The following is a 72,089-nucleotide window of genomic DNA, read 5'->3' on the forward strand; positions in this document are numbered from 1 at the left end:
TGGAATTGTGCTGTGACCAGAAGACAACTATTGTTGTCCTCAGTGGTAGCAGCAAACTTGTCTTAGATAATGTAATTCCTTTGTTAACATCTTTTTTATTTACACTTTTTGCCTTCTGTTACTGTCGTGTTGATGCAAGTATGTACATTTACAGAACTTCTCTGATTACAACATGTGGTTGGCGGCCGAGAATGGGATTTTTTTGCGCCCTACAATGGGAGAATGGGAAACAACAATACCAGGGAACTTAAATTTAGACTGGATTGACTGCGTAAAGGTATACAAAGAGGGGTTACATCTCTTTCCAACATCGTTCTGTATCCTGTTCTTATATTTCCTTTCTAAAAAATCTACAGCCTGTCTTTGAGTATTTTATCAAAAGGACGCCAAAGTCACAATTTGTGCTCAGAGATACTTCAGTTGTATGGAACTACAAGTATGCAGGTATATTATATGGCTAATCCTTTATCCTTCAAGTTAAAATTTTGGCTTCTTTCCAAATCATCTGTAACATTTTTCAGAATCTTACTATGATTGCAGATGTTGAGCTTGGTAGAAGTCATGCTATAGACCTGGTGCAGCATCTCTTTACTGGCTTTTCAAATGCGCCTGTTGATGTTAATCAAGGAAGTCATTCAGTTGAGGTCAGAGCTGTTGGCATTACAAAGGTGATCTGATTTTTATGATTGTTGATTCGTGTGTTTGCATATCTGGATTCAGTTAGCCGATTAATATAAATACATATATATATCACTATATATACATATCGCCATTAGACCATATTGTTTCTCAAAACAGGGTGCAGGTATTCACAGAATACTTGGAGAAATTGCAGGCAGTTCAGATCCAACACAGATTGATTATGTCTTGTGCATAGGACACTTTCTGGAGAAGGTATGTTTCTTATCATGGTTAGCTTTAAGCACCTTAAATTTATATTTTTGTTTTATGGACCTTCAACATTCGTTGCCCAACTTTGATATGCTCCTTGAGAATGTTTGCATCTAATTATGCAACTCCAGTATAGTATCATATGAGTCATGACTATTGACTTTTCTGCCCAGACCAACAGTTAATTGTATTCATTTTAAGGTCTCCTATTAAAATTGTTCCTGACTGATTGCACGTTAATCCAACTTCTCCCCCAAGGCATACTGGGTATTCTATAGTTTCATTAAGGCATATAGTGTAAAATTAAGGTCTGAAAAGACTGTGGAAATGCGGTTTTTGAATTACCATTTTTTCTTTATATGAAATATATTTTTTTTTGACATTTGATGCAAGACAGAGTGTCTTTATTAACATGGCCCAACACTGTGAACTGCATTCAATTTACAAGGCGTTATTTTCTAGTTGGTTATGGTTTCAGTTATGACAAAGGATTGTTGTGGATAAGTTTTACCCTCTCAGTCGAGAACATGGTTTAGTTTAATTGATCTTTTTATTCTGGCATTAACACGTATTTTTCCTCTTATATTCAGGATGAGGATCTGTATTCTTACTTTGACCCAGAGCTTCCGGTTGAAACTCCAAGAACCAAGACAAGTGAGGCACTAAAGTTTCCTGGCGACAGAATGTCTGATCTCAAACTGCAAAACGGCGGATGTGTCTCAAAAGCATCTCATCTTACAAGTGAACAGCCTCTGCCAAACTCAGGGAAGAAGACATCATTGAATGTGCCTGATCTGAAGATGGAGAATTACTTTTCTTGTACAGTAGATCGAACTCATTCCAGAGCTCGCTACTCTCTTGGATCATCAGCTGATGTTGTTTCTCTTTTGAAAGCATTGGCTGCTGCATCTTCCTCGAGCTGAGAGTTACGTCGTGTCTCTAGTTTCTGACTCTGGATTTCTATCTTTTCCGTTCTTGATGTACTCTAGGTCGAAAATTTTGTTCACATTTCTATTGAGTTCTGGTTCTAGAAACACTCTACCAGTAAAACCTATCTAGCCGGCCTAATTAGCCTGAGGAACGCACTGAACTCTCTGAGCAGTTTAAAGTCAAGAACTCATGTAGAGTATCGTAGCTGTACAGGATGATAGTCATTGACTGCATTCGTGAATTCCAAAACTGCTATTGCTAAAGCTCCCTTGATCGTAAAATCTGGTGTTGAATAATAGATACTTCCCGGTTTAATCTGCAATGTTTACTTTTACTATCGAATAAACAAAAAATAATCAACACTAGTATTTAGTATAAGTTGCAAAAAGCATGTATGGGCCATGTTTGGATGAAAGCCTTCGGCTGAATAGCTCTACTGGGTCAAGAAATATGCAGAAACTTATTCAGCACTTACAAGGCAACTCAAATTCATAGTGGGACAACTCAGAATATTAAACTTGTTCAAATCGATTAAATGAAAGGGTTTATAGGGATGTGAACTTGTGTTTAATAAACGTTCCAGACAAAACCGAAAGGAGAATATTAAAAATTGTTAAAGATAATATAGAATCTAACCCTCAAATTTTCGCACGAAATAAAAATTAGTGTTTCAAAAATGATGGTTAATGATCCATTTTTTGATCAAAATTGAGCATTTAAGTAAGGAATATTCGAGCGAGAAACACTGCTAAAAATAAAAAATAATATATAATCAGGTTATATTTTCGTCCTAACAACTCGAAATTTTAGCGGACCTACAACTTAGCATATTTTTTATAAATTTTACATTTAAATATAGATTGACAAAGAATAACTTGAGGGAAAGAAGACTATAATAATACTCCCTCCTTCATTTTCACCCCATTTCATTTCTTCTTTCCAAAATTATTGTCCACATTAAGCTTTATTGATAATTTATGTATTATTTATGTTAACTTATTTCGAAAGTATTTTTTATCTTTTTATTTAATATAATGGAATGAAATATAAAAATTGATTAGTGACAAAATAAGTGAGACCGAGGGAAATATACTTACTAGTTATTCCCGTATAAAGCATCTTCAATGGTAAATAATGATAAAATAATGATTATATAAATTTTTAGCTAAGTGGGAATGATATCGACTCCATTATTATTATATAAATATGATAGGTAAAATTGTACCTAAATGCTTTGATAGTTTTGACAAATATAGTTAATAAATATGATTATTTATATTTTTTTATTAGGAATTAACATAATTGAAGTGCTCAAATTTTTACACATTCTTTAAAAACGCCACATATGGAGTAAACAAATCCTGCAAGAAAAGTGAGGAACAGCCTCTTGACGAGATCTGTATAACGACAAGAAATGAAAAATAGGCTAATAGATGTTATCTGTGAGCATCTAAGAGCATTGACATCGTAAGTCCCATCCCCATCCCTAAAAATTTATTAAATATACTAATTCCTTAAAATTTTTCTCAAATTTATAATGTTTCTAAAAAATTATCTTCATCCCTGTCAAATTCAGAGGTAAAATGTATGTGATGTGTAAATTGCAGAGAAGTAATGACGAAGATGATCTACATTGTATATCAGAAATGAATGTGTTGGTTACATTACAGATAACTCTACTCAGATTATATACATCACACAAGAAACTTCTACACACTATAATTCTAACTAACTTGTAACAAACTGTGCTGACAGCTGTGATGTCACAATGATGTAGTCTCACTCTCTGTGTTTGCTATATTTTTGTTGTGTTGGGAGGTCTGCTTATGATATATAACAACATCCCCCCTCAAGTTGGAAGTGTGGAAGAGGTTGCACACACCCAACTTGTTGCAGAAGGAACTGAGAATAGAAGCACCCAAGGCTTTAGTGAACATGTCTGCAGGATGAAGTTGAGTAGAAACATGTTGCAAAGTAACGAGTCATATTTGTAGTTTATCACGAACAATGTGACAATCATGTTCAATGTGTTTAGTACGCTCATGAAAAACAGAATTATGAGCAATGTGAATTGCAGAGCGACTGTCGCAGTGCAGAGTAATCGGTGTTAAATTCTTTATGCCAAATGTAGTAAAGAGAGAACGCAACCATACTAGCTCACAACACGTATCCGCCATGCTGCGGTACTCAGCCTCAGCAGATGATTTGGAGACAGTTGGTTGCTTCTTGCACTTCCAGGACACTAAAGAAGAGCCAAACAAAACACAATAACCCGTTAAGGAGTGACGAGTCTCCTTGCACCCACCCCAGTCAGAGTCACAAAAAGCCTTCAGAGTGAGTGGAACAGCAGAGGAGGACATAATGAGACCTTGACCAGGAGCTTTTTTAATGTACCGAACAACTCGATGGGCTGCCATTAAGTGATCATGGCGGGGAGTTGCTAAGAATTGGGAAAGTACCTGGACAGCATAAGCAAGGTCAGGACGAGTGACAGTAAGGTAGATTAAACGACCCACCAAACGACGGTAAGAAGAAGTTGTAGAGGCAGGTAGCAACGGGCTATTATTGTCCTGTAAATTATGATTTTGTTCCATGGGAATAATTGATGGCTGAGCATTGATGAGACCAGTGTCCTGAAGAATGTCAAGAGCATACTTACGTTGGTTCAAGTAAATGCCCTGCATGGATCTAGCAACTTCGATGCCTAGAAAATATCGAAGAGGACCCAAGTCTTTGAGCTGAAATTTAGTGACAAGATAAGTTTTGATGGTGGTAATAAGATCAACATTATTGTCTGTTACCAATATGTCATCGACGTAGACAAGTACAACTACAAATTGACTGTGCAGATTGAGTGTAAACAAGCTGTTATCAGAGTGTGATTGAGTAAAGCCATAATCTTTCAAGGAAGATGAAAATTTGACAACGTGGGGCCTGTCGTAAACCATATAGAGATTTGCAAAGTTTGCATACAAAAGCAGAGGGATCAGTTATCTGAGATACAAATGAAACAGACGATAATTGCAGGTATCCTGGGGGTAATCGCATATAAATTTCTTCATAAATATCACCGTGAAGAAATGCATTGTTGACATCCAACTGAGAAATAGACCAGTTTTGAGTAGCAGCAATGGCAATTAACACACGAACTGTGGTCATTTTGGCCACAGGAGCAAAAGTCTCGAAAAAGTCAAGACCGTATGTTTGGGTGAACCCCTTGGCAACAAGGCGAGCCTTGTATCTATCAATGCAGCCATTGGGAAGATATTTAACTTTAAACAACCACTTGCAATCAACAATATGTTTATCTTTTGGTTTTGGTATAATTTGCCAAGTATGATTATTTTCTAAAGCATTCAGTTCAAGCTTCATGGCCTGAAGCCAATTAGCATCTGTAGAGGCTTGTTTATAAGTGTAGGGTACGGGAACAGCTGATGTAGCTATTAGAAAAGATTTATAGGAAGGAGAAAAATGATCATAAGAGATGTACTGATGTAAAGGATAAGTACCTGAAGCCAAAGGCAAAGGAGAGGTGCAACTGGTGATCACATTCTTTGGAAGGCCTGTAAAGTCTTTGAATCTACTTGGTGCCTTACGAGTTCGAGAGGGTTTCAGAACTGATGGAACAGGGTCTGATGAAGAATCAGTGGGCACAGATGGAGAAGAATTATTTGATAGACTTTCAGACACAGACAAGAGAGGTGAAGAAGATGCCTCAACATCTTTGTTAGCATCATGAGATATAATACTGTGCGGTGAATTATATAGAGTAATATCTGGTGGAATATCAGGAGGAATAGGAAACTGTGATGAGGGTGCACTGAGAGTGTCAGTTTTAGGAGTATTCAAGGGAAATACATTTTCCACAAACGTAACATGTCTAGTCACATACTGTTTTCTGGTATCAAGGTCCACTACTAGAAAAACGTCAATAGACATCGGTTAAAAACCGATGTCTATGTATGTAAAAATCCGATGTCTTCGTGGGTGATGTTAAAGACCCCCCATTTAACATTGGTTTTAAACTGATGTTAAATAGAGCATATATCATCAGTTCCAAGTTTAAAACCGATTTCTATATCTTGATATTAAATTTCCCATGCATATCTAATCTTCATATATCATCATAATATGATATTTTTATCAATTTAAATATATGTGAGCTAAGCAAAATCTTTCAATTTAAACAATAAACTGATGTTACTAGTACCAGTAACAACAGTTTTCATCAAACAACCGATGTTAATAGTACCTTTGACATCGGTTCTTCATTGGTAACTGATGTCTATTTTTGAAAAACTGATGTCTATGATGCTTAATAACATCAGTTTTTTGTTTCAAGTTTTTTTTGCTGTAGTCTTTAACATCGGTTTTTACTGATGTCAATGGTCAACTAGAACTGATGTATCAAGCTTTGATAGACATCATTTTTTTATTTTGTAGCAGATGTTTATAGTATTACATTAACACCAGTTTTATGTCAAAAAAATGATGATAAATGGCTTTGTTTTAAAATCAGTTGGTTTGTATAAAATGATGTCTGATCACCTGTTTTATCCATGCAAAAATCAGAAACACGGATGCCAAAAAATTTCCAGAAAACCAAGCAATTGCCATTTAACAACCAAATTCAGCTCCAATATTTACCAAACTATCATTCAATCTCCAACCATCCAAATTAACATCCCAATCTCCAAACATCCAAATTATCATCCCACCATACTAGCTACATAGTTTCAAATCTAAACCACCAAACATGAAGTACTAGACATTCAACCATAATCTTTTCTAATTATTAGTTACAATCTGAATACATGTAACCAAAATAAAGGTGTTTTTCAGATTGTAATATAGGTACCAGTCGTCAAGCTAGAGTCGCCAACAACTATATGATGGATTGGATATAATCAAGCGTCTTATAGCGAACGATGTCAAGGTCCTCCTCTGTATAAGACTTGCGACTCTTGGAGGCCCACTGGAACACAAATAAACCTATGTCATTCCTCAACCAACTGAAAAGTAATATTCATAGAATTAAGAAAAGTAAAAAATATACCTTGTCTAGCAGCTTCATCTCCTGATCCTCAATTAAATCTTTCATATATCGCATGACCACATATCCACATTCTGTGCCACCTGGTTGTTTAGGGCATCCCTATACATTCCAATAAATTGTTGACAATTAGTGACATCGAAGATTAATCATAATTCCATATTTTACAAAAATGAAAAATTAAAAAAATCGACTAAATACTCACAACAAGGTTTTTAATTTTGGGATTCTTGTTTACCCGTCCTTCTTGAGCATTATAAGATCTCACTGCCCTGTAAATGTTATAATTATAAAATACAGTATCAAATCCGTCAATTACCGATTACATTCAATATATAATTGTAAATTGAAGTAAAAAATTACCGCATTAAAGCCTTTTCAAGGTATGAGGATGATGAGGCAATGGATTAAGGATGAAAATTTCTGATTCCCAAAACACAATTAAAATCCAATGTAAACTGTTTTCATTATAAACAAATTAAAGTGAGCAAAATGTAATTTAAAAAATACATATCCGACAATTTTACATACATTATAATTAATTTACCAACAACTATATGACTAATCAAGGCCATACAATATTTTAAAATAGGACGCACAAAAAGAGACATACTTGTAGTTATAAGGCATAAAGTTCATCCGAAGAACTCCATCTTTCAGCCTTTGCACAACATATTCATTAAATTCATCATTCAACTTGTATGTGGACGGATGAAGAAAAACAAACATCGATGACAATTCTCTACCCGGCCTATCCCGAAACACTGAATACAAATACCTAAAAAATAAAAAAAAAATACAAATTACATTTTCTGTAAATAGATCATTACTATATAAAATGAGACCAGATTCTAAAAAAGTATAAAAAGAAGCTTACGCCATGTATGTTGATATAGCAGACTGTCCAATCATTTTAAACTCTAGCAATTCAAGTATGTTCTCATGAAGCAAATATATAGTTCTTTCAATTCCAAAGATTTGAAAATCACATGGAACCGGTATCGAATTTCCACTTTCCTTCATCACTGTCGATGCAAATTTGTACAAAAGCCTAAAGCGAGGAGGCACATTGTCCTTTGGCTTCACAGAATTAAATGCATTATGCATTCTTTGCACCTCACTCACATTCCACGCATTTTTCCTTTTCTGTAAATAAATATTTAAGCATATAACCGGTATTATTCACTTTAGTGCAAATTTGTACAACCTCCTAAAAATAATGACACTTGGTTTGTAATTAAATTATATACCTCCGAACCAGTAGTGGAGGTGTATATGATCATGTTTTTGGGCCATGCCAAATGAGAACCGATGGCTTGCTGGACGGTTTCTATCTCACCAACCACAGAAACAGGCACCAAAGCATCGTCCTGGATGCTTCCGTCCACCCCAACACGAATAAATCCTGGTTCTAGAGGCACTCCATGAACCGCTCTACTCATTCCATCTCCGTCATAAAAAACAACACCAAAAGCTACCTTGTTATCAATGCCCTCCACTGCCATTTCACATTTGCGAGGACCCTATAGTTTATAATTATAAATCAAAATAGACACTATCGGCTCAAACAATTTAATAACATGCAATATTATCATAGAAATCAATCAAGTATACACTGTAATTGTATACCTTTTGTCCCGGTGGACCAGGAGGAGGAATAATAACAACAAAATCTGCACCATCTTTATCCTCAACGGTCATCAATTCATCTTCCATCAAATCTTTTGCAACTTTCCTTCTGTTCTTTTATTCTTGTTCTTTTACCCCAGGACAACTTGCTTTTTCAGATATTGGTGAATGTAGATTGCCCCCAGCAACCAAAGCTTTCAACTCAGCAATTTGCAACTCAAGATTATGAAACTGCTCTTTGGTAACGTGATTTCTTGTCTGTTTCGGTAAATCGAAGTACAATGTTGGAGGTATGAAGTTTCCAACACCACGAACCCTTCCCGCATGCTCGGGAGTTTCCAATACAGTGGTGAGTACATCATTAGTTCCATCCGGCTTGAATTCACCATTTCTTTGCTTTTCGAGTAAGGAATCCTGTTAAAACCATGAGAGTAATTAGGTATGATTGGAAAATTAAAGAAGCAAAAAATTATAATAAGTCTTACAATTTGTTGAATTTTTTCTGCCAGTTCTGGGTCAAGAGTCCCATCTTCTGTCATACGGGCTTTTTTCCACATAATTGCCCTATCTGGCCTTTCTTCAGGCTCCAACCTCCCCGAGCGTTTCTACAAAAAAATTAAGATACATTCATAAAATTGAAAATATGAATACTACAAGAAAAATGATAAGACTCTTACTTCTTCTTCTTCCAATCCGATGTATCCTTTTCTTGACACTCGGTGTGGATATTTCCGTTGTCCCACTCTTTCACTCTGTTTTTTATTCTCTTCCTGTATACAAAATAAATCTTGTTGATTACTGTATTTTTACAATTAACTCTGCTCCCAAAAAATCAAAAAAAAATATGGTCCTAAATTTAAATATATATATATATGTAAGTAATGCATACCTCCCACTCTTTTGTGACTCTAGCTGCAACAAATCGTCTCCATGCTTTCTTCCCGACAAAAGCATATTGCTTTGGTGGCTTCTGTAGCTTCTTCTTCTGCCCAACAAAAGGCATCACATGTTTCGCTGTCAATTTAGCCTTAAAATTTCTCCATTTTGCGCCTGCCGACTGTAGAATCCTCTTCCGACTTTCAGGAATCAGTTCGAACGTATCCTGAAGCACAAATTTAACAAGTTCAGACAGTGCAAATTTTTTTAAATAAAAACCATGAGATTAATGTCAATTGCGATTGTAAATGACATACCTCAAGATCATTCCATATTTTTTGTTTCAGTTCAGGGTCAACCTTTGGCCAAGTCGGAATGTCAATTGGCACCATTGTCCTTGCCAGCATACCTATGTAGGACTGCAGTTTGTGTCGTTCGTCTCCAACTGGAACTGCAACTCGATTGAACCGCAAATTCAATTTCTCTCCCCGCGCTTTCTTCATCACCACTTTGTGCATAGCACAAACGCCTCGTGCTGCTCCAGATGTCCTGCTTTTGGTAGATTGTGTAGTACTTTCAGTGGGTTGTGGAGCTGTCTGTTGGGGAACAATGGTGTCCGCTAGAGCAACCGGGTCAGGATTTGGTACCGCTGGAACAATGGTGTCCGCTGGAACAATGTGATTTTCATCCAATGATTCTTTAGACTGTTTTTTAGATTTTTTTCCTTTCTTTACCATATTTCCTGCATTAACCAAAAGGAGTAGGAATAATAGATAAGATTATCATCATACTAGGATTATCATAATCATTCTAGCACAACACACATCTAATGCAAGATATATAATTAACTACACAATCGCCTTTTCAATGTATAACAACATACAGCATAACACATAAAGCATTTACATATTTTTATCAGTTGCTTCTACAAATTCTAATACTTACACTCATAATAAAACTCCAAGTAATAAAACTCCAAGTAATTATATCATATTTTTAGCATTTCATACATATCATACAACAAATTTTTAATCCTTGGATCGCTTCTTTAGCCAGATTCCTTCGCCATCCTTTCTTTTATTGCCAGCATTAGACTCTTCGTCGTCATCAACACCAGAATCAACTATGGGGATGTTAGAGCAGAATGGAGGGTTTTCTAGAATTGTGTCTCCAAGATCATCATCATTGTATATCTCGTGATAGTCTCTAGTTGTTGAGGTCGATACGACTGACCAGTTGGAATCAACGGGATCTTCGACATAGAAAACTTGTTTCACTTGATCAATGGACACATATTTGTCATTCTTGTGGCCTTGTCGACTAAGGTCCACAAGTGTGAAGCCAAGTTCATCAGCCTTGACGCCTCTGTCACAGTCTACCCATTTGCACAAGAACAACGGGGCTTTAAATGAGTGGTAATCCAATTCCCATATTTCTTCAATCCTCCCGTAAAATGTCATATCACTCTCTACGGGATTTAAATCCTTAGCACTAGAAACTTGGACAGTCTTAGCAACTAACGAGACTCCACTATTTTGAACAACCCTAGCATCGTCTCGCTCCTTTGTGAAGTATCGGATTCCGTCAACTAGATAGCCATCATAAGTCAAAACAGTAAATGATGGTTTTCCTGCTAGCCACCTTATCGTTTCAGAAACACCTTCGACTTTCTCGTTCAATTCAGTCATAACTTTGTTCTCAAACCAATCAGCAAATAGCCTATTATGCTCCCCAATCATCCACTGAATAGTCTTTTTTTTTCCTTCATAAATTTTTTCAAGCAACTCCTTATGCATCCTTTGAAAATACATAAATTTTTTGGTTACAAACTAAAATAATGCTTATACAAAATTAATCAATAAAAGAAAAAGAAAAGTGACTTACTTAACATATGGAAACACTTCACTGTTGTTTAAGAGGACGTGTAAATGCGCCTCATCTCGTTCTTTCTCTTCAACAGATTTAACTGTTGCAGCCGATAATGGACCAGAAAGTTTGCCTTGGTCATTCGGAAGTCCGGCAGTTGTCAAACTATTTCTAGAAAACTCAGCGCAAAATTCTACAGATTCTTCTTTCAAGTATGCTTCGGCTATACAACCTTCTGGAAAATAACGGTTTCGCACGTAACTTTTCAACACTTTATTAAAACGCTCAAATGGATACATCCATCTATAAAAAACTGGTCCACATAAACACAATTCCCTGACCAGGTGTACTATTAGATGTATCATTATATCAAAAAAAAGAAGGCGGAAATATTTTTCGAGCTCACATAAGGTTAATAGCACATCAGCTTGTAATTTATCAAGTTTTGATACGTCAACAATTTTGTTGCACAAAGTGTTGAAAGAGAAGCAGAGTCTTATTATGCTAACTCTAACATTCTTCGGAAGTACAGAACGAATTGCGACCGGGAGTAATTGTTGAAGGAGTACATGGCAGTCGTGAGACTTCATCCCAAATATCTTTAAATCCGCCATGGATACACAATTTTTGATGTTTGAGGAATGCCCATATGGCAACTTCAATGATGAGAGTGATTTCAACACTTTTCTTTTTTCAGCTTTTGTTAGAGTAAAACTAGAAGGAGGCAGATAAGTTCTTTTTTCTCCTACTTCTGGAGCTAAATCAGTTCTAACCCTCATTTCCATCATATCTAGCCGAGATGCCTCACTATCTTTGGACTTGTGTTTTAAATTCAGTAACGTCCCAACTAGACTATCGCACACATTTTTCTCAATATGCATAATATCGAGGTAGTGACGAACGTGATGGAATTTCCAGTATTCCAACTCAAAAAATACTGACTTCTTCTTCCAAGCACAGTCCACCTTCTTCGACTTCTTTACTTCCTTTCCATAAGAAAATTTAATTTTTTCTTGTTGTGCAAACACCTCTTGTCCGGAAAGGGGTTGCCTTGGCTGTCCAAACTCTTGTTGACCATTAAAGGCTGCCTTCTTCTTCCTGTATGGATGATGCCTAGGCAAATACCGACGATGACCTTGGTAACATATTTTCCTACTATAAGGTAAATAGTTAGCAACGGTATCATCACCACACACTGGACAACCCAAATAACCCTTGTTGACACAGTCAGACAAATTACCATATGCCGGGAAATCGTTAATCGTCCATAACAAAGTCGCCCTTAAAGTGAAAAAAGTTTTTGTGAAGGCATTGTATACATTCGGTTCACCTTCTTCCCAAAACTTTTTCAAATCATCAACTAACGGTTGTAAGAACACATCAAGGTTGTTACCTGGTTCATGTGGACCGGAGACCAATATAGTTAACATCATAAATTTCCTCTTCATACATAACCACGGAGGAAGATTATATGTTACCAATACTACCGGCCAACAAGAATACCGATTAGTCAGCCCATTGTTATGTGGGTTAATACCATCAGTCGACAAAGCTAGTCGAAGATTTCTTGGCTCACTTCCGAAGGCAGGCCACCTGTAATCGATATTCCGTCAAGAAGGAGAGTCGGCAGGGTGGCGCATCTGGCCATCATGAATTCTTTGGTTGAAATGCCATGTCAACAACTCAGTTGTCGAAGAAGATTTAAACATCCGTTTAAATCTCGGGATGATCGGAAAGTACCACATAACTTTTGTCAGGATTTTATACCTTTCTCTACCATCCTTACCCACCTTCCAGCGAGATAGCTTGCACTCTGGACACTCCGAAGCAGTCTCATTTACACCCCTGTATAGAACACAATCATTGGGACACGCGTGGAATTTTGTATACTCGAGGCCTAAATTCGAAAGAGTCTTCTTTGCTTCATATGTGTTAACAGGTAATGCATTATCCTGAGGTAGGAATGAGCCAACTGTAGAGAGAAGATCGCTAAATGCGCTATCACTCACACCGAATCTCGCTTTCCAGTTATGTAATTTTAACACCGAATCTAATTTTGTGAAGTCGCCCCCTGATTTACCCCCCGGATTATGATATGCTGCTTCACAAACCACAGCAGCTTGTGAAGCACCAGCAGCCGCCGCTTCCGATGCAGCAGCCGCTTCTGATGCAGCTTCAAAGGCTGATTTAAATGCATCTGCATTCTGCTCCTCTTCATGAGGAGGCACTGTGCTACCAACAGACGACCTACCAGTCTTGGATCTATGCCAAATCCAATCAATATACCCAAGACTAAAACCATTCTCGTAGAGATGACCCCTTATTACTTTGACCGGAAATTTTTTGAAATTTACACATTTACAGCAGGGGCAAGGTATTTTTTTAGGATTTTTACAATTTTCTTCGGCGTAAATCAAAAACTTTTCAACCCCGACTTCATATTCCAACGAATCCCTCTCTTTTGAAATCCAATCTTTCTCCATATTCGTAGGATAACCTATTTCCTACCTAATTTCCATATCAAATATTTCAAAAAAACAACGTACAATTAGTAATATATATGTATTATTATGTATAATTACCGGCAAAGCAGAACACGACACTGATTGATTAAAATGATGAAACGAAACACAGAACAAAGCTGAGCACGCCACTAGACAATAAACATAGCAAATTAATATAATTTGTAATGAGCAGAATTAACCACCACCCGACGCCGATGCTCATAAAGAATTAGCTTCCATTGGCCAAGAAAACTCTATTCACATGCTAACTATCATTTCTCAAACAAGAATTAGAACTTTTAGTGGGTTTATTAAGTACTTGCTCAAAGATTACATTCCCAAACCAACCACTTCTGCTTTTCTAACTCCTCCCAGGTAACCCTTCTTCTCTACCAGGTAATTATTTTCTTTATAAGCACCATATGTATGTGTTAGTGAAGTGTTCTTTTATAATTTTTTTTTATTCCAAGTATGACATCAAAAATCAAAGTTGATTTTTATTACTGAAAAGGTAATGTCATTATCCTTTTCAGTAATCTGCTTGTATCGATTTGGTAGTACAAGACAGGGCATGCATTTTAATGTTTACATTATACTATCAATAGATGAAAGATGTTTACATTATACTATAAATTCTACACAGAACCATCTTCCTGTCATTTTATATGTAAAATATATGCTGTAACAACATATACAGAACAAAAAGCGAATTTCGTCTATCATCCCCTTACTATAAAATAATGTTTACATTATTTAACTGAAAATAACATGCATTTCCTAGAGAAAACAGAGAAAAGAGCAACAAAAATCCTATCATTTAAACAAAATAAAATAAACAAAGACACATGCATAAGCAAATTAGGGTCTGCTATATGACAAACAACTAATTTCCATACTATAGAATATGTAACAAGCAACTCAAACAAGCAGATGCAGATAGTTTAAGCTTAAACTAATTAAAAATTAAAAAATTAGGGTTTCAAATTGAAACCCCCAATTCTGAAATTAGGGTTTAAAACTTACCTAATTCAAGCTTTAACCTCCAACTTAGCTTCAATCTCCGACTTGAACTACAACCTTAAACTCTAAGTTGAACTTCAACTCCGACTTTGACTTAATGCAATGAAACCCCCAAATCTACGAGAGCAATGAGGGAAATGAGAGCAACCTTGATGAGAGCAGCAAGGTGAAATCTACACAGGAAAGTGAAATGAGAGCTGAGAGAGGGATAAAATGAGAGATGAGAGAGTGATGAACTGAGAGATGAGAGAGTGATGAGGGATAAAGTGTTTTTGTTTGTTTTTGTTTTCAGTTTTCAGTTTTTGATTTTAATTTTAATTTTTTTTAATAAAAAAGAGGGGGAAGATGTGGGTGAAAAAAGGGGGGAAATTTTACTAAGTCAAAAAACAAGGGGGGGAAACACTTGGAGGGAATGAATAATTTGGTTAAAGGGGGAACGGGGAAGGTGCGTTGATTAATTTTTTTTAAAACAGACATATAACATCGGTTGTGCTAAACAACTGATGTTTATAACAACAAAAGACATCGGTTGCCAAAAACCGATGTAGAAAATACCTTTTACATCGGTCAGAAAAGCAACCGATGTCTAAGAGGTGATGTCTATTCTATTTTTTCTAGTAGTGGTCAACAACCTTGTAACCTTTTTGATTAAACGAATAACCAATGAACACACATTTCTGAGAGCGAGGAGCAAACTTATCAGTGTAGGTAAGTTCATTGGAAATAAAGCATAAACATCCAAATGGTTTCAGATGGTTATAGTCAGGTGTTTTGTGAAAGAGTAATTCATAAGGAGACTTATAGTCAAGCATTTTTTAGGGAAGAAGGTTGATAATGTGTGCAGCAGTGAGCACACAATCACCCCAGTACATGATGGGTAGATGGGACTGAAATTTTAATGCACGAGATACTTTGAGTAAGTGTTGGTGTTTAAGTTCAACAATTCCGTTTTGTTGAGGTGTTCGAGGACAACTTGTTTGGTGAATGATACCCAAAGAAGTTAAAAAAGATTGGACGCGTTTGTTAACAAATTCAGTTCCATTGTCAGACCGAAGGACTTTGACGGTAGTATCAAATTGAATTTTAACATATAACAGAAATTGTTGAATTAAACTGAACACCTGAGTTTTATCATAAAAAAGGAAAAGCCAAGTGCATCGTGAAAAGTCTTCTACAATAGTTAAGAAATAATGACATTGTCCATGTGTGGGATATTTGTAAGGACCCCACACATCACAATGCACAAGATCAAATAAGGCCAGACTATGAGAAGTACTAGTAGAAAAAGAAAGTTTATTCTGCTTTGCAAGATGACAGATGTCACAATCATTCAATACATTGGATGGAATATTAGGTAAATCAGGAATGTGACTAAGAACAGTGAAAGATGGGTGTCCTAGTCTAGAATGCCAAAGCTTGTGTAATTCTACGGAGTGTTGTACTTGTACTGAATGAGTAGATAAACCAGATGTATAGTCAAACAGTTGAGGTTGAAGCTTGTACAGGCCATCCTTGAGATCACCAATCTGCTTCCTCATCCTCATAGCAAGGTCCTGAAAAATACACTCATTGGAAGTGAAGATAAGATTACAATGATTATCAGTTGTGAATTGAGCTATTGACAACAAATTGCACTGAAAGGTAGGAACATAAAGCACATGTTTAAGAACAATATCACTGGTGAGGTGTATTTCTCCGGAGTGAGTAACACTTGCTTTCTGGTCATTAGGAAGATGCAGTTCAGATTGCATAGGAGTAACATTTACCAAGAGTGTACAATCAAAAGCAATATGATGAGTTGCCCCAGAATCAATAATCCAGGAAGTGTCTCTAGTAAGTACACTAGTGTGATTAATAAGAGTGGAGGCATGTGATTGAAAACAAGTACCTGCCATATGAGTTACTGTATTAGTCTGAATCCACGGAGCATTGGAGGAAGATGCAGCCTCAGTTGTGGTTTTTAACTTTGCTTGTAGCATAGCAATGATTTTCTGATATTGTTTATCATACAAATCAGGGGAATCAGTTGCCTCATCGGAGATAGATGATGATCCCGAGGAATTAGCTGCAATAAGCATTGCCTTAGGTTTGGGAGTAGCTGTTCTCAATTTCGGCTTAGGTTGCCCATGTAAACGATGCCAATCAGGATATCCGTGAAGAATGAAATATTTATCTTTTATGTGCCATGTTCTTTTACAGTGATCACAGTCAGAGTAGAGTCAACAGTCCTTTTACTGAATTTTTGAAAACCTGCTTGATTAATTCTAACAGACAGTGCTGAATTATCACTCACGGGATTAGAAATATGAGTGAAGTTTCGTTGATTTTCTTCTTGAAGTAGCATTGAATAGGCATGAGCAACATCAGGTAATGGATTCATGAGAAGGATTTGACCTCTAGTGGAGGTGAATTGTTCATTTAAACCCATAAAAAATTGACTAAGCTTGATATGTTGTTCGTAAGCATCTAATTTCTGAGAACTATGACAGGCACAATTGCAATTCGCACAGATACATCTAGGAATAGGTGACAAACTGTCCAATTCATCAAGTAAACCACGAAATTGAGTAAAGTATGTGGTTATAGACTTTGTACCTTGAGAGAGAGACGCTAAATCTTTGCGTAACTGAAATAGACGTGGCACGTTAGTTTGTGCATACCTAGCAGCCAAATCAAGCCAAATCTGATGAGCAGTGTTCATATAAACAATGCTTTTGCGAATCTCAGATGACACAAAATTAAGTATCCATGATATAACCAGGTCATTGCTTCGTTTCCAAAGAGTTAATTGATGTAACTCAGTAGGTTGAGATAAGGAGCCATCAATGAAGCCAAGCTTCAATTTAGCAGAGAGAGCAATCTGAACAGATCGACACCAATGATGATAGTTGTTATTTGATAACAATTCAGTAACAAGTGATAGACCTGGATGATCTGCAGAACTGAGATAGTAAGGGTGATTGATATCGATCGTCGTAGAGAGGTCAGATGTATTTGATGCAGTCGCCATTGATGTAGATGCTTACAGCGGAAGCATACGATTTGCACATATCAATTTAAGAGAGATCGAGAAATCGAAACATAGAGAGAGAGAGATTTAGGAATCGTATGGCTCTGATACCATGTCAAATTCAGAGGTGAAATGTATGTGATGTGTAAATTGCAGAGAAGTAATGACGAAGATGATCTACATTGTATATCAGGAATGAATGTGTTGGTTACATTACAGAGAACTCTACTCAGATTATATACATCACACAAGAAACTTCTACACACTATAATTTTAACTAACTTGTAACAAACTGTGATTACAGTTGCGATGTCAGTTGCGATGTCACAATGATATAGTCTAACTCTCTGTGTTTGCTATATTTTTGTTGTGTTGGGAGGCCTGTTTATGATATATAATAACAATCCCATTCCTCATCTCTATCCCTATTTTATTTTTTAATTAATTTCTTGAAATGGGGTTGTCAGATTTGGTAAGAGAAGGGAGGATGGGTGACATGGCAGCAAACTAAGTAGAAATGGGGATCTCCAGTATAACCGCAAATACAGGGATTCAAAACCAGTCCCTATCCCTATACACCATTTTGGGAATCTGGATGGAAGAAGCTTTTCACATGAAAAGTTAAAATTTTCTGCAAATTATAGAGTAGGCTTAGGATGAGAATGCTCTAAGAAGAAAACTTTACTCCCGGGCCACATCCAATTTTTTATACGGGACAAAATTTGGCATACACTTTATTTTTTTTATTTTTTTTTAAATAAAAATATAATATTTAAATTCTTTTACAAAAATTAAAATTTTGAAAATAAATTATGAAATTATATTTTATAAAATATTAAAAATGTCAAATATGAAAAAAAAACTGTAAAAATAGGGTGAGACGGAAGGAGTATAACTTATCAGCAATCGCCGTCCAAAATATAATCAAGATAAGGGCATCCTCAACTTTACAAGAAAATTTGAAGGGACGTTTTATAAGGAGTCTAATATATTTATATACGTAGTGTAAATTATTAGAGCTCATTTTTATTTAAAAATAATTTACCCAAAACGATTTACTAAATAATAGTTAGTTGGTTTCTTAAAATATTTTTCTTATAAACAATTATTCTATTCTTTCGGTTTTCAAATTGACTAAAGATATTCATTTGAATTGACATTCTTTATCTTATCTTTAATTATTAACGTATTTTAAATTGTATAACATTCAAATTGATATTAGTAACATGTGAGATTTGGTCAAGAAGTTGTTTTAGAAATATTTGAAAGTTTTTACTTGATCTATAAATATGTTCAGATATACTCAGGCCTCTTTGTCAGCCCACTAAAAAACCACTTATGACTTATAAGCCCGTAACAGTTTAGCGATAACTATTTGTCGACCCAATTTATAAGTTGAATTTATAACTTATAAGCTGATAAGTTGAATTTTAATAATGACGTACTTTTTTCAACTTATTTTAATTTTTTGTTGATTTATTAACCTCAATTTTAAAATTTATATTTTTAAATGTTAATCTAACTTAAAATTCAAGAATTTAGATAATTTTATTTAATAATTATGTATTCTAATTCATTTAAAAGAAAAAAAATCTAACTTATAAATAAAATTATCCAAACACTTATTTAACTTATAAGTATTATTTAACTTATCACTTATAATTCACTTATTCATTTTAAATCGTAAGTTACTTATTTTCAGATTTCACAAACGAGCAGTAGACACCCTGAGGATAGAGCGGGCAATCGGGTCGTGTCGTGTACTTTCGTGTCGTGTAATTTCGTGTTTCGTGTACGTAAACATGAAATCCATATCCTCCCGAAATGATTTCGTGTACCCATATGTGAAACCCATATCCGATTCGAATCGTGTCGTGTACTTTCCGTGTACTTTTCATGTATATTAAATAAAAAATTAATATAATATATATATACATATGATATATAAAAAATCTATTTTAATGTATAATTTAATTAATATGTAGAGTGTATATATAAATATATATTTTTTACATAGTATTCTATAAAAATTTGTAAATATTTATATTATATACATAAATATATGCATGTATTATATATATTAATTTATAAATATATTTATCTCGTGTAATTTCGTGTACTTTCGTGTATTTAAATTGAAACTCATATCCGACACTAAATCTATCGTATAATTTCGTGTTCGTGTACATTCGTGTTTCGTATATCAAAAATTAAAATCCTTATCGATATTTATCGTGTCGTGTTCAAGTGTGGTGACCCGCTCTACCTTAGGATACATCAATTACTTTCCCGAGGAAAGAACAACTGCATTAAGGAGCGTCGGGTTAAGGTTAATTACCCAAGGAAAAGGAAATTAATTATATTCATTTAATGTTTGTTTAGTAAAAATTATCATTCTCTTTTTCAGGGTAGATATTTGTTTTCCCTTTCCAACTTTTTTTTTTCATTTTAATTATATTTTAAATCTGGCAATCCAAAAAGTAGATTCATACGTAAATTATTTTTCAAAAACAAAAAATAAATTTTGATTTAGTTTTTATAAATTTAAAACAATTTTGATATTTAATTTATATGTTAATTTTTTTAAAAAAATTAAAGATGTTATAAATTAATTATATTAATTTATTTTAATATAAATAAATTATATTGTTATAAATACAAAATATATTGACTCTTTTTACATTACATGATATTTGAAAAATCAAATATCAATATAATCAAGTAATTTTTTATTATATTTCCGAATTTGAACTAAACAAGTAAAATAATTCACGATCATTTTTTTCTATATTTCATTCCGTTACCCTGACATGACCCAACCACCTCCTGATTGAATATCTTTTAATCTTGAATTCTAGTTAATATACACATATATTTATGTATTGAGTTCCGGTGCCAATGCCATTAAGCTACACTAAAATAATGTAAAGATGCTCTTTAAAACTGCAAGTGTTAAGTCCTCTTGGTCACCGGTTCGAATTACACTCGAGGAGAATTTGGGTTTACGCAATACGCACCCGAAGAATAGCGGCTACGGGTTTCTACGATAATAAAAAAAAGCTCTTTAAATATCCCAAGTATAAGCCTGAGCCCAAAGGCCAGGATAAACTTAAAAGAACAAGTCATCTGAAATATTGCTACTATTTGTTATATATTATGCCATAAAAACACTTGAAAATATCTGCATTTACGGAATCTTGTTAAAATCTTGTTAAATAGTTGATGAAGTATTTGACTTAGAAATACATGTGACAACATTCTTATAAGCAACACAATTTCTTCAAGTTTGCTTCACTGATCTTTGTCTGCTTTCTTCAAAACAACACATGACATGATAATGCACTTGCACATAAGTTTACAGCAACATTGGTCATTTTATTTGTGTACATAAATATTTATTTAACTGCTAGTTTGTATCTCTAACATTTATCTTCTGTTCTTTAAATTTTGGTGGGTAATATGGGCTGCATTTTGAGATTATAATAAAAATTATAATTATTATATGATTCTAACCATTTATTATTTTATTAAAAGATAATGTAGAGTTATATGTGAAATAAAATTATTGATGTGAAATTAAAATAGGGTGAAATCAAATTTGATATTAGGTATTATTTAAAAATAATTTTAATTATTAATAAATGTTATTACTAATAAAGGTTATTATAGAAGTATATAATTTTGTTAACTTTGTGTTGTTGTATTGCTGATTAGGCGTGTCAATGGATCAGATATGGATCGAATCAAGTATTCCATCAAATTTTACCGGATTGGATCGGATTATAGCCGTATTTTTTAGGATATGATCCATATCTTGATCGGTTAGGATCACGGATTTTCGGATCGGAGTTCTGATCCGTTTAATTTTTTTAAAAAAACCTTTCACTAATATAAAATGTAAAGGTTTTAAATATTATAATTTATCATTACAAATATTACTAAGAGTAAACAATCAATAGGCCATTGAATTCTTTTACCAATTCTTGGCAACATATTATAATCAATATAAATTGGTCTGCAGAGAATAATAATAAAAGATATGGCTAAAGATTTTGATGACTGACTTAAAATTTTAATTTTGCAGAACCTAGCCTAATAATGGTTTGCTAGTTGCTACAACTGTGTTTCCAAATGCCCGGTGCTAAATTCACAATTTTCCTGACTAATAATTTTATTTTTAATATATAATATAAGTCGTGTCGGATTATTTACGGATCGGATCAGATCGTATTAAATCCATATCCTATATATATCGGATCAGATTTTTTCCGAATCGAATTATTTTTATAATGATCCATATCCGCTTCATTAGATTTCGGATTGGATGGACCGGATATCCGATCCATCGACACCTGGCCAGGATAAACTTGAAAGAACAAAGTCATCTGAAATATTGCTACTATTTGTTATATATACACCATAAAAACACTTGGGAATATCAACATTTACGGAATCTTGTTAAACAGTTGATGAAGTATTTGACTTGGAATTACACGTGACAACATTCTTATAAGCAACACATTTTTCTTCAAGTTTGCTTCACTGATCTTTGTTTGCTTTCTTCAAAGCAACACATGATAATGCACTTGCACATAAGTTTACACCAACATTGATCATCTCATTTGTGTACATACAAATTTATTTAACTGCTAGTTTGTACCTCTAACATTTATCTTCTGTTCTTTAGTTTTTGTTGGGTAATATGTGGGTGCATTTTGAGAAGTACACAGAATGCTTGTTTGTGATTGTAATGTTAATAATGTATTCAGTTTCGACGGTGGAAGGAGGATGTATGACGGCTATAGGTGATCCGGGGATGACGAGAGACGGGCTACGAGTCGCGATAGAGGCATGGAATCAGTGCAATGAGGTTGGTGAAGAAGCTCCTGGTATGGGTAGTCCTCGCCAGGCTGATTGCTTTGATCTTGAGCCTCCTGATTCTATTGCTCCTACTTCATCCCTTAATTCTTCTCCATGTGAGTTCTTCTGAATTTTATCTCTGGCATTGTACATTCGGTTGAATAGCATAAGATCTTGTTGAGACCTTCCTTTGACTTCGTGTATTTGAGGGGGAATGTTGAATAACATAAGATCATGTTGGAGTGTTTCTCTGACACCTTAAAATAAAGGTTCAAATGTGCCATATTATTTGCTATTTCATAGTGTTTGAAGATTTGTGGTGTATAGATAATGACTTGAATTGGGTTCAAATACACCGGTAAGAGTATCTTCGATGCTTTTTGGCTAAATAATTAGCTAAATAGTGTGAAATATTGATTATCTAAAATTTATCGAATCTGTAAGGAATTTTACTTTAATGAAGGTGACTGTAATGATTAGCTATATTTGAAAATAGTATGTTATCATTATTTTAAATTGTAATAAATAAAATATTTAATTTTGATATGGTAACATATGATGTATGATGTGCATTTGAGGTCTGTAGATGTTCATGCCAACGTCCGGAGGTTGACTATATTTTTAGCTAACAGGAATGTACTATTGGAGTAGTGCATACTATTTTACATAATCTTTATAATTGATATTTATGATATGCCGCCTATATACTTTTAGCTAAGGGGTTTTTAGGATTGGAGATGCTGTAACACTGTACTGGTATAGTTGTATTTGGAACTACTATGATCAAGTACAATACTAATGTGTATAATTCCTTACTCTTGCGAGGAAAGTTAGGTTGATCCACAGAGTAAACCAAACAGAAAACACGTATGGAATTGAAAATGCCCAGAACCAAGGACTGAAGGATATCGATGTCGATAAATATGCAGCCTGGAAAGAGGTTTATCTGGGAACCAAATGTGAAGTTTCAGATACACCTAGACCATGGCAGTTTTGGATGATCATGCTGAAAAGTGGCAACATGGACACATTAGCTGCTGCATGCCCTGAAAACGGAAAGAAAGCGCAACCCTTTCCCCAAGACTCTCGTTTCCCTTGCTTTGGCAAAGGCTGCATGAACATGCCAAGGATGTATCATGATTATACAAGTGTTCAAGGGGTCACTTCTATGAAAGGAAGATTTTATGGAACATGGGATCTGAATGCTAATGTTACAACTGCAGAAACAGCAAATGAAACTTCTTATTATTCTGTTACTTGGGAGAAGGAGATTGGTAGAAATGAAAGTTGGGTTTTTCATCATTTCTTGAAGACATCAACTAAATATCCATGGTTGATGCTGTACTTGAGATCAGATGCTACTGATGGATTTTCCGGAGGGTATCATTACCAAACAAGAGGGATGACAAAAATTGTGAGTTGTGACTGATGTTATTCTTTTGGCTTAATGATCTTTTGAACGTTTGCACCAATATGCTTATGTGTCCATGTCGTTTCAAAGTGTTTCTTTTTGCCCTGAATTACTGAAAACGCACATTTTTAACCTTGGACCGGGAAAAAAACAAAGGACCGGGGAAAAACCGGTACAAACCGGGCGGTCCAAGGTTTAAAAGGTATGTTTTCAGAACTTCAGGGCAAAAAGGAACACTTTGAAACCACGGGGGCAGATAGGTATATTTATGCAAAACTTGAGATTCAAAACGTCATTAAACCTATTCTTTTCGAGTAATAACTTTCAAAACTTTTGTACCGTTCTTATATAATCTTTTTTAAAATTTGAAAAGGTTCCAAAATCACCGCATTTCAAAGTAAGATTCACACTGGATATAAAGCAAGGAGGAGGACCTAGGAGTCAGTTCTACTTGATGGACATAGGAAGCTGTTGGAAGAATAATGGACAGCCTTGCGATGGCAATGTCACCACAGACGTGACACGCTACAGTGAGATGATCATCAATCCAAGCACAGAGGCCTGGTGCAAACCAGATGATCTTGGAAAATGTCCTCCATACCACACTCTGTCAAACGGGACAAAAATTCATCGTTCTGATACACGAAACTTCCCTTATGCAGCTTATCATATTTACTGCTCCCCTGGGAATGCAAAGCATATTGAGAAGCCATTTAACTATTGTGATCCTTACAGCAATCCGCAACCTCAGGAGATACTGCAGATTCTACCACATCCCGCGTGGGGAGAGTATGGATATCCGACACAGAAGGGCCAAGGTTGGGTTAATGATTCAAGAACCTGGGAACTTGATGTTGGCAGACTTTCACAATCACTTTATTTTTACCAGGTATCGTATAATTCAGCTACTTTCGACTGCATTTGCTCGATGACTTTATCGTGTTGTTGTTTCTTCGATTTTGATGCAGGATCCAGGAACTGCACCCTTTGAGAGGCATTGGCCATCCATCGACTTGGGAACTGAGATATATATGAGTGATAATCAAGTTGCAGAGTGGACTGTTAGCGATTTCGACATCGTAGTTCCTGATACACAATCTGTAGTTTCTGATACACAATCTGCTGATGCATAGGGGAATGTACTTATCACTGAAATCTTCTATCACTCTTGTTTATAAAATTTTTAGCTAATTAATTATGGCATTACGTATATTTAGAAGATACATTTTGCAAAATATGTCACAGAGCAGAACACTGAAGTGAAAGGAACAAATGGAGAACATATAACATAAACAATACCTATTGTGAATCAGACATCGTGTCCCTTTACATCGTGTCCCTTTACGGAAAGCCACGAGTTCGACTCCTAGCACTTGCGTGTGCTTAATTATTAAAAAAAAGGACATCCAACAACTTAGGTATTGTCCTACCAAAAAAAAGTGGGCATTTTCACCTTTTCAGCGCGGTAAAAAACTTGGATATCATAATCACCGAAAAATTTGTTAAAGCATTTTACAAGCAAATCATCTTCTGAAATCTTTAATTTAAGTTTAAATGTAGCTATGATTAGAAGAAAGGGCCATCTAATTCTATGGTTGGAAAAAATAATAACTTTTCAAATAAAAATTCAAGACAACAATTAAAGCAACTTTACATGGACATAATTAAACACCTCTACAAAACTAAACTAGCACAGGATAACGAGGCTCCCAACATGCCAACTTACAGCCCGTATTACATGTGCCGGGCTCGACTCAAGAAGGAAAAATCCCACCCAAGAACATATTGAATCACTAACTTCTAGTTGTAAAATTTACAGCACCAGCTCCAACCGCTCCGAGCTGAGATTGCACCTGTAGTAATTTTGAATCTATTTGCATCGGGTCATTAAATTGGCTTGCTTGACCTTGTTGCTGGTAAGGGTTAGAATTCATGTCCGGTGTGATGCCAGGGGATACTTTCCCTTCCATGGGCTGCGGGATTGTGTGTTTGACCACTGAAGAATCTATTTGGTCTTCTTTGATAGGTTTATCTACATCCCTTGTGTTATTCCTGAAGACATAATTTGGGGAAAGTGACTGGGGAAGTGAATTATGAACATAATCTCTGGAACTATATGTGCCGACGACATTTCTGCTACTGCTCTCATAAGGCAGAACTGGTCCCGAACCTCTTCCTGCTTTTGCCAAACAAGAATTGTGATAACATAGCAGAATTATTTAGCACATTTAGAACTACTACCTTTTATAAATATAGAAAACTATTAATCTTTTAACAAGTTTGACAAATTAATAACATACACAACTAGGAGTTGACACGACAAGTTATTTATGTATATTGTGACATGACCTATTCACAGGGGCGTAGCTACGTTATAGACAGGGGGGCACTTGCACCCCCTCAACTCTTAAGTGTCTTCTAATTTTTATTATATAAATTTAAATTTTTATATTTGACCCCAAAAAACAATATTTTTGACCCCGCTTAAATTTTATTCTTGACCCCACTTAATAATATAACTTGTAAAGGGGTGCAAAAATTTATCTTTTAAGTTCAACAAAAGAGGTTAAATATACTCGATAAGAGATAAACCGTTAATTATAATCTTGTTAAATTTAGATCGAAGAAATTGTATTTGATGGTACTGTTAATGAAGCAATTATGTAAGGTATTTGTTAATTAAGCAATAATGTAAGGTGTTGTTAAAATTGACTCAGTTTCCTGGCTACACCCCTGCCTATTCATACCAATGTTGGCGAACTAATGTATAAGTGCTTTCATACCTGTTGGAATACGAGGTGGTGGCCGTGAAGCTTTGGGCAGATTTCCAGGAATAGGATTAGTAACTCTAGTACTGTTACATGATGCATCTGCTATTCGTTGATTGTCAAAAGTAGCCAAAGTTTGCTGTGGTTTAGGAGGTATTGTGCGCGAGTTAATTGTAGACCTGTGTGTAGAGAATAAGTTGTAAGAAGATACACCACTTTATATTTTACATATTACCAGCCCCGTCCCTGATTTAATGCGGAAACAGGATACCAATAAATTATACAGTGGGAAGAAGCAGAGTTACTAATACTTACTATGAGGTGTGACAGAAATCTTAAACTTGCCTCACTCCACCCTATGTAAATGATTCTCATAAATAATCATCATAACTATAAAATCATCAAATTACTGATACAATGGAATTTCGTCATTTAAAGGTAATTGTCCAGGATCCACAACAATTAAATTAGAGTAATATTTGGCTACAAATGCCTGGGGATTTAATTAGGGTAATAGTCGGCTACAAATGGCTGGATGACAGGCATGCACTAAAGGCGGTGAGGTGCACAATGACGAATTTGATGAAGGGGATTACATTGCAAAAACAATTAATATGATGTTTAAAAAAGTCCTGATAATAATCACGCCATTGGTGCTTTCTTTCTGCACCACGAAAAAAAATCTTTGTGATCTTTATCCCAGCGTCAGACTAAATATGGAGTTCCTATTGCTAAAATAAACAGAAAGAATTACCACATACGCATACACTAGCACCTTCAAACTTAAAGATCTCAAGTTGACAGTAATTTGCTACACTATCAACATGTTACATATCAATTCACTAACGGTTGCATGTTTACGTTGTTGTGTCATATATGTAAAATGTAGCCAAAGGATCCACACTTCACGTTTAAAATGTTAACTTATCTGGTTCAGTGAGAAAAGAGAACTTTGTTGATTATTGTGACGTCGTCACGTCAGAAAAAACAAAAAGATTTTTTGTATATCAAGTGGATACTTCTCACAATGTCTTGTCATGAGCCTCGAAGCTAAGAAAAAAGTGTGCAGAGATGGAATAGAAACCTTTACCGTGGAACAGATGCATGTTTTCTATCTGTAACAGGCCCACTTTTGCCACCGTTGTCCGCTAGATAAGCAAATTGCTTTTTAAATTGACCAACAGCACTGATACAAGTAATTAAATATTGGAACAGATCAGACATAATCTCTGTAATTAAAGCATTTACACCTCAAACTATATATAAATACACACACACACACACACACACATATATATATGCATGAGTTCAGACCTGGGATACAAAAGATTAGTGCTTTCTTTCTGCGCCATGTAATCTTTAAGTAATTGAGGATGGTACTCTAAAATCTCCCGATATATGATTGCTCTGATGTCCTCCTTTTTCATTTTGCGACTTTCAAATGAAAACTCATCATTAGAAATAGGCTGAGAAGAAGGTTCCCGCTCAACTTTTGCCAGCCCATTAAAATATGGATCCGCCAGTGCCTAAGGAACCAAATCCAAAATAGTGAATAAATGAGATTAGAGATTAAAGATATACAATAATTACTATAAGTAACACATGAAATGAAAAGGAATATGTACATTCTTTTATATATATATTCTCCTAAAGCAAGAAATTGTCTATTATTAAAAGCAGTCACCACTTGACGTTATTCTATGTTAAAATAAAGACTCTTCAACAAAAAATAAAGGTCACCTGTTCAGCAGTTGGCCGATCCTTTGGATCAAAAGCCAACAGTTTTTGCAACAAACGAATTGCAAGGGGGTCCGAGTTTGCAAATTTCTCAGCAAATGCCACAGGCTGCTTTTTACGCATATCTATCAAGTATTTTCTTGCTTTCTCATTTCGAACCTGCATTAATTGGACATGTATATTGAGATGATAGGTATCAAGGTTTAAGCCGTAACTAGCAACACCATAAAGAATATCACTTACCCCAGAAATGGTATCTGTCGAAGGTGACCCAAGAAGGTCTGTTATCAGATCTAGTTGATGAACAACGCTTTTCCCAGGAAACAATGGCTTTCCCGTCAATACCTCAGCAAAAATGCAGCCAATACTCCATATATCAATAGCAGGGGTATACTGCAAACATGATATAATCTATCAGGCAATTTTAAGGCTAGCAACTAAATTCTCCAGATAAACTGGTTACTGGTATGAGGTCAAGCCAGTGTTGTGAAAAGTGTGACTAAGTGTGCTTTGTGATTATGCATTGGTTTGTGAGTAAAAAATCTGCAATTAAGTGCAATTTTTAAACTGGCATCACTCGCCCGCTAAAATGACTAAAATACCCGAGTTAAAAAATAGATAACATGTCCAGTCCAAATGCAACCAATAGATAAAGAGAGAATTTTTGGGGCCAGATAAAAAACTAAACGATTTAAAAGCTTTTGAGATTAACATTATTAATTAGGAATTTAGTACTTATCTAGTAACATTTCCATTATGTTATCATGTTTACGACTATATCAAGTACTATTTTCTTGTTAGACAATTGAAGAAGATCCAATTATTTTAGTAATGATATAATTATACAGAATTATTTCAACTTCTATATTCGTAGAAAAAAATCTGTATTTAATGGCGCAGTTCACAGGTTGCACTTCAATACTAGCTGTTGCACTTTGTACTAAATGAATTATACAACACTGGGTCCCTGCATTTCAGTGGACGGCTAGTTTACTGTAACAATCTTGGCGGTCGTATGGTTAAAAGTATAAAGGTCTAACATCTCAAAGTAGATATAGTTAAAATGACGAATCTTGAAAAGCTTAAGTGATCAACACGTCAAGGTGCTTGATGACCGAAATATTACTTGACAGACTTATATACAACTTCATTTATCGAGTGGGCTTTTAGTCATCACAGGAAAATTAAACAAGAAACAGACAATTAAGATACAGAGCAAGTCAGAAGGTTCCTTAACGCTGAAAGCATGTCACATATCAAGTAACACAGAGTACAAAGAGGATAATTCGCAACAGAAAGAAGAATATTTTGTCAACAAAATCAGGAAGAATTAAGAAAAAAGTGTACCATAAATAGAGATAATATCATGTTTATTATAATTAACAAGCTTATGTTTTAATTTTCAGTATCCACATTCCATTCTAGAATGCCTCCATATATTAAGTACTTGAACTGATCGTCATCCCAGGAAAATCCAGGTTTTGCTGACTATTTAAACTGAAAAGAACTAATAACCATAATTCAGGTCCTACTAAATATTTTTTACTAAATCTTGAAAGCAATAATCTGTTTCTGACTGAATATATACTTAGCATAGATAAAGTGATAAACAAGCTACAACAAGGTTTCTGAATAGCATTAGAAATACTGGAACAGACATTATGCCAATTCACATTATTCATGTATACTAACAGTTGAGGTGTATATTTTCCTCACTAAGTTTTTCAGAGACTAAACCTTGTATTATTTATTCACTTTTACGAAGTGAAAGGAAAAGAGTGGAAAGACTAAGAATAAATATAAGGATATAGCAGTTGACTACTACTAGTAGATCGTTTATCCAGAGGGTCGTTCTTGTATTACGAGTATTTGAAATTTGAGATTTTAAATGTAGGAGCTCCTATCCACCCAACTTATATACTCACACTAATTGCAGCGACTAATTATTGCCATATAAAATTTTGATTCCTAAACTAATCTTAGGTTTAGAGTAAAAAAGGTATTTCGACACTTTATCATAGAGAACTGTGTATCTAAGTGAAAGTACACGCCTAGGAATTTCATCCGATCACGACTACATAGTAACTATAAAGAGGCTCAATGTAATCCACATACGCTTAAATGCTACAAGCACAACATATTTATAAATCATGGATCAAGTAATCTTTATCATGGCAACTCGCAGTATGAATAGACGGTGTTGCCCGAACTGACCTAAAAAATTCAGACGCGGATCCAAAAAATTGTGTCTCGATATTGACTATATTAGGATTCTGTTGGACAAGGACGTGGAAACTCGTAATTCGAGCATAATATATATAATATAATAAGTATTCATCTTTAAAATATTTGTCTACGGCTAATAAGCGATCGAGCTCGATTATATATAAGCATCCATAATGCAAATTTAAAAAAGAATAAGATATATGATTAGTCCTGCAGACATCTTGCTTCTAACATAGATTATTAGAGGCACTGGATCATATTTTGAATTGGACTGGTAGAGTGTAAAATGCGTAACTTCTATTCATCTTTAAAATATTCTCTACGGCTAATAAGCTATCGAGCTCCATTATATATGAGCATCCATAATGCAAATTTAAAAAGAATAAAATACATGATTAGTCCTGCAGATATCTTGCTTCTAACATAGATTATTAGAGGCACTAGATTATATTTTGAATTGGACTGGTAGAGTGTGAAATGCTTAGCTCCTATTTAAATAATCGGACATAGATTCCACACCATTTATCATCCAATACGGATACAACAGTAAAATTGAAGAGTCCGGGTATGAAAGCTTATAAATTTCAAATTCTTAAATTGAATTAAGAGAAGACATTTTCGGGAACAATCTAGAGAAATTCAGAAGCTAATAACCTTAGAGTTTATTTCTTATCTTTTATTTTTGGAAATAATTTATATTAATCTTTATCTTCTAGATTAAATTGAACAAAGTTTAAGTTTATCATAAATAGTACGTCAGCTTGTAACTGATCAATAGAAGCAACATCATAATGCAGCAATGCTTTATATTTAGATTCATTCCGGTCTCTATACTTGAGAAAATGTGTATATGTATATATCATCAGCATTGTTTGGTAACATATACTGCCATAACAACCTTTTCTGGAGACATATATCCCAGAACAAACATGTATAAATTATAATAATGTGAACATTTATGTTCAATATGGAATATATGGTAGATAAGAGAGATATACATTTTAATATCAACGATTTCCTGCGATTTTGAAAGATGACAAATACTAAATGTCAGTTCATCTTCAGTTGGCTACTTATTCAAAGCTCAAACTGCTTAATAGAATACTCATATCCCTAAGCACATAGATCACAGTTGTTAAAGGAAATTCTATCTTAACCAAGAAAAGATAATGTTACAAATCCATAAAACCGTGCTCCAGTCTCCAAGCATGTTGTTAGGTAAATAACGAAGGCTACGAACCTTGGAGAGAAATGATCCACAAAGCTCTGGAGCCCTATACCATCTTGTAGCAATGTAATCCTGCATCATGATGCAATTAAACAATGAACACCAAGCTTCAAAAAGATCACAATTACGATAAATAAAATTTGCATACCGTCCAGAATACAGTTGTTGGAGTATCATTGAAAGCAACTCTTGCTAGTCCAAAATCACATATTTTGAGCTTACAATTTGCATTTGCCAAAATATTTTTTGGCTTTAGGTCTCGATGGTACACATTAGCTGGAACAGAATAGCTTGCAGCCTCAGAATAACATATATGATAATACTGAAAACATTTTAACCATGACTAAATTTCAAGACAAACAGGAATTTAAACAATTAAACCATGCTCTAGACTAAAAGAAAAACCATTTGATATTATCTGTTATCTAGATCGGTACCTGTATGCATGAATTTCAATGCACGTAGCATTTGATACAGGAAAAAGCGATGGTGCTCACGAGTCAAATCATCGTTGGCTTTAATGACTTGATGAAGGTCAGATTCCATGAGCTCAAAAACAACATATATGTCCTTAAAGTCTCGGCTTGAGGGTGGGACCATGATCCGTCTAATTTCAACAATATCAGGATGACGTAATAGCCTTAGCAATTTAATTTCTCGTAAAATCCGGATGGCATCAGATACATGTTCAAATATGTTATTTATCTTCTTTATGGCCACTTTTTCCCCAGTATGTGTATCAATAGCTGCGCAGACAACCCCATAGCTTCCCTTCCCTATAATCTCCAAAATTTTGTACCGATTGGCCTCCCCGTATTCAGTGAAAAAGTCCAATTCTTTTGTATTCTGCAAAAGGCACATATAGAAACTAAGCAATCTCGAAAAATATCCAATTGCATATTCAAATCTACATGCATTTTTAGAAACCTAAACTTGCACAACCAGGACATGCATGCATAACATAAACCACATATAGCAGGTAAAACTTCCTCTTAACATCTAAAACACAATAAAGTATCCATACAAAACAAAACTGATTGTGAAAATATAAACCACGCAAGCATAAAACTCATCAAAAAGACAACTAGTAAATACCTACTGCTAAATCTTAGCATTGATCAGCTAGACACCAACGCAACTAAAACATTGTCTCTTCTGATTAAACTAGTGCTGTAAATATATTAATTTGTGATCAGACAATTATTAATTTGAATGGCGAAGGAATGGAACTTATGAAAAATGTTCAAGGGAAGGAAAGAATGTAAGACGGAGGAGTGAACAAAAAGGAGGGAGTGCAAATTTTATATGATGAAGCATGCAAGGGAAATGAGTCTGTAGGAGAATGAAGCATTCCTTCTCCCATTGCTAAATAGCTCTAAATCGTAGGAAGAATAATGAAGCATTCCTTCACCAATTGGTGGTCTGAACTCTAATGTAGATTTGTAGGAATGGAGAAAGGATGAACGAAAATAATAAACATTTAACCACAAATTAGTAAAATTATAATATATGTAATATATTATATCGTAGTGTATACATTGGCAACTTAAATTTTGATAGAAGACCTATATATTTTGTAATAGGTTATTACTTTTTGATAATATTTAATAATTAAATATTTTTAATAATTTAATAAAAATAGTAAATGGGGCGGGGATTTAATATTGCAAAGAAAGAATCCCTGCCGGAAATAGGGTGGGCATGGGGCGCGAGGTGGGTATGGAATTTAAAATACCTGCCCCCGAACTCCTTAGAACCCTAATTCTCAGTCTAATCAACAAAGAAAAGAAGAAACAAATCCTCAAAACATGCCCCCAAAAGATTGAACAAACCAACATAAAGATACCTTTTTCTCTGGAAAGTTTAAATTGTACATATATCACATCTCAAGAAAAATCATTAAAACCTAACCAAAATTCCAGTCCAATCAAGATTCCCCTATCCGAAACATAAAAGCCTAAACATATCTGCTTCCACAAATATAGACAAGAGCAGCTAAGATTCAATCAATCCAAACAAGATTCCAAATTTCTAAGCAAAACAGCTTAAAAACATCGCCTTTCACAAAAATTAAACACGCAAAACAACTAAACTTCAACCAATCCAATCAAGATTCAATTTTTCCACAACAAAATGAACATATACACACAAACAAAGCTTTAAAGCTGATAAATTATACCTTCTTGCGCTGATTCTGCAGCATAATTCAGCACTGATAACTCAAATTTTGTATCGAAAAATCTATATAAATTAACTTGGAATAAAAAGAACAAAAATTAAACTAGTTGAGCAAAGAATCTAGCAAATCAACCACATTTTCCCCATCGACAACGACTTCGAATAACAAACCCACTGTTCCTAGTAAACTTGTCTTGAAAACAAGAAATTGATACAGATTTAGTATATAATAAGCAGCCAGCAACAACAATCACACCCACTTTACTCATTCAATTCTAAACAACCCCTCCTTAAACCTCAGCCTCTCATCGCATCGATGAATCCGCCAAGTTCAATCAAGACTCTGTGTGGGGGGATAGATAAGAGAGAGAAAGAAGAGAGAGAGAAAGAAGGGAGAGAGAGAGAGGGGAGAGAGAGGGAGCGTCTTTGGGACACTTTAGTTTATGTCGAGAGAGAGAGAGAGAGAGTCTTTGGGACACTTTAGTTTATGTCGAGAGAGAGAGATGAATAGGAAGCAAGACTCTGTGTGAGGGGATAGATGAGAGAGAGGGAGAGATTGAAATCGTCTTTGGGACACTTTAGTTTATGAAGAGAGAGAGAGAGAGAGAGATGAATAGTGAGGGGGCGTTTAACACGCGGTATATATACAATAGATGCAGAGAGAGACATGGATAGATACAAAGGGGGGAGGTGTAAGTAAGAGGACTCGTAGTCATGTTGGGTTTGTACTTTGGTTATTATCCACACTTTTTATGACTTTACTTGAGTTTGGTCTGTACGGCCCAGTTTTATTTGTGTACCACAGTCACTTAAGCTAAGGCGATTATAAGGCAAATTATGGTAAGTAGTTATCAACCATGTTCCCCGACAATCTAATCATATCGACAGGAATTGGTTGGAGCTGATTAACAAACGGAATTGCCAATAATAATTTTGTGAATTAGGGCCTTTGCAAACATGTGATCGCCGCAAATCTCCTCGTGAACTTCTCTCAAACAATATTAAGGCCTGCAACAAATGCTTCATACTCGGCCTGATTGTTTATTACAGGAAAGCTAAAAGAGATTGCAGTTTGGATTGTGAAACCATCCAAACTTTTCAAGATGAGTCAAAGCTCAATTGTCGAAGATTCGTCCACATTTCGAGTCCACACTCATGATTAGCATTTAACGTGGTTCCAGTATTTATATCCATAGGTCCGGGTTCCGATTCCGGAAAGTTGCATTCAACAACAAAATCAGCAAGTGCCTGAGTTTTGATAGCAGTCATGTGAACAAAAGTCCGATTGAATTGGTCGAGTTCAACAACCCAATTCACAGGCCTTCCCGAAATATATGGTTTATGAATTATTTTTCTTAGAGGTTAATCAGTGACAATCCGGGTTTTTCTTCCTTGGAAGTAATGTTTGAGCTTTGTAGTAACCAGGGGCGGATCCAGGATTCTAAATCTACTAGGGCTGAAGTAAAAAAAAACTGTTCATTCAGTAAAACGATAATGAGCAAACTAGTATTTTATGTAAAAGCAAAATCACAAAATTTAACCATGCTCTTAACTTGAAATCTAACATATGCAAAAATATAAGTAATAACGATACTACTTTACAATGCGAAATTGAAAAAAAAAAGATTTTTTCACATCATTTGAATTGTATTCGACGATTTTTTTAAGCGTAAAATTCATTTATCACTTCATCACGTACATTCACCCAATTTAACAATCATGTACAATTATCAATCAAACAAACACTTAAAATAACAAAAAAAATATGTGGCAACCAGAATTTATATTTAACAATTAAGAAGTTAGTTTAGACAATTACATTATATACGTAATTACAGCAACAAAGGACCCGGGAATCAACAACAAAAAAACAACCGGAATAAACAATACAATTGCAGATGAAAAATGGACATAAACACAACCTAGTTTAGAATTCATTATTCTATTTTATTTAATTTGTATTTTAACGTATGTAATTTGCATAACAGGTTTCATTTTGATAACAAGCCCGGTACAGATTGGGCCTATTTTGCTAAGTTGTGACAAGTTAGATTATGTGTGTGGACTACTATGCAATCGGCTAATATACATAAGTGGGCTGGTCCTTTTTTCTATATGGGCTGTATTAAATAGGAGTATAAAATGTTAAAGGGGATGGTGGATTTTGACCTGGGCTGGAGCCAACCCTAGCCAGCCCACGGTCCGCCCCTGGCAGTAACCAAAGCACAAGTGAATTTCTCAAGTCTTGGATACCTGGTTTTTGCATCCTACAACACTTGGCTAACATAGTAGACCGGCTTCTGCTGCCCATCCTCTTCTGTGATCAGGGCTGCTCCTACTTCTAGGACCTCGGCAGATAAATAAAGGTATAGGGGTCCCCTGGTTGGGCTTTGGTCAAGATTGGTGGCTTGGAAAAGTACCCTTTGATTTCTTCAAAAGCTTTCTAGTAGTCAGAACTCCAATTTACTTTTTGTTCTCGGCTTTTTTCAACAAGTCAAAGAAAGGTAGACATCTCTCAACTAGTTTGGACACAAATATTATTAGTGTTGTAAAGACCTTGCCAATTTCTAGACATCCCTCTGGGTCCTGGGAGGTTACATTTCCTGAAATGTCTTTAACTTTTCTGGATTGCCTTCAATTCCCCGGTTGTTCATCATGAATTCTAGGAACTTTTCATCTCCTACACCAAAGGTGCATTTCTCTGAATTCAGCTTTAACTCGTACTTCCTCAAATTCTCAAAGCATTTTTTGAGATCAGCAATGTGACCCGAGATTGTTGTGGATTTCGCGATCATGTCATCGATATAGGATTCTAGATTTCTCCCAAATGGGGTTTTTAAGAATTTATTCATCACCCTTTGATAGGTCGATCCTGCATTCCTCAAACCAAAGGGCAACATTATGTATGCATATAATGTCCGATGGATGATGAAAGCTGTCTTAAAAATGTCATCCGGGTTCATCTTGATTTGGTTGTACCCGGAGAAGAAATCCATAAAGCTTAGCATGAAATGTCTGGATGTGACATCAATTAGTTGGTCTATACTGGGTAGAGGGTATGAGTCCTTCATGCATGCTGCATTTAGATATATATAGTCTACACAAATCCTCTACTTGTCACTGGGCTTCGTTACCATGACAACATTAGCTAGCCACTTCAGATACTTGAGCTCACATATGATATCAGCCTTGAGTAATTTCTCAACTTCTTCACCCATTATTTTTTATCTTTCTAGAGCAAAATTCTGTTTATTCTACTTTCGTATGAAGGTCACGATCGACATCGTTACTAACGGGCATTTTTTTCCAGATCCACATCAAAAGTATAGATAGCCACAGATTCCTTCAGTCCGGGCATGTTTCCTGGACTTCATTCGAATATATCACCTGATTCACGGAGTAAAGAGATTAGTTCTTCCTTGAAAATAATTTGAAGCCCGCCTACAATCTTTACTTTTCTAGAAGAATTACTTTCATCAATCGAGACCGCTTCTATCTCGACTATAACTTTTATCTTTGTTTGGCCCTTGGCAGAGACCAGTTGTTGGACCCGGGCATCCACATTCTTTTTCATGTAAGCGTGAGCCTGAGACTCAAATTTTCTTTGGTTTCTCTCCCCTGGGTCAGGGTTAGTTGCTATTTTGTCTGGACTGCTGCTTGAGTCAGGACTGGTTGCTTGCATGGAAAAACTATATTGACCTCTGAAAGGGTTTGGTTTAGTCACAACCATGACTTGGTCGCATAGCCTTAGTTCGTCTGAACTTGGATTGGTTATTGTTGGGACCAGATTGCTTTCAATAACCTGGACCTCTTTTCCCGATCCTTCTTTTGGGCGAGGACGGTGCTTCTTATGGCATTGTTGTTTTCGGAGAACTGTGGCTTTTCTTTTTTTATCTTAGTGAGTTTCGTCCATGACTATAGCTTGACTATAGCATTTCTTCGCTATCTCATAATCGTCCTCTATTTCTCCAACTCTAGTCGGGGTTGAAAATTTGGCTTTCAGATTGGAAATTAAAATTATGGATTGCATTATGGTCTGAGCCGAACGACCTATTATTCCATTATAAGAGGAAGGAGTATTGATAACATAGAACTTTATTACATGAGTGACCTGGTTGGGAGCAGCTTCCAACTGGACCGGGAGGTATAAAGTTCCTTGGATCGGGACTAAATTATTCCCGAACCCATAGAGGGGACCTTTTTGGCACTCATTTGATCGAACACTTCACAGCTGCATGCGATCCACGGTGTGTTTGAAAAGAATATTCACTGAAGAGTAATTAAAAATCAACATTCTCCTTACTTCATTGTCAATATATTCAGGGTCACGACCAAAGTTTCATTTTGGTTTGGATTAAGTCCCTCATAGTCCTTACTACCAAAAGAAATGACTAGTTCGGGGAAGGACTGTGTTTTGCAAGACATGCATATACATAACAAGACTAAGTCATCTTGACAATTCTAATGATAAGTTGTATGATAATTTAATTTTATATTCTGTAATTGTATTTCTTGAGTCTGTAAAAATGATAAGTAGATTAGACTGAAGGATCTTTCTGTGAACGTCCATCAAGCTAATAAATAAACTCTGGAAGAAGATCAATCATGGTCATACCTCAGAGAAAAGTAAGCTTGGAGTTGAATAATGTTGCTCTAGGAAAAATGTTCTAAGTCAGATATTGACAAGTCACAGATCAAGGAATATCAAGAAGTATGTCGAGATGTCCAAAATAACTTGTAGAGAAGTCCCAAGGGATATCGATAAGTCAGTTTGCATGTAGAGAACTCAGATATCGACAAGTCAAAAATTCTATGTAGAGAACTGGAGATATAGACAAGTCAATTCTTCATGTAGAGAACTAGAGTTATCGACAAGTCAAATCCTCATGTAGAGAATTGGAGATACCGACAAGCCAAAAGCTTATGTAGAGAACCGGAGATATCCATAAGTCATTCTACTTGTAGAGAACTGGAGATCTCGACAAGTAAAAAGAAAACACATATAAAGAACTCAAGATATCGATAAGTCATTTTACTTAGCGATATGTGACATCTCTACAGAATAAAAGAGATCTCGACAAACAACTTCATAATTCAGAATGCGGATAACTTGTAGATTCAAGATTACCAGTCAACAAACAATTCTATCACTGAATTGGAAAGACTACAAATACAGCTTGAAGAATACAAGATCAAGAGTCAAGATTCATTGGACAAAGGAGGGTCACAGACCTAATAGATTCTACACAGATTTGCTAACACTGAAAAATGGATATGTACAAAGTAGCTTTAGAAACTGTGTTAGTCCATTTTAGTGCAAGTTTTGTAAACCCGTGCATGTTGATCTATAAAGCATGTCACGGGTCCTTTGTTTAGAAGTAACAAACAGATCTAGGAAAAATCTTGTATTCTCTCTCAAGAATTATAGTTGAGTTCTTATCTTTAAGAACAAAGATTTGTAGCAAGACATATTTGATTTAATACAAATCAAGTGAGTTTTTAATAATCCGCTTGTGTGTTTATATTTAAGTATTTTATCACTACAAGTTCATACATCTGTTTTGTTCCAAACAGCCAAACACTTTCACAGTTAATTAAAAAAAGAAAACACATTCACCCCCCCTCTACATTGCATTTCGTACTTAACAAGTGGTATCATAGCAAAATCTGAAAGTAAACAGATAAAGATCTTGAAAGTATGAGTGCACAAAAGATCAGTAGTATCAAGATTCCTATCTTTGACAAGATAAACTACACTTTGTGGAAAAAGAAAATGATGTTGTTCATCAGGATGGCCAATCCAATGTATGTTGAAATTCTTAGGCATGGACCCTTTATTCCTATGGAAAGGATTTCTGAATTAACAGATTGGGACATGGTCATTCCTGCACACTTTTGTTCTAAAGATCCATCTACCTACACTGAATCATATAAAGAGAAGGTTGCACTTTATAGTGGCTTACAACTCATATTAACTGAGTCTCTTGATAATGTAATGTTCAACAACATTATCAATTGTGAGTTAGCTAAGCAAATCTGGGAAAAGATAGAGATCTTGTGTGAAGGAGCAAAAGAGGTGAGATCTAATCAGAGAAGGATCTTGGTTTCACAGTATGAGGGTTTCATGGCTAAACTAAAAGAAGGCATTACTGAGGTCTTTGAGAGATTCAACAAATTGGTATTTGATTTGCAGCTTCATGACAAGTACTATGAAGCTGAAGAAGTTAACCTCAAATTCTTGCTCACTCTTCTTGACCACTTGGAATAAAATATCTCGGCAATAAGAGAAGGAAGAGATTTAGGAAGAATAACTTTGGAGGTTTTGTATGGTATGTTAGATATATTTGAGATGTCATGTCTAATCTTTTGTGCTTAGTTTCAGAACTTAATATCAGGACTTACTGGAAATCAGAACTTACTCAAGTCAGAGTTTATATCAGAACTTAAGGCCGTCGGGATTTATATCAGGACTTACGTGCGGATACTTCAGATAAGGAAAGCAGCTGATTTACAGGAGAGGATCTGGACTAAAACAATAGAAGATATACATGGAGAGTTAGAAGACTAGAAGACTTGTAGAAGATAATATCTGATTGATATATTTTAGCAGACAGAATTATATTCTATATCAATTAGAAGATATCTTGTAACTGTGTACTATATAAACACAGCTTAGGGTTTACACTATATGTGTTATCATTCACGAGGAAGATTATACATTGTAACCTAGCAGCTCTTAGTGATATTGTTCATCACTAAGAGAAAACAACTGTTCTATTGTAACAGATTTTATTATATTGAATATACTTGATTACTGTTACATACTTGTGTTGATAAATCGATTTGATTGTATAAACACTATATTCAACCCCCTTCTATAGCGTTGTGTGACCTAACAAGTGGTATCAGAGCTACTCTGTTGATATACAAACAGTAAGATCCGGTTTACAATCATGTCTGAAGAAACACAACTCCAACCAAGCCCACCAAAACTCAAGATACTCAAAACAATCAAATTCACAGTCGATATGAGAGTATTAGGGTTCCCATACCGAGAGCATCTAAGTATCCTATATGGAAGGTAAAGATGGCTATATTTTTGGAAGTCACAGATCCAGAATACCTTGATAGAATCAATGATGGACAATATAAGCTTACCAAGCTTTCTGTTACAGTTGTTGATCAACCAGCAAAGATGATTCCAAAGGAGAAAAGTGAGTATACAACTGAAGACATCTCATCTATTGCCAAGGATGCAAGGGTAAGGCATCTGCTTCACAGTGCAATTGACAATGTCATGTCAAACAAGGTAATTGGATGCAAGACTGCAAAAGAGATATGGGATGCTTTGGAGACAAGATTCCAGGGAACTAATGCAATCAAGAAGAACAAGAAGTCTATACTCATACAAGAGTATGAGCACTTTGACTCAAAAGCTGATGAGTCATTAACTGATTTATATGACAGGTTTGCCAAACTCTTGAATGATCTGTTACTGGTGAACAAGGAATATGATCTTGAAGATTCAAATATAAAGTTACTTTTAGCTCTTCCTGAAAATTGGGATTTGAAGTCTACTACCATAAGAGACAACTATGACCTTACTGAAACTACTCTTGATGAAATTTGTGGTATGCTCAAGACTCATGAACTTGAGATGGATCAAAGGAGCAAAAGGCATGGAAGAAAGTCAAGGACAGTTGCTCTTAAAGCTGAGGAGGAATCTCCTAAAGTGGTTGTCTCAAAGAGGGGCAAAGAAAAGGCTCTCATCATAAAGTCTGATTCAGAATCATTAGATTCTTATGATGATGATTCAGAAACTGAAATTTTATCTGAAGTAGATGTTGATGCAGAGATGATGCAACTGTGTGCTCTTATGGTGAAGGGTATCACAAAGATAGCCTACAAGAAATTCAGAAAGGGCAAGAAGTTTTCCGAGAAAGGTGGAAGTTCTGAAAAGAAAGGGTTCAGAAAGTCTGAAGGCAAAGGAGGAAAGTCTGACAGAGGGGACAACTCAAATGTCAAATGCTACAATTGTGGTGAAAGAGGCCATATCTCTCCTGACTGCAAGAAAGGAAAAGGTAATAAAGGCAATGCACTTGTCACAAAGAAGAAAAATTGGGCAGACACTTCAGATTTTGAAGAGGAGGTGAACTATGCCTTGATAAAAAATGCTGATAGCAGTTCTGAAACTGCTGAATTGAAGGTATCTCAAACAACTCTTGCTTTTCATACTGATGATATTACTAAGTTGAGATTATATCTTAAAACCATGTTCATTAGTTTTAGAGATCATAATTTAACAAATGAAAGATTAACATCTGAAAGTCTTGCTCTTAAAAACATAAATGACTACTTAGAAAAGGAGTTAGTTTTTTTTCATCAAACTCAGAAAGAAAGAGATGATGCTTTGTATGTTAGAGATGAAGTGCTAAAACTGAATGAATCTCTAAAAACTGATTTATAAAAGGAAAGAGAAATTATCAGAACTTGGACTAACTCTGGAAGAACAACTCATAAAATCTTAGAAAATGGAAATTGGAAGGAAGGTCTAGGTTACCTAGATGATAAGAAAGAAAATGAAACTGTGTCATCTAAAACAAACTTTACCAAGAAAGCTGAAAAGCCTAAAGTTAATCCTGTTAAGTTTGTAGCAAAAACTGTTATGTCTGATTCTGCAAAGATGAAAGATTCTAAGACAGAAGTCAAAGAAAAGTCAACTTCTGACAAATTAAAATAGGACAAACCAGCTTCAGTAAACATAGGTTTAATGACAAAGAAGCAGCTTAAGCATAAGCTGAAAGAGATTAAAAATGTGAACAAGGTTAAGGAAGCTAGGAAAAATAGGAATGGAAAGGAATGTGTGAATAAAAGCAATAATTATATGTCTGTTCCTAATGCTCCTAGAAAGAAATGCTATAACTGTGGAAACTCTAACCATCTTGCTTCTTTTTGCAGGAAAAATAAAGATATAAACTCTTTACCTCCTAGATCAGGAGTTAAGAGTCAGTATGTTAGGTTTAAACCACAGAATCCTTGTTTTCATTGTGGTAGTTTATGGCATTCCATTTATACTTGTAAGGAATATCATAGTATGTACTATGATTATTATCAAATAAAACCTTCTTTAAAGAAAGTTAGTTTAATTCCTTCTAGTGTAAAGTCTAATGCAAAGTCTGATATAAAGTCTGATAAACAGCATGTTAGCATAAACTCTGAAATTTAATCCGCTGCAAATGCTAACAAACTTAAAAAGGCCAAAGGATCCAAGCAAGTCTGGGTCCTTAAAACTAACCAATAGTGGTCTTTGTGATTGCAGGATAACATGAAAAATATCTTAGTTCTGGACAGTGGATGTTCAGGACATATGACTGGAAATAAAGCCCTGCTATCAGACTTTGTGGAGAAAGCTGGCCCAGGAGTTTCTTATGGAGATGGCAATATGGGAAAGACTCTGGGATATGGCAATATCAATCTTGGAAATGTCATCATTGAAACAGTAGCTCATGTCTCAGGACTTAAACACAATCTGCTAAGTGTGAGTCAAATCTGTGACAAAGGTTATCATGTAGATTTCTTTGAAGGACACTGTGAAGTTGTAAGTAATTCTACAGGAAAAGTGGTTCTGAAAGGTTATAGACATAGTAACATATATGAAGCCAGACTTTCAACAAACTCTGATGGTTCTGCAATCTGTCTGTTAAGCAGTGCATCAATTGAAGAAAGCTGAAATTGGCACAAGAGACTCTCTCATTTAAATTTCAACAACATAAATGAGCTAGTAAAGAAAGATCTTGTGAGAGGACTGCCAAAATCAATATTATCTCCTGATGGTCTTTGTGACTCATGTCAAAAGACAAAACAAAGAAAATCTTCATTCAAGAGCAAAACTGAATCTCAATTCTTGAGCCTTATCACTTACTGCATGTTGATCTATTTGGTCTAGTCAATGTCATGTCCATTGCATAGAAGAAATATGCTATGGTTATAGTGGATGAGTTCACAAGATACACTTGGGTGTATTTCTTGCACAAGAAGAATGAAACTGCATCTACTCTAACTGATCATGTCAGACAGCTGGATAAGTTGGTCAAAGACTCTGTTAAAATTATAAGAAGTGATAATGGCACTAAGTTCAAGAATTCAATCATGGAAGAGTTCTGTAAAGAGCATGGAATAAAGCAGACATTTTCTGCACCTGGAACTCCACAGCAATATGGAGTTGTAGAAAGAAAGAACATGACTCTTATTGAAGCTGCACGAACTATGCTTGATGAGCAAAACTACCAACCTACTTTTGGGTTGAAGCTGTGCAGACTGCTTGTTTTACACAGAATGCTACACTCATAAACAAGCATGGAAAAACACCATATAAAATGGTGAAGAAGAAGAAGCCAAATCTGAAATACTTTCATGTATTTGGATGCAAGTGTTTTGATCTTAAGACTCATCCTGAACAGCTGTCAAAATTTGATCTAAAAGCTGATGAATGATTTTTTGTTGGATATCCACTTTCCACAAAAGCCTTCAGAGTCTACAATTTAAGAACAAAGGTTGTTATGAAATCTATCAATGTATCTTTTGATGATAAAAAGATTACTGGACTTGAAGATTTCAATGATCATGATCAGCTGAGATTTGAAAATTTAAATTTTGATTCTGTAAATTCTGATGACCTAAATCCAGATCATGTAAGTTCTGACGGGTTAAACTCTGATGTCATTGAAACTGTGGTAACTACTCCAAGGGAAAATGCACCTGTTCAGGGGGAGCAAGCTGATGAACATACCACATCTCAAGTCTCTCAAGAAACATCAGAACCTGTCACTGGATCTTCAAGTTCCGATTCATCAAGTTCGGATGAGCCAAATTCTGATAATTCTGAAAACTCCGATTCTTCAATTCCTGAAGGATCCAACTCAAATTCTGAAGTCTCAGAGAGCATAACTTCAGGGGGAGCATCAGAAAATGCTGATGGAGATAGCATGGATCATGGGGGAGGATCCAGTTCTAGAGATCAACTTCCATCTACAAAGAAGTGGACTAAAGCACACACACCTGACTTAATAATTGGAGATCCCGAAGTAGGTGTCAGAACTAGAACAACAACATCAAATGAATGTCTCTATCATTTCTTTCTATCTCAGACTGAACCAAAGAAAGTGGATGAAACTCTTCAAGATGCTGATTGGGTGCTAGCAGTGCAGGAAGAGTTAAATGAATTTGAAAGAAATAAAGTCTGGACCCTAGTGCCAAGACCAAAGAACAGATCAATTGTTGGCACAAAATGGGTGTTCAGAAACAAAACTGACAGTGATGGCATAATTACAAGAAACAAAGCAAGGCTGGTTGCTAAAGGTTACTCTCAACAGGAGGGCATTAACTATGATGAAACATTTGCTTCAGTTGCTAGATTGGACGCCATAAGGATCTTTTTGGCTTATGCTGTTCACAAAAAGTTTAAAGTCTTTCAAATGGATGTGAAAATTGCTTTTCTCAATAAAGAATTGGAAGAAGAGGTGTATGTTGAACAACCTCCAGGATTTATAGATCTAAAATTTCCTAATCATGTCTACAAACTTGATAAAGCACTTTATGGCCTTAAGCAAGCTCCAAGAGCATGGTATGAGACTTTAGCTCAATTTCTTCTGGAAAGTGGATTTACCAGAGGCACAATTGATAAAACTCTGTTCTACCTCAACCATGGAAAGGACTTACTTTTGGTACAGATATATGTTGATGATATCATCATTGGCTCTACAAATACAAAGCTTTGTGAAAGGTTTGCAAAGCTAATGCAGTCAAGATATCAAATGAGTATGATGAGAGAACTTAGCTATTTTCTGGGACTTCAAGTCAAGCAAAATGAAGAAGGTACTTTCATAAATCAATCCAAGTACACCAGAAATTTACTCAAGAAATTTGGAATGCAAGACTGTTCAACTGCATCCACTCTCATGGCCACTGCAACCAAGTTAGATAAAGATACTGGAGCAGCAATAGATATTACTAACTATACAGGTATGATTGGCTCATTACTCTATTTAACTGCAAGTAGACCTGATATCATGTATGTTACCTGTCTTTGTGCAAGATTTCAGGCTGATCTAAGAGAACCTCATTTAATAGCTATGAAAAGAATTTTCAAGTACCTCAAGGGTACAGCTGATGTAGGAATCAGATTTTAAGCTAATTGGTTACTCAGATGCAGATTTTGCAGGATGTAAAATAGACAGGAAAAGTACTAGTGGAAGCTGCCAATTTCTTGGAGGCAGATTGGTTTCTTGGTTTAGCAAGAAATAAAAATCAATTTCCACATCAACTGCAGAAGCATAATATATTGTTGTAGGAAGCTGTTGTGCACTGAATTATTTGGATGAAGAATCAGTTACTGGACTATGGGTTAGAATACTCTAAAATACCCATTTACTGTGATAATCAAAGTGCTATTGCTATGACAGGTATGTTAGATATATTTGATAATGTCATGTGTAATATGATTTGTGTTTAGTTTTCAAATTTTACTTAATAGGACAAATCAGTTCTTAACTGGAAATCAGCACTTATACTGAAGACAGAACTTAAGATATCAGAACTTAAGTGATCAGAAGATATTTATCAGGAGATAATATCAGGACTTAAGATGACTTTCAGATAAGACAGGCGGCTGATTGAAAGGAAAGAAGATCGAGACTAAGACAGAAAGAATTATGCATGAAGAAAGAATTCTATGAAGAATAGAATACTTGGAAGAAAAGATAACTAGTTGATATATTTTAGGAAGCAGAATTATATTCCATATCAATTAGAATTTATCTTGTAACTTTGTAGTATATAAACACAGGCATAAGGTTTATACTAAAAGTGTTATCATCATCGAAGTTATTATTCTTTGTAACCCTAGCAGCTCTCGTGATAATTTGTTCATCACTGAGAGAGGACAGTTCCATATTGTAACAGAGTTTATTGTGTTGAATAAAATCTGTTTTCTGTTACTTGAGTTCTTATATTCGATTTGATTGTGCTAAACACTGTATTCAACCCCCTTCTACAGTGTGTGTTACCTAACAAGTGCCTTGCTTTGTTCCTTGTAATTATGCCATCACTGTTAGTTTTGTTTATGAACTCCCACTTTATACCAATAACAGACCTGTTCTTTGGTCTTGGCACTAGGGTCCAGACTTTATTTCTTTCAAATTCATTTAACTCTTCTTGCATTGCCTGCACCCAATCAGTATCTTGAAGAGTTTCTTCCACTTTCTTTGTTTCAGTCTAATAAAGAAAAGAATGATAGAGATACTGTTTATTTTGCTAGATTCTGTCAGCTTATCTATAGTTTTTGTTGTGATGATAAGCCCCAATCAGCTAGTGAATTAATTTCATCATTCAGACTAGCCAAAAGAGCTTTTAATGACTTATTATCTATTGATAATAAGAAGGTTGTGTTAAGACCCCTCCTAGTTTCTTTATCTGTCAAACAAACCTTAATAACCTACGATCCAGTTAAATACATTGAACTATATCCTGATGTTCAACCATCCGAACCTCATCCATCAGCACCTACCACCTCTACACAAACACCTCAAACTTCTCAACCTCAACCTTCAGATCCTACAGTGAAGCCTTCATCTTCCAAACCCAAGAGGACTAATAAAGTACCTCAGCCTCAACAGAAGAGAAGGATAATTATTCTGCGAGATGAATCAGATGCTGAGGAACTGGTTCCCATATCAGAACCTGTTGTTGTAGAAGCTGAGAAGGTTTCTTCTCAGAAAGATATTGTAACTGGGAGTTCTAGGCCCCTCAAAAGGCTTAGAAAGTTAAATTCTGATGATAAAGCTCCTACAGTGTCTCCACCTTTGAAGAAATTAAAGAAACAGAGAGCTCATAGGGACATAGTTGAGTCAGATTCAGATGTAGTGGAAGCAGCTAAGGAAGGGGATCAGGAATCTCTGATCTCAACAAAACCAATTGTTATTAAATCACTTCCTTCTGCACAAAATGAAACTGCTCAAGACAAAATTTCTACCCCTCATATGTCACCTATAGTTGATCCAGTACATACTGAAGAACCAGGTACAAGTGCTGAAATTGATATTCATAACTTGATTGTGCCTGAGGTTTTGTACTTGGAAGCTCCACCAATTCAACTCACTCCACCAACAACATCAATTTTGAATGTTGATCAGAACTTGGCTGCAGATCAGAATTTAGAGGATGATGTTGAAGCCTCTATAGCCTCTCATACTGCTGTTTTATCCGAGGATGCTGATACTGCAGGATCTACAAGTTCTGATGCTGCTAATGAAGAAATTACTAGTGAAGCTGCTGCTAATTTAGATACTGGTGCAGCTGGTCCATCAGGACATGCACCTCAACAAATAATTACTAAAGCTGATTCTATATACTCTGATAGTGTTTTGAATGTTCTGTGACTATTCACTCCAATGAGGATTACCGTGCTAGATGCTGACCTAGTAGTCTTTAACATACTATATATCCCATGTTTGAATTAGTTATTATTGTGGAAATCTCAAACACAAGAAAATTCTGATTTTGAGCTTAGTCAAATTTACTTTGTTTATCTTATTACTAAGTCACAAACTAGATTTTTGCTTCTTATCTGTCAAATTTTGATGTCAGTAAATCTTAAGGATGAACTATATGCTTGATAAGCCTCACTTATCTGAAGAAAACAAAAGAAAAGAAAAGAAAAATTGAAATCAGGTACTCCTTTGAGATCTAGAGTAAATATATTAAAGGGAAGACCCAAGTGCATTGCTGGTATTAAGTAATATGTATTAGAAAAGCAAAATAATTTTTCTTGGTGCCTTTTCACATTCTCTGATTACTGGAGAAATACTCTGATAATAGTATAAATTCTGATAGCAGTTGTGACTCATTTACACTGAGAAACTACTGTAAAAAGAATGTCAAAAGATGCATAAAATGAGCATAAACAGTTGAGGTGGATTCTTGCAAAAATTTATTCTATAGTAGACTTTATAATTAAAGACAGATTTTAAGCACTTTTCTTAGTTATGCCTTATTTCTAAGATATACTGAAATTTATCTGACTTTAATCATAGCAATAGAAATAGAAAAGTATGTAATCGTCAGGATGAGGGTGATTCACCATGAGTTAAATTGATGGTTGAAGGAATAAGAGATACATATATTTTATCCCCTGTAAGTTGGGAGGATTTGAGGAAACCTTGAAATAGTTTGAAGGATAAATAATGAGACACAGATAGATTGAGGAGACAAGGAAGTAAGAAATTAGGAAAATTGGATGAAGGAAGTGACCTTCAAGAATGTGAAGTGTAAGACCGGTGGCTTGATACCCAGAAAGGGGGACGCCAGGTATGAAAGATATCCCAACATTGAGGTGACTGTTGAGATAAACAACAAAAGTAAATAAGGAATTATTAAGAAGAGGTTCACGTTGAACACGACCAATATCTTCCAGAACATCCTTGTTATCGTTACCAAATTAGGCAAGAAAAGCGGATAACCGTTGTTATCTTTTGGAGGCCATATTGATTGACCTCATTTTGAATACAGATGTTATTGTGAAATTAGACATGTACTATCGAGGTGGGAATGATTGAATAAGACACCCTTATCAGGGATATATGACTTGATTTATCCATGGAAGGATGCATGTACCTTTTTAAAGGTGGAATTAAGGATAGAACATCGGTAACTTAAAACGAATCCTAGGGGAATGCATAAAGGTTGGCATTTCACCCTTAATAGGGATAGTATGAGTTTTTACAGTATGAATTGGAAAGGATTAAGGTAATAACAACCTTTAAGAATCAGTGGAGAAATTTTTTCAGAAGTATATAAACAATGATTCTGGTATTAAAAAATGGTATCTTGATATGCCCTGTATCTAAGGAATACAGGAGGAACGATTCAAGGATAACCTTAGAAGTTTTACAAGGAGAAAGGTAATATTCAAAATTCTCAAAAATAGAAATGTTGATAAAGGAAATATGACATAATTATAATGATGCCAAGTGGGGCACATGTTAAACCACGAGAAGGTATGGATCGAACCAGTAATGGTCGAAGTTGTTCAGAGCAATTAGGACTTAAGATAAAAAGATGTTCTAATTATGATTGAGAGTTAGTCGTGACAGTGATTAACCTCTAAAGACTGAGGCAATAACTTATGGAAAAATGGTAATATTTTTGTTTACTCATCAGATTTTAAGGAAAACATCTTCACATAAGCTGTGATTGAAATAAGGTAGAAAATTTATTTGAAGGTGGTTAAAATGACATTGACTGTATGGAAATTTTACTATCAGGAAAGGCCAAAGAGGTGGCCGACACTTTAAAGGTAAGAGGATAATTATAGGCGCTTGTGCCAAAGGAATACAGTGATGATGGTTAAAGCTATGCAGGTTGTATTATGGTTTGGAAGATTGACATTCCTTCTGATGACTGTGCAATACCCAACCGTAATAGTAGTTGGTAAAGGTTTAATTCATGTAATCGCCATGAGCGGGCTATCTATCTCAGTAGGTACTATCTAGAGAATAATCCAGGACAATATTTCAAAAAGGACTAAACGAACCTTGAGTTAAGTCTTCTATTTAAGGCATACGATTAAGAATGGTATTCACCTGCTATCGTTGCTTTGACTGAAACTCTTCTGCAATTTTATCTACTTCATGTCATGAAAGTATGTCAGAGTTTGGATTGTTCTTCATGAATTATGATTGGTGATTATGTTAACTCCTTAGAAGTATTCTATACGACATGTATGGACTCCGTATGGTTAGATATTAAGATTTCATGGAATGTGAATGACGACAGTTGGTCAGTGGTGGACCATAGTAAGGCAGCAATGATTCTGCAAGTAACGAGCTGATTACAACCGTGAGAGTTGTATTGTAATGGATGTTGAGATTGAGTACCACTAAACGGGTCATGGTAGTGTATAAGTTATCATTGATAGACTAATTAAGTAGAGTATCTACCTATTGAATATTTATTCTTTCTTATCAATAGAGAGTCGTATTATTATACGAGGAAGGTTACAGTGCAAGCATAGAATTCAAGTAACGATGATGTCTAGAATGAGATCCCAGGTTCGATTTTCGATATCGAAGGAGTTTCAAAGGTGATTGTGTATAAGCTCGAGGAAGAGCATGGGTCCATAGAATGATGGACGGAATAGCAAAAATATTTAGGCATGTAATATACGATGCTATAATACTTGATGTTGATATAAATATATATGTTTTGTTCTCCTATGACAGACCTCTATAGTTTAGAGGTAGATTCCAAGCCAGATATTTTATGGCAATAAAATTTTTACGAATATACAATTCTCTTCAGTTCGTTCTTTTCTCTTCTTTTCATTTCATGTAAGCTGAGAAGAACAACCCTTCCAGAAGGGGAGGTATTGCCGAATGACTATCTATCTGTGTGATAGAAGCCTAGTAGGATACCATCTATTATTTAATTGCTTGTCAAGTATTAAAGGCTGGCCACCTTCTGTACTAACTATGCGATATAACAAGTGTTCATGATCATAGTGATCTCTCAATAAATTCTTTTACTTCTATATGATTGATCAAACTTTGGAAAATAGAAACAGCTGAAAAAGGAGTAGTAAAGTTATGGTGGTATTCGGAATGGAGACACATTCGTTATACAAAGGTTGACGTGGTTATTAAAAGGTTATAGAACGCTAACGAGCAAAAGTATAACCAGTATAATATTAGGAACGGAAAGTAGTAGCGATTACGAACTAGAAAAGAATGGGTATTGAGAAGCAAAAGCTATAATGCTAGAAGCTATGATGAGAGCCGGTGCAATAGACTTGAAAGAATTTGGAATGATCACTTAACGCGGATTAAGTTATCTTACGACAATAGATCATATGTCATTATCGAGATGTCGCCTTATGAGATCCTTGAGGGAAGATAATGTCGATCTCCCTTATGTTAGGATGAAGTTGTAGAGCGCAAGATGCTCAGACCAGTAGTGGTCCAAAGGACCAATGATATAATAGATCTAATCAGAGGACGGCTGGTAGTAGCCCAAGATGGACATAAAAAGTATGTTGATTTGACACGAAAGGACAAAGAATAGGAAATAGGGGACCTAGTAATGTTAAAGGTATCCCTTGGAAAGGATTGATGAGGTTCAAAAAGAAAGGAAAGCTAAGCCGACGAATTGTTGGACCCTTTGAGGTATTAAGACGTATTGGGAAGTTAGCATATGAGCTAGCCCTACCCCCGAACATGTAGCAAGTTCATAACGTGTTCCACGTATTAATGTTAAGGAAGTGTAATTCGGATGCCAGATAAATAGGGGCATATGAGCGCATAGACATGCAACCCGACGTAACCTATATGGAGCAACCAGGAAGGGTTATAGAGTGAAAAGGAACAAGTGCTTAGGAGAAGGGTTATCAAACTATTCAGAGTTTGATGGAAGGACCACAATGTGGGAAAATTTACTCGAGAGTTAGAAAGTGCAATGCTAAGAGAGTATCCCTATTCATTTTCTATCTGATTCCGGGACGAAATCCTTTTAAGGGGGGGAGACTGTAATAACCCCAATTTTTGGAAATTTTTGAAACCCTTATGTATAGTGTTTTTGCTGAATGAGAAAACTTTTCATGTCCCACTATGTAGGGATTCTGTTATGGATATTCTGAGATTTTATTAGTACTCTATATGGTATATAAGTGTATGTAAAGATCGTCAGAATCCAATTCCGAATACTTTGATTTTTCCCGAAAATCCACTAGATACGGAAAGAATTGAGTAAAAGGTAACATGATAAAAAGGATTTAAATTAAAGGATTATAAGAGAGGATCATAAAAAGGAATATAATGTATTGAGAAAGGTTAAGGGAACCTAAGTAATAAGATCCCGAGTATGATCCCTCAAACGATAAACGAAAACGAAAGTTAAGCGAACCGTATAACAGATCAACAGTCATTAGGCAAACAATTAGAAGCTAATCAAAGAGATTAGTGGGGATGATGTCATCCAACCAATAGAAAGAGGACAAAGGAGGGAAAATGACATCACAAAGTGATGCAAGCATGACATAAGAAGGAAGGAAATGTGGTGGATTGTTAACCACACAAAAATCAAGGGTAAATGGGTAATTGACCTAAAACAAAACAAAACTAATTCAACCAACCAAGCAAATATTCATTTTCATCAAAACAAAAACACAAAATTCTCCTTCATCCTCCCTTTGCTCTCGGCTTTTGCCATTTTCAAAGAAAACAATTTTCAAAATTCAAGTTCAAGGCTTCCTAAATTGGTAAGATAATTCCCTAGTATTCCTTATGCATAGTTATGGCTATCTTATGAGTTTAAGCCTTCAATTATTTCTCAATCTTCTTCAATAAATCAATGAAGAAGACAATGAATAGTGATTTCAAAGTTTTTAACTTGATTTTTTCTTGTTTTCCTTTAAGATCCAAGCATCCCTAAGACTTCTCAAGGCTTCTTAAGGCTTCCTAGCTACTCACACCACTTCAAGGAAGGTATATCATCTCCAAACCCTAGCTTTACTTTGTTAAATAGGATTATTCTAGTTGTTATGGTGATATAGTAGCTTAATGCTTGTTGGTTTAGAATTTGGGTTGGAGTGGTAGTGAAATGGATGGTGAATCTTGTTGTTTTGGTTAAAAGAACTTAAGTATAGTTAAATTCAAGCTTAAGCATAAGTATAAATGTTAATATTGAATTGATTGGGGCTGTTAGTATGTGGTATGGATGGATTTTGGATTGGTATGTGATTGTGGCTTGATTATGGGTTGAATTGGAAGGGTATAAAATTGGGAAATCGCGTAAACATAGTCGTCGTAATGTCCGATTTACTTTAGACTGCTTTTGTTCATAACATTAGGACCGAAGAACCCCCTGATAGATTTTGACCATTGCCATGTTTAGATAGTTCATGTTACGAGCTTCGTTTTGATATGTAGTTCGTTTGGTTCCGATGTACGGTTTAGGAGAAACGACCGTTTTAAGTAACGGCGTTTCGCGAACAAAACATTTCCCCTCGCCTTACTTTGAAACATAGGTTAAAGACCTTAAAGGGTTAATTAATGTATGAAACAATTATGTTAAGTATGTTAGGCAGTTGGTAAGACACTCGCGAAGGAATCGCCTTAAATCTCGTAATGGTTAAATTATTAAAAATGGTGGAGCCGAAGGTACTCGAGTAACTTAAGAGAATCAGTATGCGCAAAACAAGCGTTAGAGTCTAAGTTAGTTAAAGTATAGATTTACAAGTGACTTTGGTTTAATTCCAACTTACTTGTTGTTTATAGGTTACTAGACTCGTCCCGAGCCTTTTATCACCCCCAGTCGCTCAGGCAAGTTTTCTACCCGTTATACTGTTGTTGTGATGTATACACTTGTATATGCATTATCTTGTAATAGATGCATGATGGTTATATTAGCAAATTCTTGCGATATATTGTAGCATGTGATATGGTACATATGCATGCCTGTTTCGTATTCTTGCCATATATATCTGTTGGTTCAGTTGATAATACCTATGCTAGAGAATAACGGTAATTTGCATATACCCTTAGTATAGGGACCCAAAGGTGAAAACATTTTCTAAAACCGGGAGTCGAGGATCCCGAGTAAATTTTATATATATATATATATATATTTATATATATATGGTTATAGTTTTCAAAACTATTAATCGAATAAGGTTTATTCGATAACTTTATTTTATTAATGAATATTATCTTGAATATTCATTCGAGGACTTATGACTCCTTTATATTATTTATTGAATATTAGTTCGAATATTTATTCGAGGGCTTATGACTCAGCTTATTTTATTTATTGAATATTATTTGAATATTCATTTGAGGATCTATGACTCCGATTATTTGCTGAGATATATTCTTTATTTTATTAAAGAATAATGTTTGGATAATCAAACTTATTTTCGATTATTCAAATAAAGATAGTACTTTTGTATAAGTATATCTTTGATTATTTAATTTTCATTCAAGTAAGAGTTTTAAAACTTCTACTTCAATTATTTTTATAAAGATTATTCTTTATGGGAATATTATTTAAATAATAATATTCAGATATTTCTTTTATATTGAGACTGATTTACTTCATTAAATCAGCATTATTCCAAACACTCTTTAAAGTGTTTTCGAGTCTTTAAAATGATTTCAAAAATTAGAGCGGATCCCAAAACTCATTTTTTTTAATATTTAAGATCTTCCTTTTTAAAAAGGGGATTTAAATACTCGCTCAAAACCGGAGGGATCCGGCTCTGTGGTGTATTTTATATTCGCAACAAGGTTGTTGTCTTGATAAAAGAGTTTTTGATTACTTACCCAACACTCGGGAAGTAAAATTCTTGGAACAAGTTAATCCATTAACAGGCATCGCCTGGGAAATATCGATGAGTTTTCATTTCCAACTAGATACGACTTCTTGGTGGAGCCGTATCAACAAGTTTCTACTTGGGGAAAGGGGGAACGAGCTTTACGTTTCAGAGTCATGGATTTCATCTGAACTAGGAGTGGCGTAAGTGGTCGAGTGGCGCCGGCCCAGCCTTATTATATTGACCCAAATGGCCTGGAAGTTCCGCTAAGGCGGTCCATTCCTTAGGAGTTCAGTGTTCGGTTGACAAGTAAATCCGACAGGTTCTCCTCTACATGTAGAAAATGGTGGGGTTGCACTACTACGACTGATCATCGTAAGTGGTCTTCCTGGCGCGGCAAACTCCCGTAATGAGTTCATCATCCAATTGGATATTTCTGCAACACTACCCAGAGCACTTCGATAGAAAGGCTACGGTTGGGCGATTGTTGAGTGTTGGCAGAGTCAAGTTTTCAAAATGATGTTTGCATCAAATGAAGTATCTCGTAACTTCATTTTATTTTGATGATATTTTAAAGATTTAATCTATTCAAATCTGGTCTTGTAGTCTCATCTATATGATGAACTTTTGAAACTAATTATAACTTGAATGGTGGTAGTTCAAGTAGTATTTGGAAAAGATATAAGTATATTGGAGTATCTTGTAACTTCATCTTTTAAACTTATATCTAGTAAATGATTATCTTATGCATGACAAAGATTTTCAGAAAAAACGTTGAGACAAGGTTAGATATATGAGATCACCTTGCAACGATATTTTTATACAGTTATACACTGGAACTCTGTGTGTATTATGCATGGAAGAGGACTTCCAATATTTTGAAAAGTATATATGTATATATATATATACTGAGTATTTTGTGACTTCATCGCATTAAGATATCAACTTGGTTCATTTCTTTTGACCAAGACTTTCATGAGTACTATGAGAAGGCTCATATATTGTTAATCATCATACATATTATTTTGGTGGGCTTGCTGCTCACCCTTGCTTTCTTCTTTCATCACACAACATTAGATAGATAAGATGAACAGGACCAAGCTCCCAATTCGCAAGCAGATAGGAAACATTCCGCAGCTTTCTGGAAGCGTTGAGGCCGCTGTAGCTGAGGTAGAAATTACCAATAGGCTAAGTTTTCAACTAATGATGTACCAGACTTATGTATATTATGAGTTGCAATAATGGCAGAGAAATGTAAATTTATTCAGAAACCTGTTTAAGGTGTATTGGCATGTAATTGTGGAATAAAACGACTTGTGATTATTTTTGGATGATCATCTCTGAGACTATAACTTGTGGTGTGTGTGTTTATTGTGGGGTCACAGTACAGAGTAGTTGATTAATTATTAAGATTGGGTGTTATTAAGGGAAATGGAACTCGTGACAACCCGGATCCCCGACCCCGGATTTGGGGGTGTTACAGAAGTGGTATCAGAGCTAAGCGTTATAAACCTCTGAGATGATGTGACGTTAAGATAATAAGTTCACTAAGATAATAAGAACTCTTGCCAAGTTCATAGTCGGGCTACCTAACGTAGTACTAACAGTTAAAACCCTTACGGGAACCCTTATAAATATCGTGATAGTAACATAGTTCATTCTCGTATAGGGCAGCGGGGCACCGAACCCTGAGGTTCAGGAGCATCAGCATGAGGATATTTTATTACAAGTTGGAGATCAAATTGTGAATCCGATAGAGTACCCTAATGAGGGACCGGATGAGGTTCATATTGAAAATGTTGTGGCTGAGGAGGATCTCATGGAGGATCCTGATGAGAATGAAGAGAGGACCGCTGAGGAATTGATGACCGTAGTCAGGGCGACTACCAGAGCAAGAATGGCCGCGAGGGTGGCACTAGAGGATGAAGAGTTACCAAGGGCACAAAGGTTAATGAGGGCAGAAGGAGTGGGGTCTTCCACGACACCAATTATACCAGTATCAGACCCTCTTCCAGAGGTTCCTGTAGACATCCATGAGATTCCACCAATTCCTGTTCCATCCCCGGTATAGAGCCCAGCACCTACTGAGGAAATGCCACCTTTATCTCCTGCACCATTGTCACCTGATACCGTGCTTGGTTATCCATTTGGATCTCCTGGGTCTGCACCACCTGCACCCCATGGACTGCTAGATGCTACCACTCAGGCTTCTCTTATCGCCAATTATCATATAACTTTGGGTGGCCTGTCTGAGGCCCGTAATGTTAGGAGTGATCTGTTGGATCGACTTACTGCACCGAGGATTGAGGGTGGGGTACTTCCGGCAGGATTAGCTCATAGCATGGAAAGGATGGAGGCTACCACCCGTGTTACAGCTAGAGGCCATCTTGAGGGTCAGATTGATCCAGCTCTACTTGCAACTATCTTAGACCTCATCACCACTTTAATGGAGCAGGTTAGGGATGTCGTGCGTGCCCGCATTTCTTGATCCATAATAGTGTGCAGAGTCTGAACAATCTGACAAGAATTTCATGCAGCACCGCTTTTGGAGGATTAGCCTAAGTTATGGATGATTAGTTTTAATGACTAGATAATTATCTATGGTAGTACTTTTGGGTTATAAGCGATCAGATCAAATGATGTAGTTCTCTTTAAAGTGTTCAGTTGTTGTACCCTCAAAAAAAAATGGTTATGTATATATTCGTTAATTTCAGTTCAGATCAGTTTGTTGCGATAAGATCACATTGTTAATTGCTCTATTAACACTTAAGAGAGTGTCATGAAGTTTATCGAACTTAAGAATTCATAATTTGCAATCGTGCAAGGACCGAACGAGGGAAAGACTTAAGCAAAGTAAGTAAGACAAATATCCAGAGATTCTCAAAAAAAATCCAAGTAATATGCCCCCACAAGGAATAAGATTAGCGTCAAACCTTGAATGTGATAATCAGGGAGGTTGCAATTAAGATATAAGGAACCCAGAATATAATAAAGTAAAAAATGAGGATTTCAAATTAAAAGATGACCCCAATTATGGGGAGTAGGAAGAAATATTTAGACTAAGAAAACAGAAGTCGAGCGAGGTAAGAGGACCCGAGACGGTACTCCTATACGGAAATTCATGGACCTGTCTAAACAGAATTTATACTTTATTCCCAACCACCACCTTGAGAGAAACAATGTAGTGGGAAATTCTTTCAGGACATCTAAGTCGCTAAGCTCTCAGAGTTCCAAGGAACAAGCTAGCCCAGCCGAGGCAAGGGCCTGACTAAAGGAAATAGAGGAATCATTTGAGATTCTAAATGATTGACAAACTACAAAAGACTGTTTTTGTCACTTACCCTCCTAAGAGAGAGACCGCCCGCAGGTGAAAGACCAAGGAAGGCACGGAGCAAGAGATTATAATAAACTGATTTAAGTTCAGTCAATTATTTTCAGGAAAGTACTTCCCAAGGTTATGGAGATAGTGTAAAAGCTTTAGAGCCAGAACAAAGGCAGACGAGTATGATGAATTATGAATCTAAGTTGTAAAAGTTATCAAGATTCGTTCTGAGGACACGAATCCAGAATGACGGGATGTTTGAAATCAATGCTTATGTTGTGTTGGTTCTTGAAATAATGATAAGAGAAAGGAAAATAAAAAGAAACTGAAGTGGAAAGGAATACAAAGGCAATAGAGTTTGAGGAATGATAAGGAAGTTGGGTATGAGGAAACCCTAAAGACTCGTAGCAATAGAAATAGAAAAGTATGTAATCGTCAGGATGAGGGTGATTCACCATGAGTTAAATTGATGGTTGAAGGAATAAGAGATACATATATTTTATCCCCTGTAAGTTGGGAGGATTTGAGGAAACCTTGAAATAGTTCGAAGGATAAATAATGAGACGTAGATAGATTGAGGAGACAAGGAAGTAAGAAATTAGGAAAATTGGATGAAGGAAGTGACCTTCAAGAATGTGAAGTGTAAGACCGGTGGCTTGATACCCAGAAAGGGGGATGCCAGGTATGAAAGATATCCCAACATTGAGGTGACTGTTGAGATAAACAACAAAAGTAAATAAGGAATTATTAAGAAGAGGTTCACGTTGAACACGACCAATATCTTCCAGAACATCCTTGTTATCGTTACCAAATTAGGCAAGAAAAGCGGATAACCGTTGTTATCTTTTGGAGGCCATATTGATTGACCTCTTTTTGAATACAGATGTTATTGTGAAATTAGACATGTACTATCGAGGTGGGAATGATTGAATAAGACACCCTTATCAGGGATATATGACTTGATTTATCCATGGAAGGATGCATGTACCTTTTTAAAGGTGGAATTAAGGATAGAACATCGGTAACTTAAAACGAATCCTAGGGGAATGCATAAAGGTTGGCATTTCACCCTTAATAGGGATAGTATGAGTTTTTACAGTATGAATTGGAAAGGATTAAGGTAATAACAACCTTTAAGAATCAGTGGAGAAATTTTTTCAGAAGTATATAAACAATGATTCTGGTATTAATAAATGGTATCTTGATATGCCATGTATCTAGGGAATACAGGAGGAACGATTCAAGGATAACCTTAGAGGTTTTACAAGGAGAAAGGTAATATTCAAAATTCTCAAAAATAGAAATGTTGATAAAGGAAATATGACGTAATTATAATGATGCCAAGTGGGGCACGTGTTAAACCACGAGAAGGTATGGATCGAACCAGTAATGGTCGAAGTTGTTCAGAGCAATTAGGACTTAAGATAAAAAGATGTTCTAATTATGATTGAGAGTCAGTCGTGACAGTGATTAACCTCTAAAGACTGAGGCAATAACTTATGGAAAAATGGTAATATTTTTTTTTACTCATCAGATTTTAAGGAAAACATCTTCACATAAGCTGTGATTGAAATAAGGTAGAAAATTTATTTGAAGGTGGTTAAAATGACATTGACTGTATGGAAATTTTACTATCAGGAAAGGCCAAAGAGGTGGCCGACACTTTAAAGGTAAGAGGATAATTATAGGCGCTTGTGCCAAAGGAATACAGTGATGATGGTTAAAGCTATGCAGGTTGTATTATGGTTTGGAAGATTGACATTCCTTCTGATGACTGTGCAATACCCAACCGTAATAGTAGTTGGTAAAGGTTTAATTCGTGTAATCGCCATGAGCGGGCTATCTATCTCAGTAGGTACTATCTTGAGAATAATCCAGTACAATATTTCAAAAAGGACTAAACGAACCTTGAGTTAAGTCTTCTATTTAAGGCATACGATTAAGAATGGTATTCACCTGCTATCATTGCTTTGACTGAAACTCTTCTGCAATTTTATCTACTTCATGTCATGAAAGTATGTCAGAGTTTGGATTGTTCTTCATGAATTATGATTGGTGATTATGTTAACTCCTTAGAAGTATTCTATACGACATGTATGGACTCCGTATGGTTAGATATTAAGATTTCATGGAATATGAATGACGACAGTAGGTCAGTGGTGGACCATAGTAAGGCAGCAATGATTCTGCGAGTAACGAGCTGATTACAACCGTGAGAGTTGTATTGGAATGGATGTTGAGATTGAGTACCACTAAACGGGTCGTGGTAGTGTATAAGTTATCATTGATAGACTAATTAAGTAGAGTATCTACCTATTGAATATTTATTCTTTCTTATCAATAGAGAGTCGTATTATTATACGAGGAAGGTTACAGTGCAAGCATAGAATTCAAGTAACGATGATGTCTAGAATGAGATCCCAAGTTCGATTTTCGATATCGAAGGAGTTTCAAAGGTGATTGTGTATAAGCTCGAGGAAGAGCATGGGTCCATAGAATGATGGACGGAATAGCAAAAATATTTAGGCATGTGAAATACGATGCTATAATACTTGATGTTGATATAAATATATATGTTTTGTTCTCCTATGACAGACCTCTATAGTTCAGAGGTAGATTCCAAGCCAGATATTTTATGGCAATAAATTTTTTACGAATATACAATTCTCTTCAGTTCGTTCTTTTCTCTTCTTTTCATTTCATGTAAGCTGAGAAGAACAACCCTTCCAGAAGGGGAGGTATTGCCGAATGACTATCTATCTGTGTGATAGAAGCCTAGTAGGATACCATCTATTGTTTAATTGCTTGTCAAGTACTAAAGGCTGGCCACCTTCTGTACTAACTATGCGATATAACAAGTGTTCATGATCATAGTGATCTCTCAATAAATTCTTTTACTTCTATATGATTGATCAAACTTTGGAAAATAGAAACAGCTGAAAAAGGAGTAGTAAAGTTATGGTGGTATTCGGAATGGAGACACATTCGTTATACAAAGGTTGACGTGGTTATTAAAAGGTTATAGAACGCTAACGAGCAAAAGTATAACCAGTATAATATTAGGAACGGAAGGTAGTATCGATTACGAACTGGAAAAGAATGGGTATTAAGAAGCAAAAGCTATAATGCTAGAAGCTATGATGAGAGCCGGTGCAATAGACTTGAAAGAATTTGGAATGATCACTTAACGCGGATTAAGTTATCTTACGACAATAGATCATATGTCATTATCGAGATGTCGCCTTATGAGATCCTTGAGGGAAGATAATGTCGATCTCCCTTATGTTAGGATGAAGTTGTAGAGCGCAAGATGCTCAGACCAGTAGTGGTCCAAAGGACCAATGATATAATAGATCTAATCAGAGGACGGCTGGTAGTAGCCCAAGATGGACATAAAAAGTATGTTGATTTGACACGAAAGGACAAAGAATAGGAAATAGGGGACCTAGTAATGTTAAAGGTATCCCTTGGAAAGGATTGATGAGGTTCAAAAAGAAAGGAAAGCTAAGCCGACGAATTGTTGGACCCTTTGAGGTATTAAGACGTATTGGGAAGTTAGCATATGAGCTAGCCCTACCCCCGAACATGTAGCAAGTTCATAACGTGTTCCACGTATTAATGTTAAGGAAGTGTAATTCGGATGCCAGATAAATAGGGGCATATGAGCGCATAGACATGCAACCCGACGTAACCTATATGGAGCAACCAGGAAGGGTTATAGAGTGAAAAGGAACAAGTGCTTAGGAGAAGGGTTATCAAACTATTCAGAGTTTGATGGAAGGACCACATTGTGGGAAAATTTACTCGAGAGTTAAAGAGTGCAATGCTAAGAGAGTATCCCTATTCATTTTCTATCTGATTCCGGGACGAAATCCTTTTAAGGTGGGGAGACTGTAATAACCCCAATTTTTGGAAATTTTTGAAACCCTTATGTATAGTGTTTTTGCTGAATGAGAAAACTTTTCATGCCCCACTATGTAGGGATTCTGTTATGGATATTCTGAGATTTTATTAGTACTCTATATGGTATATAAGTGTATGTAAAGATCGTCAGAATCCAATTCCGAATACTTTGATTTTTCCCGGAAATCCACTAGATACGGAAAGAATTGAGTAAAAGGTAACAGGATAAAAAGGATTTAAATTAAAGGATTATAAGAGAGGATCATAAAAAGGAATATAATGTATTGAGAAGGGTTAAGGGAACCTAAGTAATAAGATCCCGGGTATGATCCCTCAAACGATAAACGAAAACGAAAGTTAAGCGAACCGTATAACAGATCAGCGGTCATTAGGCAAACAATTAGAAGCTAATCAAAGAGATTTGTGGGGATGATGTCATCCAACCAATAGAAAGAGGACAAAGGAGGGAAAATGACATCACAAAGTGATGTAAGCATGACATAAGAAGGAATGAAATGTGGTGGATTGTTAACCACACAAAAATCAAGGGTAAATGGGTAATTGACCTAAAACAAAACAAAACTAATTCAACCAACCAAGCAAATATTCATTTTAATCAAAACAAAAACACAAAATTCTCCTTCATCCTCCCTTTGCTCTCGGCTTTTGCCATTTTCAAAGAAAACAATTTTCAAAATTCAAGTTCAAGGCTTCCTAAATTGGTAAGATAATTCCCTAGTATTCCTTATGCATAGTTATGGCTATATTATGAGTTTAATTCTTCAATTATTTCTCAATCTTCTTCAAGAAATCAATGAAGAAGACAATGAATAGTGATTTCAAAGTTTTTAACTTGATTTTTTCTTGTTTTCCTTTAAGATCCAAGCATCCCTAAGACTTCTCAAGGCTTCTTAAGGCTTCCTAGCTACTCACACCACTTCAAGGAAGGTATATCATCTCCAAACCCTAGCTTTACTTTGTTAAATAGGATGATTCTAGTTGTTATGGTGATATAGTAGCTTAATGCTTGTTGGTTTAGAATTTGGGTTGGATTGGTAGTGAAATGGATGGTGAATCTTGTTGTTTTGGTTAAAAGAACTTAAGTATAGTTAAATTCAAGCTTAAGCATAAGTATAAATGTTAATATTGAATTTATTGGGGCTGTTAGGATGTGGTATGGATGGAGTTTGGATTGGGATGTGACTGTGGCTTGATTATGGGTTGAATTGGAAGGGTATAAAATTGGGAAATCGCGTAACCATAGCCGTCGTAATGTCCGATTTACTTTAGACTGCTTTTGTTCATAACATTAGGACCCGAGAACCCCCTGCTATATTTTGACCATTGCCATGTTTAGATAGTTCATGTTACGAGCTTCGTTTTGATATGTAGTTCGTTTGGTTCCGATGTACGGTTTAGGAGAAACGGCCGTTTTAAGCAACGGCGTTTCGCGAACAAAACATTTCCCCTCGCCTTACTTTGAAACATAGGTTAAAGACCTTAAAGGGTTAATTAATGTATGAAACAATTATGTTAAGTATGTTAGGCAGTTGGTAAGACACTCGCGAAGGAATCGCCTTAAATCTCGTAATGGTTAAATTATTAAAATTGGTGGAGCCGAGGGTACTCGAGTAACTTAAGAGAATCAGTATGCGCAAAACAAGCGTTAGAGTCTAAGTTAGTTAAAGTATAGATTTACAAGTGACTTTGGTTTAATTCCAACTTACTTGTTGTTTATAGGTTACCAGACTCGTCCCGAGCCTTTTATCACCCCCAGTCGCTCAGGCAAGTTTTCTACCCGTTATACTGTTGTTGTGATGTATACACTTGTATATGCATTATCTTGTAATAGATGCATGATAGTTATATTAGCAAATTTTTGCGATATATTGTAGCATGTGATATGGTACATATGCATGCCTATTTCGTATTCTTGCCATATATATCTGTTGGTTCAGTTGATAATACCTATGCTAGAGAATAGCGGTAATTTGCATATACCCTTAGTATAGGGACCCAAAGGTGAAAACATTTTCTAAAACCGGGAGTCGAGGATACCGAGTAGATTATATATATATATATATTTATATATATATATGGTTATAGTTTTCAAAACTATTAATCGAATAAGGTTTATTCGATAACTTTATTTTATTAATGAATATTATCTTGAATATTCATTCGAGGACTTATGACTCCTTTATATTATTTATTGAATATTATTTCGAATATTTATTCGAGGGCTTATGACTCAGCTTATTTTATTTATTGAATATTATTTGAATATTCATTTGAGGATCTATGACTCTGATTATTTGCTGAGATATATTCTTTATTTTATTAAAGAATAATGTTTCGATAATCAAACTTATTTTCGATTATTCAAATAAAGATAGTACTTTTGTATAAGTATATCTTTGATTATTTAATTTTCATTCAAGTAAGAGTTTTAAAACTTCTACTTCAATTATTTTTATAAAGATTATTCTTTATGGGAATATTATTTAAATAATAATATTCAGATATTTCTTTTATATTGAGACTGATTTGCTTCATTAAATCAGCATTATTCCAAACACTCTTTAAAGTATTTTCGAGTCTTTAAAATGATTTTAAAAATTAGAGCGGATCCCAAAACTCATTTTTTTTAATATTTAAGATCTTCCTTTTTAAAAAGGGGATTTAAATACTCGCTCAAAACCGGAGGGATCCGGCTCTGTGGTGTATTTTATATTCGCAACAAGGTTGTTGTCTTGATAAAAGAGTTTTTGATTACTTACCCAACACTCGGGAAGTAAAATTCTTGGAACAAGTTAATCCATTAACAGGCATCGCCTGGGAAATATCGATGAGTTTTCCTTTCCAACTAGATACGACTTCTTGGTGGAGCCGTATCAACAAGTTTCTACTTGGGGAAAGGGGGAACGAGCTTTACGTTTCAGAGTCATGGATTTCATCTGAACTAGGAGTGGCGTAAGTGGTCGAGTGGCGCCGGCCCAACCTTATTATATTGACCCAAATGGCCTGGAAGTTCCGCTAAGGCGGTCCATTCCTTAGGAGTTCAGTGTTCGGTTGACAAGTAAATCCGACAGGTTCTCCTCTACATGTAGAAAATGGTGGGGTTGCACTACTACGACTGATCATCGTAAGTGGTCTTCCTGGCGCGGCAAACTCCCGTAATGAGTTCATCATCCAATTGGATATTTCTGCAACACTACCCAGAGCACTTCGATAGAAAGGCTACGGTTGGGCGATTGTTGAGTGTTGGCAGAGTCAAGTTTTCAAAATGATGTTTGCATCAAATGAAGTATCTCGTAACTTCATTTTATTTTGATGATATTTTAAAGATTTAATCTATTCAAATCTGGTCTTGTAGTCTCATCTATATGATGAACTTTTGAAACTAATTATAACTTGAATGGTGGTAGTTCAAGTAGTATTTGGAAAAGATATAAGTATATTGGAGTATCTTGTAACTTCATCTTTTAAACTTATATCTAGTAAATGATTATCTTATGCATGACAAAGATTTTCAGAAAAAACGTTGAGACAAGGTTAGATATATGAGATCACCTTGCAACGATATTTTTATACAGTTATACACTAAAAACTCTGTGTGTATTATGCATGGAAGAGGACTTCCAATATTTTGAAAAGTATATATGTATATATATATACTGAGTATTTTGCGACTTCATCGCATTAAGATATCAACTTGGTTCATTTCTTTTGACCAAGACTTTCATGAGTACTATGAGAAGGCTCATATATTGTTAATCATTATACATATTATTTTGGTGGGCTTGCTGCTCACCCTTGCTTTCTTCTTTCATCACACAACATCAGATAGATAAGATGAACAGGACCAAGCTCCCAATTCGCAAGCGGATAGGAAACGTTCCGCAGCTTTCTGGAAGCGTTGAGGCCGTTGTAGCTGAGGTAGAAATTATCAATAGGCTAAGTTTTCAACTAATGATGTACCAGACTTATGTATATTATGAGTTGTAATAATGGCAGAGAAATGTAAATTTATTCAGAAACCTGTTTAAGGTGTATTGGCATGTAATTGTGGAATAAAACGACTTGTGATTAATTTTGGATGATCATCTCTGAGACTATAACTTGTGGTGTGTGTGTTTTATGTGGGGTCACAGTACAGAGTAGTTGATTAATTATTAAGATTGGGTGTTATTAAGGGAAATGGAACTCGTGACAACCCGGATCCCCGACCCCGGATTTGGGGGTGTTACATCTATGATGGAGCCAAGTTTGTTCCTAATAACTATATGGCTATTCTTTCTCAGGACGTGGCTCCTTCAGAACTTCATTTCGTCCAAGACTTTCTTGCTCGAAGTGAAATATGTTATGCATTGACTCAACCCCAGGTTCTCTCAGGCAAGAAAATACTGGAGTTTTGGAGGTCAGGTGTTTATGATGATGGTGGAAAAGTTGGGTCCCCAAGTATTATCTTTATAGCAGGGGAGGATGAGCATGTGGTGACATTGTCAACTGTTCGACAAGCACTACATTTGCCAGAAGATTGTACCTTCAATTCATCAGTTGAGGTGCCAGCTCTTCAACAAATGATGGCAAATCTGGGCTATGAAAAGTCTTTGGAAAAGCTGGGACAATTGAAGAGACCCCACATCAGGAGGGAGTGGAGCTTTTTCTTTGACTGTATTACAAAAGCTTTTGCCAACAAGTGTTCAAACTTTGATTCTATACCCATAATGATTCAGCAAATCGGGTATGCCCTTTTGAATCAAACATATTTTGATTATGCAAGTGTTGTTTTAGGGTTTATTGGTGATAGGATGAAAGAAGATAACAATATAGTCTATTTTGCTAGATTTTTTCAAGTTATTTATACTTTCTGTTGTCCTGATAGACCACAAAACTATAGTGAGACAATTGATCCCTTTAAGCTACACAAAAGGGATTTCACAGACTTATTATCTACTGATAATAAGAAGACTATACTAAGACCCCTCCAAGTTCCTCAATCAGTCAAACAGTTCTTCGTAAATGTTGATCCTCACACATACAATACCATATATCCTGATGTAGCACCATCTCAACCTCCATCAGCACCTACAACCAATACACAATCAGCTCCATCCTCTCAACCTCATCCACAGCCAACCATCAGAACATATTTCTAACTAGCACAATCCTCACAACCACAATCATCAGCACCTACAATCAGAACCTCATCCTCTAGGCCTAAAAGGAATATCTCTGTGCCTAGATCTCCACCAAAGAGAAAAAGGAGGATTATTCTTAATAATGAATCAGATGAAGAGGAGCAAGTCCAGATTCATGCAACAGAACCTGTGACTGTAGAGCTAGCAACTGAAAAAGAAATTCCTCATAAGGAAATTGAAGCTGAGGGTTCTGATATTTTAAAGAGGAAACGAACTTCAAGTTCTGATGCTGCTCAAGCAACTCCTCCACCATCCAGGAGATCAAAGAAAATGAGAGCTGGAAGGCATATGGCACAACCTCACTCTGAGGATGCTCAAGAAGCTGAGGAAGGGGATCACGAATCTCTGATCTCATCGAGACCTGTTGTAATTGAAGCTTTGTCACCTCCACCTCAAGCTAGAGATACTGTTCCAGATACAGTGATCACACCTCCTATCTCTCCTATCAAAGAAAATGTTCAAGTTAAAGATTCAGGATTAAGTCCTAAAATTGACCTTCATAGGCCGATCATTCCATCTGTCCTATTTCTGGAAGCACCACAAGGACAAGTGACAACTCCACCTATTTCTCCACTAAATGCTGAAGTTTCAACTACTCCAATTCTGGATGTGGAAACAGATGAAGTTGTACCAGAATCTCCAACAGCTACACACACACACTTGTGTTGTCATAAAATGATGATCTTTTATCAGATTCTGGAAATAGTGCTTCTGCAAGTACTCCAGCTCAAACTCTTGGAAAGGAGGCACTGATTAAAAAGTTTGTTCAACAAGATGCTCTTATTTCATGGGAAGAAACTCATAGAGGAGTAGAATGGACCAAGAAGTGGAGTGAGTCTGATTTCATTCCAAGCTCCAAAGTTCTGTCATATCACATTGCTAAAGCTGATGAGTTGATGACAAATTCTGACTTTAAAACTCAACTTAAAGTCACAGCTCTCATTACTAAATGCCTTCAAGGTCAACACTCCATTACTCATGCCAAGGTTGATAAGCTACAGGAAAATGCTGATAAGCTGGACCTGATGATCAAGCTAGACAAGAACAGGTTTATCATACCTATTCATGAGAAAGTAGAAGCTATTGAGAAGGTTCAAGAAAAGCAACAGGCCCAACTGACTGGGGTCCTGCAGAATCAAGCCTCTCAACAAGCTCAACTGAATGAAATCCAATCTTCAGTAGAACTTCTTTTATCTTTACTCATACCAGATGATGCCAAAAAGGGGGAAAAGGTGGTGAAGTCCAAATGCTCTACTAGTCAAGTACTGAAGAAGAAGGATGATAAAGAAGATGACCAGGGAAACCCTAGCAAGGGCAAGGGTCAAGGTCAAGGGCAAAACAACAAAGTTTCTTCAAGGAAACTAATTTCTGATGCTAGGAAATCTTCTACACAGAAGAAGATAAGTTCTGAAGTTGTAAATGCTCAAGCTCTGATAGCAAGTTCTGATGATCAAAATCTGATATCAAGTTCTGATGTTCTGATTCAAGCTGAAAGTCAAGACTCTCAGAAGTTCTTGCAAACTCTAAAGCTCAAGGGAAGGGAGACTACAGTCTATTATAAAGATCCCAGGATTCAGACACTTGATGAAGAAATTTCTAGAAGACTATTTCTCAAGCATAATCCTGGAATGGATTTAGAGACTCTCAAGGAGGAAGAAGCTAGATTTACAGCTGAGAAGACAAATCTTAAGTCTAAAGCTTCTGATACAAAGAAACCTCCAAGGCCTAAGGTAAAAGGCATTGTGATCAAGAAAAGCTCTAAGGCTTCAAAGCCCAAGACAAGATCACAAGTTAAAATTTATCCCAAGAATAAAGGGAAAGGAAAGATTGATGAACCAACAAAGCCACAGGAGATGAAGATTCCTCAAATCCTGATGAAACATCTATGCAAACTGGTTCAAGTTTTTGATGATACAGCTGTTGAAGATGAAACTGTTGAAACTCTGAAAAGAAAGAAGATAACTGAAGAATCTAGGACAACCTCTGACATAGCTCAAGTTGTTCAGAGTGAAGAACAACAAGCTACAGAAGATACAGCAAATCCTGATCAAGTCATCAAGACATCAACCTCTAACAAAGCTCAAGTTGATTTGAACAAATTGACAGTTACTGATAAGAGAAAACTCCTTTGGAAGCATGTTAATCCATCAGATCCTAAGAAAAGCCAATTATTATCTGATTTCATGACTGTTGGATTGAAAGCCAGAGAAGCAAGATACAAAGCTGGATTAGGTTCTGAAGAAGGCAAAATCAAGACATGAGTTGAAGTACTTACTAGAGATCCATTTTTATTGACTGACAAACCTCTTGAAGAAGTTACACAGAAACACCTTGATAAGGTTATATCTGTTCAAGTGGTACTGGATGCTCATGATAAAAGTAATGTCAAAGAAAAGTTGATTCTGTTTCTTGAAGATGGAAGGACATATAGAATGTCATAATCAGATGTGCTGAACAAATCTCTGAAAGAACTTCAATTCTTTCATTATCTTTTGGAGATAAATTCTGAGATTATTAGGAGATGGTCAAATTTCATAATGAAGACCATAAGGGATAAAGCAAGAATTTCTGGATCAAGGGTTACAGAATTCATTCCAAATATAGTTGAAGATGATGGAAGTGAAATTCCAATGAAGAATGATTCTTCTAAACTTGAAGTTATTCTGAAAGAGAAATGTATGTGCTATAATGAAGACTCATCTCATCCAAGAGTGATCAGACTTGGTGATGGATTGGAAAGAAATCACATCTCAGCACTTAGGACTGTAATCTATCAGATAGGAAGTCAAGATGAGGAAATGAAGCAAGTTAAAGCTACATTAGCTCAAGTCCTGAGGAATGCAAAAGAGAAGCTGATATCAAACTTTGTCAAGAATCTCTTTGGATTCAGATTGACTTAGTAAGATTGGTAAAAGCTACAAGGACTATAAGTTGTAGTTAGTTGTCTAATTAAACTCTCACTGCATTTGTACTTAAATGTTTTTGACATCATCAAATCTATTAACTTGTATATTTTTCATAAATTACAAGTTGGGGGAGATTGTTAAATATATTTGAGATGTCATGTCTAATCTGTTGTGTTTAGTTTCAGAACTTAATATTAGGACTTACTGGAAATCAGAACTTACTGAAGTCAGAGCTTATATCAGAACTCAAGGCCGTCAGGATTTATATCAGGACTTAAGTGCGGATACTTCAGATAAGGAAAACAGCTGATTTACAGGAGAGGGTCTGGACTAAAACAATAGAAGATATACATGGAGAGTTAGAAGACTAGAAGACTTGTAGAAGATAATATCTGATTGATATATTTTAGGAGACAAAATTATATTCCATATCAATTAGAAGATATCTTGTAACTGTGTACTATATAAACACAGCTTAAGGTTTACACTATATGTGTTATCATTCACGAGGAAGATTATACATTGTAACCTAGCAGCTCTTAGTGATATTGTTCATCACTGAGAGAGAACAACTGTTCAATTGTAATAGAGTTTATTATATTGAATATACTTGATTACTGTTACATACTTGTGTTGATAAATTGATTTGATTGTATAAACACTATATTCAACCCCCTTCTATATTGTTGTGTGACCTAACATGGTATTCTCAAAACCTATGAGCTGGAAATGATACAGAGAAAGTCATTAAAAGCTAGTGAAGGGCATGTTGTGGATGTGTAAAGTGCCTTGATAGAAAATGATAACAAAATGACTGAAGATGAAATAGAACCCCAGACTCAAGTTATTCAAGCTGTTGAGCAGAAAAATAAGGAACCTCAAAAATAAGTCATTTTAGAGCTGAAAGAGGATGAGTTCTATACTGTTGATGAGTTGGATGAAATGGACCAATCTATGGCTTATCTAGCAAGAAAATTTTTAAACATCAGAGTCAAGAAGCCTAGATATTTTAAGGGTAAAGGCCAAACATCCTACAATAGCAACTGGAAAGGAAAGACTCAGCTAAATGCAACTGAAAAAGGTGGTACAAGTCAGGATCTGTGGACAGATCAAAGATTAGTGCTACAACTATGATGAACTTGGTCACTTTTCCACATAATGCAGGAAGCCAAAAAAGGTAAAGAAGGACAAGTCTTATTTGGAACTGGA

At 35.6% G+C, this 72,089-nt stretch overlaps 4 protein-coding genes across 6 annotated transcripts in view; 3 read left to right on the top strand and 1 right to left on the bottom strand.

Annotated features, from left to right (window-relative positions):
- Positions 1-2,194, top strand: part of LOC141695191 (alpha,alpha-trehalose-phosphate synthase [UDP-forming] 1-like) — a 14,662-nt gene extending 12,468 nt beyond the window's left edge. Inside the window, exons 13-18 of the mRNA XM_074499452.1 lie at positions 1-71; positions 155-277; positions 357-444; positions 541-668; positions 799-894; positions 1,482-2,194. The exon at positions 1-71 is cut by the window's left edge and continues 97 nt beyond it. Of these exons, the coding sequence (XP_074355553.1) occupies positions 1-71; positions 155-277; positions 357-444; positions 541-668; positions 799-894; positions 1,482-1,814 (839 nt within the window). The 3' untranslated portion in view covers positions 1,815-2,194. The remainder of the gene's footprint in view (positions 72-154; positions 278-356; positions 445-540; positions 669-798; positions 895-1,481) is intronic.
- A 20,136-nt stretch (positions 2,195-22,330) lies between these two features.
- On the top strand, positions 22,331-25,274 carry LOC141697854 (uncharacterized). Its single transcript, XM_074502409.1, has 4 exons — positions 22,331-22,755; positions 23,470-24,053; positions 24,424-24,939; positions 25,019-25,274. The coding sequence occupies exons 1-4, from the start codon at positions 22,482-22,484 to the stop codon at positions 25,181-25,183; spliced, it is 1,539 nt and encodes a 512-aa protein (XP_074358510.1). The 5' UTR covers positions 22,331-22,481; the 3' UTR covers positions 25,184-25,274.
- Positions 25,275-25,637: 363 nt separating this feature from the next.
- On the bottom strand, positions 25,638-34,870 carry LOC141697853 (mitogen-activated protein kinase 18-like). Of its 3 annotated transcripts, none has more exons than XM_074502406.1 (10): positions 34,189-34,863; positions 32,447-32,855; positions 32,158-32,285; positions 32,022-32,081; positions 28,799-28,948; positions 28,559-28,714; positions 28,133-28,344; positions 27,909-28,004; positions 26,834-26,997; positions 25,638-26,229 (listed from the first exon to the last, which is right to left on the bottom strand). In XM_074502406.1, exons 1-10 carry the CDS (start codon positions 34,210-34,212, stop codon positions 25,844-25,846), a joined length of 1,785 nt encoding a protein of 594 aa, XP_074358507.1. In that variant the 5' UTR covers positions 34,213-34,863; the 3' UTR covers positions 25,638-25,843. The 3 variants fall into 3 exon arrangements, with proteins under 3 accessions (XP_074358507.1, XP_074358508.1, XP_074358509.1); XM_074502407.1 differs by having other exon boundaries at positions 25,638-26,226; positions 34,189-34,851; XM_074502408.1 differs by lacking the exon at positions 25,638-26,229 and adding an exon at positions 27,134-27,174 and having other exon boundaries at positions 26,858-26,997; positions 34,189-34,870.
- Positions 34,871-39,978: 5,108 nt separating this feature from the next.
- LOC141695276 (uncharacterized) lies at positions 39,979-40,455 on the top strand. Its single transcript, XM_074499535.1, has one exon. The coding sequence runs from the start codon at positions 39,979-39,981 to the stop codon at positions 40,453-40,455; it is 477 nt and encodes a 158-aa protein (XP_074355636.1).
- Positions 40,456-72,089: the final 31,634 nt, after the last annotated feature.

The sequence above is a fragment of the Apium graveolens genome, chromosome 11, assembly GCF_009905375.1.
Source record: "Apium graveolens cultivar Ventura chromosome 11, ASM990537v1, whole genome shotgun sequence".
Taxonomy (NCBI): Eukaryota; Viridiplantae; Streptophyta; class Magnoliopsida; order Apiales; family Apiaceae; genus Apium; species Apium graveolens.

Bases quoted from the DNA above. Each gene is read 5' to 3' on its own strand.
- LOC141697854 (XM_074502409.1), top strand. From the start codon at position 22,482: ATGTGGGTGCATTTTGAGAAGTACACAGAATGCTTGTTTGTGATTGTA. The intron at 22,756-23,469 runs GTGAGTTCTTCT...TTGCGAGGAAAG, and splicing joins ATCCCTTAATTCTTCTCCAT to TTAGGTTGATCCACAGAGTA. The intron at 24,940-25,018 runs GTATCGTATAAT...ATTTTGATGCAG, and splicing joins AATCACTTTATTTTTACCAG to GATCCAGGAACTGCACCCTT.
- LOC141697853 (XM_074502406.1), bottom strand. From the start codon at position 34,212: ATGCTGCAGAATCAGCGCAAGAAG. The intron at 28,345-28,558 runs GTGACCTTTATT...TTGGTTCCTTAG, and splicing joins ATCGGCCAACTGCTGAACAG to GCACTGGCGGATCCATATTT. The intron at 26,230-26,833 runs GTATGAAAGCAC...GTTTGGCAAAAG, and splicing joins ACCACCTCGTATTCCAACAG to CAGGAAGAGGTTCGGGACCA.
- LOC141695276 (XM_074499535.1), top strand. From the start codon at position 39,979: ATGGCCAATCCAATGTATGTTGAAATTCTTAGGCATGGACCCTTTATT.